Raw genomic sequence first — 72,089 nt, forward strand, 5'->3', positions numbered from 1 at the left:
CCTAAACCCGGTGGGAATTTTTAGACAAAATGTATTTTTCATTAGAAAATACTGATTTGTTGAAAACTGTTCACAGGCAGGAGTTGGTTTGGACCGATTTCAAAAATTTTTTGAAACCAGGTTAAAAAATTGTCGAAATATCCCACTTTGAAATGAAAAAGTTCTGTTTTGGTCAAAATGACTTTTCGTTTCAACATTTATAGTTTTAAAATGTAGGGTTTTTTTAAACGATTGAAATCAAAATGAAGTGTTTCAGGTGACATGATGCAATTCCCCCCCCCCCCTCCAGATTTTCAGTTAACAAAATTTTTTGAAATTTTAACTTTTCATCCTGATTCAGGATAGGAATTTTTAATACAACAAACAAAACAAACAACCCTGAGAATTCTTGCAGGACAGGAACACCATTTCCCATCCAGCTCTATGCCAGCCTTGCACAGGCTGGAGCAGGAGGTCACAGTGTGGGTAGGCCAGGGAACTGACCAGTGGGAAGCATTGTGGATCAGTGTTTACATAGATCCAGTGGCCCTAGTACTTGGTGCAACCAAAACACTGGACTGTGAATGGTATTCAAGCTATAAACTGGAAGATTAGCCATGGAGGAGGTGTTGCCAGCATTGGGCTGTATGGCAGTCCTACACATTGGCCCTAGGTTGGGTATGATGGTGGATTTCACCTTACCCACTGACCTACGATCCACCCAAAAGAAGCCCAAGTATTTAGGCTCTACATACTCAAGTAGATCAATGGCTGGGTCAAGTGACACTGGCAGTTTTTGCTTCATAAATAATACTCTTAAACTGTTCTGTGACCTGGCTTACCAAGTTTATTGTCTGCAAATGTTTTAAAAAGCCATCATCTCCATTTTTCTACTTCATTTGCTGTTTGCACACGGATATTCAATGAATCTTAAATGATACACCTTGAGCAATGTTTTGTCTGCCTGAATTCCAATAAGCACAGGACAGGCTGACTAATACAAGCATGTAACACCTAGAGAATGTGAGTGATTCATTGTTAGTTACTGATAAGACATATGGTCATTGCACCTGCCCTATTTAAAAAATGGCTTTGTCTTGTCAGTGTTCTGGAATACATATGGGTGTAGATATTAAAGTTTCTCTGGTATAAAAGTGACTAATTTGACATTATGACTTTAGGGATGCAGAAGCAAAAAAAAAAAGGCAGACGATGCCACTTAGACAAAATACATGCCTCATTGAAGAGATGTCTGTTAGCAAAAGGTAGACAATTTTCCAAGTACAGTATATCCATCTACACATCAGGCCTGCTACTATCTTCAGCTTGCCAAGTATTTCTGTGAGATTTAGTTCAAACTCTTTAGATAGCAGGACCTAAATTGTTCTCTATGTAAGAAATATCCCATGCAGGAAACTGGAAATTGAAAATAGAACTGAAATGGTGTGAAGACCTCGTGCTAACACTCTGCACAGTGGATAGAAAGCTGGCTAGATCGTCGGGCTCAACGGGTAATGATCAATGGCTCCATGTCTAGTTGGCAGACGGTTTCAAGCGGAGTGCCCCAAGGGTCGGTCCTGGGGCCTGTTTTGTTTAATATCTTTATTAATGATCTGGAGGATGGTGTGGACTGCACTCTCAGCAAGTTTGCAGATGACACTAAACTAGGAGGCGTGGTAGATACACTAGAGGGTAGGGATCGGATACAGAGGGACCTAGACAAATTAGAGGATTGGGCTGAAAAAAAACGTGATGAGGTTCAACAAGGACAAGTGCAGAGTCCTGCACTTAGGACGGAAGAATCCCATGCACTGCTACAGACTAGGGACCGAATGGCTAGGTAGCAGTTCTGCAGAAAAGGACCTAGGGGTCACAGTGGACGAGAAGCTGGATATGAGTCAACAGTGTGCTCTTGTTACCAAGAAGGCTAACGGCATTTTGGGCTGTATAAGTAGGGGCATTGCCAGCAGATCGAGGAACATGATCGTTCCCCTTTATTCGACATTGGTGAGGCCTCATCTGGAATACTGTGTCCAGTTTTGGGCCCCACACTACAAGAAGGATGTGGAAAAATTGGAAAGAGTCCAGCGGAGGGCAACAAAAATGATTAGGGGTCTGGAGCACATGACTTATAAGGAGAGGCTGAGGGAACTGGGATTGTTTAGTCTCCAGAAGAGAAGAATGAGGGGGGATTTGATAGCAGCCTTCAACTACCTGAAGGGGGGTTCCAAAGAAGATGGAGCTCGGCTGTTCTCAGTGGTGGCAGATGACAGAACAAGGAGCAATGGTCTCAAGTTGCAGTGGGGGAGGTCCAGGTTGGATATCAGGAAAAACTATTTCACTAGGAGGGTGGTGAAACACTGGAATGCGTTACCTAGGGAGGTGGTGGAGTCTCCTTCCTTGGAGGTTTTTAAGGCCCGGCTTGACAAAGCCCTGGCTGGGATGATTTAGCTGGGAATTGGTCCTGCTTTGAGCAGGGGGTTGGACTAGATGACCTCTTGAGGTCCCTTCCAACTCTGATATTCTATGATTCTATGATGAATTTCAACCAATACGTGGCTTACACCCTGGCAGCCCTAGCTTATCTGAGTTCAGAGAGCCCATAGAGCAGACTGCCTCTGCATGCATTTGTGTGCAGGTCAAAATAGTCAAACAACTTCCTCCACAATGCTGCTACTGGGAGCCATGTGTCTTTTGAGTGCCAATGGGTAGCACCTGCCAGAATTTGAGCTATAATGTGAAGCATAGTGTGTATATATAATAAATGTTTATTTTGCCTTAACTACAGTAGGGAGGAGATATCTCCATTGCTTTTGGGTTGCACATTAAAGCATGGGATAAAAGCAGACGGTCACTCAATTGTCACATTTTCTTACTTGTAATAGAACAAGAAATTGGATGTGATACCATGTTCACTTTTTTCCCTTGAGTCCCCACCCGTCACCCCCATTATCCTGTAACTTGGTACATAAAACATATTGTCTCTATGTAGTGGGGAATGTAAGAGGTATGAAGAAGGATTTGTTTTAGAATGCATATGATGAGAATAGACAGAAAAGTTAAAAGTTGCTAAAAAAAAAAAATCAACCAAACCTTTACCATTATTAGGCTAATCCACTAAAAGGTAGCAGAATGTCAGTAGTTAAAGGATGTAGGTAAGGCAGAGCTTCTGAAGTGGCATCCAGTGACAAAAACTCTCACTTGTAGCTTTCAGAACAAGAAGCAAGCGTGGTATCAGGGGCTTTTTGATTTTGTATTTTACAATGCCTTCCTAAATGTATCTGGGGCAAAAGCAGCCATCCTGTCAAAATACCAACTGCAATTACTGTAACCTAAAAAAAGGTGAAAATCCAAATATGGAAAAAGTGTATAGATTAAACCATGAACAGTATTTACTGGTGAAGGAATCATTCAGCTGTGCACATCCATAGAAACCTAATTAACTTTGGTGATGAAATCACATTAGTTATAAAAGTCTGGGACAACAGCATGGTAAGTCTGTACAGAGGAAAGGTAAACTTATAACAGCAAGGTAAGCTTATAAAAGAAATGAGCATTATGTGAAATGCAAACAATAAAAGATATAAAACCTTTCAGTTGCTGAAACTTCAAAAGACACAATCTCTTGGAAAACAAGAGATCCAAAAACGAGTGAATGTTCTCTTCAGTTTCTGGACAAATGTGGCCTTAAAAATATTAACATATGCTTTTTATTTTATGCCTCCAACAGCACCAAATGAAGTAAGTGTACTTTGGGCAATCTCTTAAGCAACCGTGAGGCTGAGTAGTATAATGACTAAGCTTTTACTTTAATATGAAGAGTAAAGACTTAGCTTTTCAAATTGTATGAAACATAATAAAATTCATGTGTTATGCATCTCCATCGGTCCAACTGCAAAAGTTATGCAAGTCATGCTCAGATCATTTTCACCAATTCAAAAGTCACATGAGCATAAATATCTTTGAGTTTTTATAAGTATAAATGACTGAGTTGTAAGGTTTATTTAATGATCATCAATTTTATCCAACACAAGCAGAATATATGGTGTTGATTCTTTTGTTCAAACTTGCCTAAAGAACTTTGGCATAGTATTTGCCTTTGCAGTAAGTGTTAATGCCAATCTGCATGTATTAAACGCAATGACACACATGAAGAAATTACTGTACTTTATGACTCACTGAGATGTCTTTCCAGACGTTACCTTGATCAAATGTTGTTCTCCAAATAATTTAAAGTCTCTTCTTCAGAAGGAATGGAATGCACATTAGCTTGAAAGGTAGACTCTGGGAGGGTCACTTGTCTTACTTCTACTCCAACTATACACAACCAATCATTTGCTGGATATCAATTGAGTAAACATTGCGGCCTGAATTCATCTCTGCTGTAACTTTATTTAGATCATGGAGTTGATGAATTTGGCCCTTTGTTTTGTTTAAATTATAATAGAATTTAGTTTGGATGCTGATGTTTTCAAACTGAGAAAAATAGGCAATTTAGCTTTTGGAGATGTTATTTCCCCCAAACTCTTATGCTATGACCTTATATGGGGTGTCCTCTGTAGTTTTACTGGAAGTTATCTTGAAGGTCCACACACATATGGACTTTTTAATCCAAGATGATTCATTTTACAACAGTACTTAATACAAATGATGCATTGAGCAAGACTGTTGCAGGTACTGCATGGGTATGCAAAAGGGAGACAGCACAGGTCTACCATCGATATTGTATCCCTGAGCAAGGACTGCTGTCATCTGCAGCCTTGAGCGCAAGGACTATTCCAAGACCGTGCAGCCAGCACTGTTAGGCTCTTCAGTGGGAGGAGAGGGTGTGGTGAGAGTGAGGCCATGCCTGTCCTCAGGCTCCCCTTCCCTCCCCCATGCACCCCACTGGGGAAGGTGAGCCCACACTGCATCCTTTAAAAGTATAGCAGGCTTCCACCCCAACATGTTCTCCAGAGTCCCAGGCAGAATTTTGGGGCATTCAGCTGTAATTCATCTGGGTGCCCATTGTAATGAAGCCCCTCCTCATACCTTCCCTCTCACACACCCCGTGTTGTTTAAACCATAAATTTTTTAGGTCCTATTTTTCTCTGTCTTGACATCAGTGGGAGTTTTGTGCACAGAACAGGAGTCAAACATGCACTTCAAGACCAGAGAAATCAGAAGGAAATTTAATATGCCCTTCTCCTTTTGAGACCTGCGGTTAGATGTAAAGTAGCCGGAGCCAAATTGGTAAGATCAGCCCAAAATATGCCCCCAGATAAGTATCCACCCCTTTCAGTGATATCAATGGGAGACACATAACCAAGAGAAAAATTTGACCCACTAAATGTCCCATATTTAAATACTTTGACATTTCAGCAAGTTCTTTCACTTGGAATCACAAAGTCAGAGGGACATTCTTTAGAGAGTTTAGAAGACATTATACCATGGAAAGGCAGGGAGCAAGCCAGAACCATCCCCAAAATCTGAGGACTCACTTCCATCCTCACTAGAAAGACACCATATAATGAAAGTGTACTGAGAAAAGTATTCTGTGGAAGAATTACTGGAGACCCATGCAACAAGAGCTCCTAGAAATTCTGACCCTAACTCTTCTCTTCCCTTTTACTGTCTGGCTGTCACACCTTCCTAGTCACTTGGCAACACTGTGAGAACTCAGCTGCAAAGAAGGAGCCAGTCTCCCACAGTGATTTCACAATGAAGATTCTCAATGGAGATTTCACAATGGTACTGACGTTATGATTATTCATTGACTTATGCTGCACCATTCACATGTGTCACCATGTTTTATAGTAAGTTAAAACAAATAAAATGCAGTACAGGTAGAACCACGAGTTAGTTGGGGGGAGGAGAGCGAAATAGGCAGAACCTAAGACAAGACATAGAGATGCATTAATACCAAGTGTTTCTAATCAATACAAAACAAGTTCTGATGTAAATTTGATTGTTTCAGTTTAAGATGGCATAACTATCTATTTTGCAGCTAAAATACTGATGTATGAATTGGTTTTAATAGAGTTATTTAAAAGATTTTAGTTTTGCATAGGATCCCAGCACAGAAATGATCAACAAAATATAAGTAACTTCCAATCTGTGATCTTATCCTTTCTGAGAGTTGCTTCCCCTCTATTAATGGTGGCATATTTGTTCTTGCCAGTCTTATAATTAAAATCGCTATCCAGCTGACATACAGTTTATAATTGTTTCCCTTGTGAGTTTAGCAGATGCCACCTTATTAGATCAGGACTTTCTTGTATTAAGAAATGTCATCATCATAATCAAGCCTTTTTTGTGTCTCTCTCAAAAGTGTGCTGTCATAATTTTCCTGATTTGTGCACGTTTGACAGAAGGAAACAGGTATCAAGCCACTATCTAGAGACTGGAGAAAAAGCTACATGGAAAAGGAAAGTATTAAATTAAAGAATCTAATTTTGAGGAAACTGGTCTACAAACCATAGAGTACAGACCTCCAGAACCACAAATTGCAGGGGAGCCATTATTTAAGGGCAGCAAATGGGGGAATTATAAAGTTGCACCACCATCCCTAAAAGAAACTACAATTGTTAATGCCAAAAATCCTGATTCTGAGATGTGAAATCAATGTTCAAATGGTAGTTTGAATTCCAGTACAGAAATCTGAACATAAAAGTAACAGCTACCAAGTTATGCTATGAATGAAAACAAGAATGTGAGTTACATTCATACCCTTCTGAAGCAGGGCTATAGTACTTTTCATCTGCAGATATCAAAGTGCTTTATAAGGGGTTACAAAGAATCATAATTATGTACAAATTACAAATCAGGAGACTCAGAGAGGTTAAGTAGCTTGCCCAAAGACACACAATGGTAGAGCAATCAGTGGCATACGGCCTATGTTTCTTAACTTCCAGTCCAGTGCCTTATCCGATGGACCACTCTACCTCCTCTTGGGGAGGTCAACTTTCACAAAGAGCAAGAAACAAATGTTTTTAATGAAAAAATGTGCAAAAAATTGACACTTTAAGGCCCTTGCTTTCTCTGGGGGAAGTATCTCACTTTCCAGGGGCAAGCAGATTTTTCAAGGCCTGAAGAATACTCACGTGTCATGACTCTGGTATCTGCTTCTGATTCAAATTCACAAAGCTGAACAGGTACCAGTTTTAAGTATACACCCGAAAATTATTTTAAACTTGCTTTTAAATGTTGTGATCTGAAACTATTGCAGAAGATACTAAGTACAGAACTGTTGTTAAAATGAATAGAACAAGTGACATGGTTGACTTATAAGAACAAATTCTGTAAGAAAAAAATACAGTTACTTCATACATTATTTTTTTTTAAGGCTTCACTCTCAGAAGTCTTTGGTGGTGTAAGGGTGTTAATTAAAACCAATGGGAAAATATTGAAAAGTGAATTCTCTTCACCATGGTCTCAGAGTCTCTCTGTCTCTTTGATTTGACTAAGGCAGTCTTGAGTTTTTTTCTGCTTTTCCCAAAAAATTATTATGTCTGAAACCACCAAAGCATACATTCCCAAAAGTAAGTCTCTGCTCAAATCATGGTTAACTGATAAGGTGTTTGAGCTGGCAGGAAAATGACAGAGTGAAAGAGACTGGCTTGGAGACAGAAGAACGCAGGACAGACTATGAGAAACTGAGCAGACAGATTCACAGGCTACGTGAAAAATTTTTAATGGTGTATGGATGACTAGAAATTGGACAGAAGATTGGACAAAGGGAATTTTTCTGCCCATACCAAGGGAAAGGAAGGGAAGGGAAACATAACAGAGTGCAGTAACTATCATATCATTTTCCTGATATCTCACATTATATCTGCTCTATGTAATCCAGGATCACATGAAACAAAGGATAGAAGCAGAACTAATACCACAACAACCTAGTTTCAAGGATCATGGCCAAGGCACATGATCAAATCATGACTGTCTGTCACATCACTGAAAATGAAGAGAGTATGTTCGCCCATTGATCACATGCTTCGTACACTGCTCAAAAGCATTCAATATCACCCATAATGACCAACTGTGGAGGATACTTGCAGATATGGGGATTTCAAAGCAACTCATTGAACTCATTGCAAGTCTCTACCACCACCACCAGACCACAGTGCAAATAGCAGTAAGTGACAGGAAGTGGTTTTCCACTGTGCGGGTGTGTGAGACAAGGATGTATTTTGTTCCCAAGCCTCTTTAACTTATGCAGAGAATTTATTATGAGATAAGCTTTGGAACGTTTAACAAAGTGGAAGGAGCTGAGATCTCCATTGGCGGACACCTCTTAACCAACAACAGATATGCAGATGACACACTTTTTGCTACAACCACGGATGCAATGCAACAAAAACTGGAGTCTATAAAAACAGTTATTGAGGAATATTCCTGAATGTGATGAAAACAAAATACATGTGTGTGACTTGACTAACAAAAACAGGATGCAAGTGGAAGTCACAATTAACAGACAAACTGTAGAGGCAGTAGATGAATTTAATTATCTGGGATCATATATATTCAACCAGGAAGGTTCTTCTGATTTTTTTAGAACTGCCTAAGATTGGAATGGCCTCTTAAGAAAGTGTAGAAAAACCACAGCACCTTGAAATGCACAAAGAGGTGACTGATGAGAAATTTAATTTTTTTCATAGCAATTTATGAATGTGAATTGTGGGAAGTTAATGCTTCTGACAAGAAGGAAACTGAAGCTTTTGAAAGGCGGCACTGGCAAAGACTCTTGCTTATCTCTTGGACAGAAAAAAGGACGAATGCCTCTGTTAGAAATATTATTGGAGAGAAGAAGACTCTGATGTTGGAAAACAACAGACATGAGCCTATGCACTTTGGTCACAGGTGTAGAGATAGAAATAAACTTGAGAAAGTTACCGTGGAAGGAATGGTGGGTCATCACAATAGGGGACGACAAGCAAGTAGATGGATGGTATGTGGCATGTCAGTGGAAGACCAGCTGCTGAGTACTTAAAGTTAGTGATGGATCATGAAGGCTTTAGAAAATTCTGCTATGTCACTGATATTCAGACATGAATAAATGGATTTACTTACTTGTGCAGACACCTAGGCCTGTCTCCCTTAACCAGTAGGACAGTTCTGCACCAGTATTAGTAAATAGGATTCTGCATAAACTACTGCTCCCTTTGAGAGAGAGGGCAGGCAGCAAGACAAGGCAGTTGAGATTTTGTATTGACAGGGAATGCCTAGGGCACTTTCTTTTGTTAATCAGGAGACCCTATTAAGATTTAGCTCTGTTTACATAAAATCTTTAGTTTACTCTGCATCCTTTGAAACAGTTAATCAGAAATAGATTATATTGAAGTTCAGCTCAGAAAAGATCATAGACATTGGCTTTAAAATATCTGCTTGGCTCCCCTGAAAGCTTGAAAAAGCCAGCTTGTGCTGTCCCCTAACACAACAAAAAGTCACATGTGACCAATGAAAATTTCATCCGTTTTATCAAAATATTTTTACAGGATACAAAAAGAACAGTCAGTGTCTCAGACAAATCAACATAATCAAATACATAATGCTGGTCTCTTGCAAACTATCGTAAACCTAAAAGGTCCATGAATTTTATCACTGTGACCCTAGAAATAAATGAAGGGGGAGAAAGATCAAGACTCAGAATAAATACACTGCAGTCCTGCAGGTAAAGAGAGGTCCAGGTTTTCTTAACAACAAAAAACACACTGTACAGTCAGCTCTAAGGTTTTGTTGCCTGAGGCAACCCAGAAGATTGAACTCTCACTTGTATTCCCCCAGTTCCCTGTTGCTTACATTAAAAAGAACAGCCAATAAATATTTAGCTGTCCCAAGATATTGTCTGTCCTTTCTATGTGGTAGAGCTGGATTTCACACCTATACCAGAATCCTGGTTACATATCTGAAAGATTTTGTAGCCTCCCAACTAAATGAGTAAGATGAAATGTCTTGGTTTTGTATCTAAAACTCTTTAAATGGTTTGGGAGCTGGCTACTTGGAAATCATCTCTCTGTGTGATTCTACAGCAGCTAAAAAAGTGAGTACTTGTGGCACCTTAGAGACTAACAAATTTATTTGGGCATAAGCTTTCTCTGTGTATATATATCTTCCTACTGTATTTTCCACTGCATGCATCCGATGAAGTGGGTTTTAGCCCATGAAAGCTTATGCCTAAATAAAGTTGTTAGTCTCTAAGATGCCACAAGTACTCCTCGTTCTTTTTGCTGATACAGACGAACACGGCTACCACTCTGAAACCTTTCTACAGCAGCTGTGATCTGCTATCAAGCTGATAGCAAGAAGTGTTTCAGTGAAAGGTACTCAGTTCTGGAAGATTCATACATTTTAAGGGCAGAAGGGGCCATTATGACCATGATCTTTTGCCATAAAATTTCATCCAGAAATTCCTGCATCAATCCCATAATTTAACATTTGGCATGGCCACTTCCCCATCAAAAATAACAAACAGGCATGGAGCGCTTGGAATGAATGACAACATTTGTGCTTTTGCATCCTTAGAAGTATCTACAGTGATAAATGGAAAATACCCAACAAAGCCATTTACATAGGTTACAGTGGCCCTGGGGAAACCCAGTATCAATTTAACGTGATACATCCTCTACCATGGCACTCAATACTGTCCAGGCTGGAAGGCAGACTTGAAGAACTATTTTCATGTTGCTCTGTGCCCAAGAGCCTGACACACCTCATCTTACAACAGTGTGGACACATCATTTGGTTCAATTAAAAACTAAATATTTTATATGCTTGTGATGTTCTTAGCTTCACAGATTCCAAGGCCAGGCTTGACCAGGATGATCACCCAGCCCAGGGGTTTTCAACGCCTGGAGGCCCGCAGACTATGTGTAAGGGGTCCGCAAAAGGCTGTCGTTGCCATAGAACAGCTGTTACATTCCTCAGGGGTCCGTGGGCCATGTCTAATATTTTCAAAAGGGTCCACACCTCCATTCACAATTTTTAGGGATACACAAATGAAAAAAAGGTTGAAAACAACACTTAATTTGTGTCAGGGTTGAGTCCTGGCACCTTTAGGCTTGGAAATTCATAGCCTGCCACCTTTGGGCTTGCTGCATCAGTTATGATGATAAAAAAAAATTGTTTGAGCCCCAGCACCTAAGTGCGTAAGCCTGGGCACCTCTTTCATTACAAATTAAGCACTGGTTGAAAATCACTGACCTAGTCTGACCTCCTGTATAACAGGGGCCACAGAACGCCCCCCGAATAATGCCTGGAGCAGAGCTTTTAGAAGAACATCCACTCTGGGTTAAAAAAAAAATCATCCGTGATGAAGAATTTCCGAGGACTCTTGGAGAGAATCACACCCATCTCTCTCAGAGGATACAGGTATTTCTTCCCCCTCTCTCTTCTTTTGTGATGTAAACTCCTCAAAGGCAGGCCGGCCCCCTCCCTTCAGGGAAGAAAACAACAAACAGACGGAGGAGAGAGGCGGGGGCCCGTGAACGCCCCAGCCCAGGCTCCCTTCACACCCCGGCGGGGGAGGGGGTGGCGGCTGTTTGCTTGGCAGCCCAGACAGACTCGAAAGGACAACAACCGCGATAAGAAAAGGAAGCGGCTCTTCCGCCTCCTCATGTAAGCCGGGGAGGCTGGGCCCGCAGGGAGGCGAGCTCCGCCCTCTTCTCCTGCCCGCTGAAGAGCCAGCGAAAGGCTCGGAGGAGGGCACAGAGCGGAGCGCGGCGCACTCGGAGACACCGGCACTGGCAGCGCCCACGCACCGCACCGCACCACGCCTGCGACCGCGCGCCTCCTGCTCGGCCGAGCCCTCTGCTCAGTGCGGGGGCGGCTGGCTTGACCACGCAAAGGCGATTTCGGCTCCAGGCGAGGCAGCGGCGTTTGGAGGAGGGAGCAGCAGGAGCGAGCGCTGGGTTTGGAGACATTCCCTGCGGGACCTCGGCTCTGGGCGGCCCAGGTAAGGCGCAGGGTTCAGCCGGGCGGCCCTGGGGACGGGGGTGCGATGGATTTGAAGGGGGAGGGGACTGGTGGCGTGGAAGGGGGCGCTTGGCAGCCGTGTGGCTCCGCTGTGCCTCTTGTCTCAAGCTGCCCGCTCTTGCGCTGCGTCTGCCAGCGATGGGGTGTGGAGCCGCTGGGAGCGAGAGCCGAACAGCCCCAGCTTCGGCCGCCGCCCCTGGAGTTACCGCCGGACCGCAGCGGGCTCGGGATCTGCCCCGGGGCAGCTGCGCCCAAACTTTGCGGGAGGGAGGAAGGTGCCTCGAACTCCGGCGCGGGCAGTGCCCTGTGCGCGGAACGACCCTTCCTCGCCCCCCGGCTCCCTTAGCCAGCCCCGCTGCTGCCCCCTCCCTAGGTTTGGAGCGAGAAACAAGCCCCAAAGGGAATCGCTATATTTTAGATTGGCGAGTCAGGTGACACCGGTTAAGTAGGGGGGAGAGCCGATTTGGAGGCAAGCGGAGAGGGCAAATCGATTTTTTTTTTTGAAGGTTTTCCCCCTTACAGGGAGGTTCTTCCCAGCCTTGCCGGTGTCAGAGATATTTAGCAGTTCTTTTAGCCAGGCTGGTCTTGCACTGAATTGTGAGTTCTTGGAATCTATAGCTGGGTTATGATGATCTCCTTTATTCTACTAGTGTGGTAGGAAGAAGGTGGCACATACTTCAAAGTTGTTTTATAAATTGTTTCTGATGCTCTGGACGTTTGAGCAGTAGGTTAAACATTGGAACTCACCGAAGTCCTTTGGATGTGACTGAGTGTTGAGGGCAAAGAGTTGGTAGGCAGATACCTCAGAAGTTTTGGTTTAATTATTATTATTTTAGTTTTAAAGGTTGTGTTGGTGTTTGTTTGTTTGTTTTTTAAGGTCTAGTTGCATGATTTCTACACCTTACTTTTTTATGGGCAAGTGTGCCAACTGCGTGACAAGTCATCTATCATGTATTTAAGGCAGTATCACTACTAACTGGAATCTAATAGTTAAACTTAGAAATTAAGAGCTTTCTTGGGTGTGTGGTTTTAGGGTTTTTTGTTGTTGTTGTTGTTGTTTGTTGTTTTTAAGCCCATTATAAAAACACTTTGAAGTCAGATGGAGTCTTGCTTGGGAAGAACTGATGGATCTAGCCTATGAAGACTAGCTGCTTAATTAGTTAGGTCTCAAATATTAACACTGATTTAGTTTTTCTTTTGGTATAGGTACAGGCTTACCTCTAGGTAAAGGAAGTACCTGATTATTGCTGAAAGAAGTTGATCAGCATTCAGAAGTATTAGTTAATTGCTTGATCCTGTTGAGTCTGTTTAGGTTCACCCACTCTCAGCCATGCACAGGTGTTGACAAAGGTGTTCTGATAGTTAGGCTCGTAGCCAAGGAATTAGTTGTCAGTGTTTAGTGAAGGAGTGGGTAGTGAGGCCCAATCACATTGTGCCTTTTTAAGAACTTAAAACAACAACATTCGCTATCCCAATGAAATACTCCAACTTTAAGTCTCTCTATTGCAAAGATCTGTATTACACACTCAGTCCAGTTTATTTTCCAGTATGCTAGTGAGTTCCCTATAACAGAGCTGGAAACCATTGCCTCATTGGTAGATCACCCAAACTGGTAACACTATGAATAATCCTTTCATTTGTCATATAAATTGTACTTGAAGAATTTGATCAAAGGAAAATAAATATTGAGGATTTTGGCACATAATTGTGTGCTACAGTATCTATTTCCAGTTGCCTTCAAAACATACAATACTGACAAAAAGCAAAAGTGATTGTGCTTGAAATAGCAAGTGAGTAGACTGGCATAGAGAAATAATGACTAGTTTAATATACTAGAAGAAATGCCTGTGATACTAGTATTTTAATAAAATACTACTAGTATTGTGAACACTTACTGAGACAAATAAAAAAAAATGACAGGTAAAATCCTGGTCCTCCTGAAGTCATTGGCAAGATTACAATTGACTGCAATGGGGCCAGGATTTCACCTGAAATCTTCAGACTAATCACAATAAACAATGGGCCAAAAATTAAGGTTATTGAAAACCTATACAGAAGCATTTCTGCATCATAAATTGCAGCTATTCTCTAGAAGTTGAGGCTCATAGCTAGAGACCATTAAAATATAAAGAGTAGTAACGTAGAGACTTAAAAAAAGCTTTCGAAATTCATTATACTGTGAAAAGGAGCAACAACAGGATTAGCAGGATAAGCTGTTAATTTAAAACTGTAATATCTTCAGGGAAGGGATGGAGGACACTTGATGAGTGAATTTATGACCTGAACGGTATAGAGATGGCTATTCATTACCAACACATTCATAATAGAGATGGGATATTTTGTGTTCTCATTTCCACAAAATCACACCAATTAGCATTTGCCATATTTAGGTGGAGTCTACCTGACTGTATTGTGCCTCAAATGCAGTTTTCTATTTTCAGTCGAGTTTTGTATGTGGAAGAACAGTTGACACAAACCAAAATGAGCCTTTAAGTTTAAATATTTAGGATTTTAAGTGATCAGAGAAAGGAGAAGAGAAAAAGAGGCTGATTTTATTGGTTTATTTATATAGATACTTTGGATGTGTATCATTTCAGCAAACTGTATTTGTTTTGCTTAGTTTCTTTTGAGTTCTTGATTTTTTTTTATTATTATTATTATTATTATTATTATTATTATTATTATACACATGTATGTAGAAGTAACTAAGAGGGGCAGAAAGAATTTAGTTTTCTAATAACTACAGCTTTGATGTGGGAATGGTGGGGCTGACCTTTTCCTGATATGGCATTTACGGACTAATACTGATTTCTATACACTTTCTGGGAGGGTGGAGAAGCCAGCATTGTGCTAAGACAAAGTGAAAGGAAAAGTTTTAAATGAACAGTGTCTCAGTGGATTCTGATAAAGTATTTATTTATGTTCAATGTGGTTTGTCCTTATGATAAGCCAGAGCAAGGCCCATAAGCCTCCGTTCCTGCCTTCTGTTTGAGCCTCCCTTGCTGAGTGAGCTATTATGAATATTTCACTATTTTGTCAAACATAGACTTAGAACTAGTCATAAAATCACACACGATTCTGTTCATTGTATTATAGGCCACAGGATAGTATTTTTATGCTACTGCAGGCAAGTCTGTTATCAGTCCCATTATATTACAAACCCTCTTAAGATGTTAAGTTTATAACTGTAGTAAGATATTTTAGGCAGAAACTTGGCAGACAGTTGATCTCCAAACAAATATTTTTACCAAACTTGGTTACATTTTAAGTTGTGAGTGTGCAAAACGGTAGTGTAACACTTTGGGGATTATTTCTTTAATAAATACTCGGATCAGTCTTTGGAATAGACTGTTGCGATTTCCATAAAAGGGGAGAGAATGTAAAATGGGGTAATAGAGTTAGAACATCTACCATCCAGACACAGTCAGCTTTTTCAGAGATTCGTCTCACTGCATGTTCTTTCTGATGTGTCCAAAGTACCTAACCCTGTTGTGTTGTGAAATTACATCTGCTCATAATGGGTTGTTGCTTATTTTGCTTAGTCTCCAAATACTGTTTATTTAACTGATTGTCAAAGAGTAAATAACTGAAACTTGTATCCATCTATCAGAAGCTACATTTTCTCAGGCTAATAATTCACATTATAAACAACCTGTATTCAGTACTTGATTGTGTGTACTCTGGATTGTCCCAAAATACATATGACCAAGATTTAGTTCCAAAATATTTTGAGTGAAAACAAAGAGGAATCACTAAATCTTACACGCAGCCCCACACCCCTAGTTGGAAAGACAGTCTTAAGTCATTTATGGGTGGGTGGTTAGTAAAAATCCAGTAAACAAAGTCAAAAGTCAAAGCATGAACACTTAAAGCAGTGGGACCAAAACTTGAAGATACCTATGGATAAGCAATAAATACTTGGCAAGCAAAGAATTTCTAAAGGCTTGTAAACTTAAATTCAACAAACTTAGGCACTAGGAAGTCTTCAAACTTGTATACTAAGAGCTTGATCCTTCTCACATATACATGTCTCATACCATTTTAATGTTAATGATTTTGATGGAGTTCATCCCAATTCAAAACATGTAAATCACGCCCAGTGTTGAGGACATAGTACTCAAGATGAAAGCTTTCTTATTATTGCCTTGTCAGAGGATTCTCTGAATGAAGCATTTTGTTGTATTACAAGTTTATGTTCTACAATAGAGTAGATAAGGTGCTTCTTTTAATGGACTCTTACCTTCTGCAAGAACAAGTTTTTCATACATTCTGTTTTCATTTCAGATGAGTGACTTTGGAATCAAGAACATGGATCAGGTAGCTCCTGTATCTAACATCTACAGAGGAATGCTCAAGGTGAGTTTTCCTAGGAGAGATGCTAAAAACAAGTGGCCTAATCTCCCACTCCATGCACACATTTCTCATGTTAGTGAGAGACATGCATATGCATGCTGAGGAGAGACTAAGCTAATTACATTTGGATTCCTTCTTGTTGACACTTACTTCTATAAGATAAGGAGCAAGCACTTTATACCTAGCCATTTAAAGCACCCTGTTTAAAGAGGAAAATATACATTTGACAAACCCATCCTAAAGATTGGAAAGCAAGATGAAAAGTCAGATTCTGATTTCCAATCAATCAGAATTGTGTAAGTAAGGGCAGCAGAATTGGGTCCTAGATATGGTCTTTCTAGATTTAACTTCATGCAAGGCTGTCAGTGTATATAAAAGCATTAGTCTAGTATGAGGAAAATTAAGTTCTCTGTGGTTATGTGAAAATTTACCAAATGAAAATCTAGAGTAAAATGCATGAAAACTATTCAGTTTCATTTGTAAGAAACAGTTGTTCAAATGTCTTGACTTGCTTTGAAAGATACTTACAGATCAAGGACAGGTTAGAAAAAACAGAATTTAAAATATTTCATTTTTGTAACTGTCTGCAAGGGCATCCATGTAGCTAATTATTTTTTGTAATTATTCATGAAAGGTCTGTAACCAGCATTGGTCACTTGTATTGTGGTGATCAAGACAAATTGAATAAAGACCTGTCAAACTTTTTGGCCTAGAAAGCTATGAGAAATGCAAGTGTTTCAGAGATGATATATCAGTCTCATTTAAAGTCAGTTGCAAATGTGTTTTTTGTTTTTTTTTCCCCCTTAACTTGCTTATATAATTTGTTTTGCTAACCAACCAAATATTCATTTCATAGAGCATAATAGGAAGCTTTATGTGAAATTTTTGAATTGAGTACTCTCCCATGCAGGAGTTATACCAGGCACAAAGGAAATTGGAGATAGATTAAAATTTGTCGCAATCTTATGTCAGCCCTTAAAACTCTATTCCACCACTGCATAGTTGTTTCCAATTTTTTTGGATTTGCTTCAAGTTTTGCACTGTATTACTAAATTTATACATAACTGCCATGAAACCACATAGTGCTTGCTTGCCTTTGTTTAAAACACTGAGTAAGGTGAGCAGGAGTTATCCCATATGGGGTTTTATTACCTATTCAGAGCAATGTTCAAACATTAACTAATACATTTCTCATTTCTGAAACTTGAGACTAGGGTACAGTATGCTTTCTACTCATTCATATACTACTGCTTTTTTTCCAGTGAGTCACTGTAAGGGTCACTTAGTTACACAAAATACAGGAGTTTCCAGATTATGTTGAAAGAACTTGGCCTTTTCTCTAGATACAAATGGTGAATCAGAACTATTATCTATTAACATTTAAAGCATTTTTAGTAACAGACCAGCTGGTTTTATTAACTATTTCACAGATAACAAATCTTTCAAGTATCTTTACTCTGACTTTTCTTATTGCTATCATATGTACATGAACAGTCTTAATTAGTATGAACAATATTACTTTAAGTCTGCTGGTCAGCTTAGTGTATTTTTGGACTACATTAGCCATTAGAAGGAAGACTTTTAGATTTTTCTTCATGCCAGCCTCTTCCTTCTGTGGATCATAGGCTGCCATGAATTACATACTGAAATGCATAGCAACTTGATATAAAAACCAGCCTCAATACTACAGACAAGCCGAAGACTCTGTCTTGAATTTCTGCCCTGCCAGTTTACAAAACAAAAATAGCACCATACACCAAAATAGAGAAGCTGTAAACTCCAGAAAGGAACCATGGTGAATTCAGGGAAAGACCAGATACTTTATATGCTATTCTGCAAAAACAATTTAAGTTAGTACAGTCAATTGAGAGCAAATCTGTGTTATGCTGAGGAGCATTAGCTTATTCTCAACAGAAATTTGTACCTTGACATTAACATTTAAGTGGATGCCTAAGCAAATAGGAACCATCAACAGATATTGTATGTGTTTCCTTAGTCTCTGGCTCCCCTTTACTGCAGATGCTCTCACATGGGTATCACTGCTGTGTTCTGTAGCTTTCCAAATATTGTATCCACAGGTTTGGCGTGTGGCATTTTTTGTTTTTAAATCTCATCAATGGGAATTTCTAGTGATAGCCTCTGCTTGTTGCTACAAGTCTTTTTCATGACTAGTTGGCATGTTAAGTATAAACGTATTCAGCTCACTTTTGTAGAAAAAGCTTGTAACTTTTAGACATATTTACTAAGAAGGGGTGCATGTGGCCTGGGAGATTCAGTAATAACGTTGCATGTACACAGCACCTCCCAACTAGAGCACTTCAGAATTTGAATGATAGACAAGATTTTCTACAAATATTTGCAATCTTTAATAAAAGTGACTATTAGCTCATCAGAAATCACTCTCCTTTTTCCCCTCAAACATTCTATTCTAGCCAGTCCTGCTTATTCTTGTTCGTTTGTTTAAACTAGCAAAGGCTCATTAGAGACTGCTGAGGATTAACAAGCTGCTTTTTGTGAAATGCAGTAGTTGGTACAATCAGGTAACCTAAACCACAAAATAAAATAAACCCAAGAAAAGACTCTACTTCATCAATCATGTAAAACAGTCTTGCAGTAATGTGGTTCAGATTAAATATTTCCAAAAATGTAAGTAAACCTACTTGCATCTTCACATTGGCAATTATTTTGTTATAATTCACTAGTCCTTCTAGTATAATAATTAGCACTTAAGGAAGTCATTATCATTAGCAGTCTATTACAAGACTAAAAATGATACTAATCTCTCTTTACAATTTAGCAATCAGTTAAAATTTAGATACAAACCTGTTTAGAATAAAACTTCAGTTATAGAAAAGGTTAAAATAGCTGCTAGTTGTGCCTACTATAACTAAAGTTTGTAGTTTTTCGTTGTATCTCCTCAAGTTTAAAATAGTCTAGTATCTTTGAATTACAGATGCAGCTGTCACACTGTAAACACACACTGTAAAGCAGCCTGCTTTTCGAACACAGTCTTGCAGAACGCTGCCTCCAGTCAATAACCATCTGGGAACTTGATCCTCTCACCTCTATGGAGGTAGAACCATAAAAGCCTAATTGGGGTGATTTAACTTCTAACAATTTAATACAGGCAGCATTGTCTTTGAAAAGGTTAAACACAGCTCTTTGGCATTTTAGTGTATCAGAGTTGCTCAGTCAAAAATCAGAAGGCCAGATCCTCAGATTATGTAAACCAGGTTAGCTCCAATGAAGTCAGTGATCTATTCTGATTTACACCATCTGTGGGTCTGGCCCAGAAGGACAGGAAACATAAACATTAGTTCATCTGCAGTATATAAATATAGCATTAGCTTATTTTGTATATAAATGTGTAGCTTAGTATTCCACTGTTCATGTTGTTTAAAAAAAAAAAAAAGTTTACCATAGGACATACAGAATGTGCCACACAAGAAAGTTACAACTGGTGTTGGAACCTTAATTTTATTTTAACCATACAACCCTTAACATTGCATTAATAATTATTAGACTGTATGTACATAATCTCCAGATACTAACTTAACCCGTCCTCTTTGCAGTTGCTGTTAGCAGTGCTCTAGCAGAATACTTACACTGAATATTCTTTTTCTTAAACTGTTTTGCAGCATCAACCAGCATTTGACGTCTTTGATGTCACAAACTCTTTGTTTGCAGGATATTTTCCCTCATTAAATGAAGATCAAACCGTTCAAGAAGTACCAACAGGGTTTGATTCAATTTCTTATGGTAAATATTGTTTGTTTTTGTATTTGTTTGATCAGCCACATCAGTCAAAATAGGAAGTGCTGGGTTCTCTAACTAGGTTTCTGTCACTGTTACCTACTATGCGCAACAATAAGTCTTTAATAATAGAGAAGACTTTTTTAAATATTAGGTTAAGGCTTCAGTCCTGGAGACATTTACATACATTCTTAAGTTGATTCACATGAGTAGTTCTATTGCTAGCTTACAGCTTCCCTTACTGAAAACCTTCACTGAAGTAGGGTGTGTGAATATAAGAGGATCTGTTGTCTGTAGAAGGCCAGTTAGGCATACTGGAGCAGAATTAAAGAGGTCTTTGGATATGTGTATCTGTTAAGACTAACATTACTAATAATCTTTACCTACCTTTATTTGTTCATTTCTATAACTCAAGTTGGTGTATTTTTAAAATGGGTCAAGACAGAATATTAGAGCTCTATTTAGTCCTGCTGAACTTGTATAAATGTAGAACTCTGCAAGGTCCTTGGTCCCCTTTTCCCTCAGGTTTATTTTGCAGCTTTAGAAACTTTGCTTAAGTAACACATTGAAATCCTTGTAGCAGGACTGTAATCACTAAAAGATCTCCATTTATCTTCACCTCAGATCTCTCTGACTGGCTTATTCCCAAGCTACTCGGATACAGTGGTGATGGGTGTTGCACCCAAGTTTTTATTCAACCTTGCAGTGAGCTCCACGTGTGTGCAGAGGGACCTGCTTGCTCATGTGGAGCTCACTGCAGGCCATAGATAGCTAGATTAGCTTTGCAGATTCATGCACAGTCCTAAAGCCTGACAGTTTATCACACGTGTATGCACACTCTCCCTGTGACACTAACGTTATTAGATGTAGCGATTTATTAACATGAGTGCAACTTAACTTTGTCAACCACAATCTGTGCACTCGTTTTCAAAGAGATCTGTGGAAAGTTAAAAGTTTGAAGAGGTAGTGACAACCTGGTTCCAAGCTAGAGGGAACCCGAGGAAATGTTAGACACCAGTCAGAATATCAAATCCAGTTAACTTTTTTTTTAATGACATGTAATGCAAAAACAAATTGACTAATTTTCTTCAAACTTTTCTTGAAAATGCTCTTTACCTCCAGAAGAAGTCTGGACATTTTCATGCCAAATCTTTCTAATAAAGAAGATAGGATGGGGGCTAAATTATTCCTTTGAATGGAAGTTGGTTGCAGCATTAACTAAGGAGTTGATTATCTAGATTATGAATTTATAGCAATTTATGGCTGCATAAAATTCAGTACCATGATCATCAGCCAGTTACATAAATTTGGCATTGGGAACTAACTTGTGACCAAACATATTTTACAGTCTAATCATTGAATAAGGCATGACAACACCACAAATTCAATTGACTGATCTGTGCATGAGTGGGTCTGACATTCAATCTAGTGCAGTGGTAAATGTACCCACAAGCCTACTCCTCACTGCTACCCTGCCCGTTACTTAGTTCTCAAGCTCAGTGCAGGGTATCTGGAGTTGACAAGCGGTCACTTGGTTCTCAAATTATAGAGGAGGAAAAGAAGAAGCAGCAGTCTTCTTATTTTCTAATAAAGATAATTGACTCTACATAACAAAGGCATATTTCATACTACCAAAGTCAATCTGAGTCTGCATCGTTAGCTACAACAAAATCTTAAACGCTGGCATAGAACTAACCTACTACATACAAATAAGGCTTGCCATATTTGGTCCCGTTTTATAGTTGGAAGCTTCTTTTGCTTGCTCTTTAAGGCCTTGGCTACACTCGCGGATTCACAGCGCTGCCGCGGCTGCGCTGTGAAGCGCAAGTGTAGTCGTGCCACCAGCGCTACAAGAGCTCTCTCGCAGCGCTGTATGTACTCCACCTCTCCGAGGGGAATAGCTTGCAGTGCTGCGAGCGAGCGTGCAGCGCTGCAGGTGCTGATTACACTGGCGCTTTACAGCGCTGCACTCACTGCGCTCAGGGGGTGTGTTTTTCACACCCATGAGCGCAGCAAGTGCAGCACTGTGAATTGCCAGTGTAGCCAAGCCCTAAGTAACATAGTGGATTCTCCGTTGTCTGTCTGGTTCATTAGCCTAAATGCTAATATTTCTCTCTTTTCCCCTCCCCCCCTTCATTCTTTTAGAGTCAAACAGCTGTGAATTGCCTCTCTTAACCCCATGCAGTAAGGCTGTGATGAGTCAGGCCTTAAAAGCTACTTTCAGTGGCTTCGCAAAGGAACAGTGTCGTCTGGGTATCCCAAACAGTAAGTGCTTTCTTTTTATAACCTTTTTAGTGCAAAAATTTTGCTGATTGGTTAGATGACAACATAAGAGAGGAGCAAGTAAACTGAGCTCATCCACTGATTAAAAGAATATAGAAGGAAAAATTTAGAGCACTGACTTAAAATTAAGAATAAATCATTGATATTTGAGCTTCAGAACTAGATCTCCTAGATAACTTTTTAAACATGAGCCCTCACTCAATATCTTTTTAACTAAACTTATTTTAGGTTCTTATGACTGTAACTATCAAGCAGGGCCGGCTTTAGGCCGATTCCCCCGATGCCCCGGAATCGGGCCCCGTGGCCACACCTAAGAGGGCCCCGCGTCTTAGGCTCACCCGGTGGCGGTCCGCTCTAGCGGCATTTCGGCGGCGGGCGGGAGGGGAGGCCGCTCTGGGGTCTTCGGTGGCATTTCGGTGGCGGGGGGGTCCTTCAGTGCTGCGGAAGACGCGGAGCGGACCCCCCCGCCGCCGAAGACCCGGACCGCCACCGGGTATTCGAATCAGGCCCCAAAGGTCCTAAAGCCGGCCCTGCTATCAAGAGTTGCCTCTAAATGTTATGCTCTTTTTCTTCTCTTCCCCCACTCCCCATTTGCAGATCCTTGGCTGTGGACTGAACAGCAGGTTTGCCAGTGGCTTTTCTGGGCTACCAGGGAGTTTAGTTTGGCAAATGTGAACTTTCATCAGTTTGTCATGAACGGCCAAGACTTGTGCAGCCTGGGCAAGGAACGTTTCTTGGAGCTAGCTCCTGATTATGTAGGCGACATTCTGTGGGAACACCTGGAACAGATGATAAAAGGTAACTAGATAGGATCACAGAGCAGGAGTCCTTTTTGGCTAACAAAGCAACCCTGTCAAACACAACTGTGATGTATTTCACCAAGTTGTAGTTTTGTAATTGCCTAAAAAACTGAGAATTTAAAATCTTTAAACATTATCAAAGGTATCTTTAAAAAAAATCATTTTCTGGAGAGCATAAAAGGCAATCATCATCAGTTGTCACTAGCTTGTCAATTACTGCCAGACTGTGCAGTTGTCTCAGCAGCAGTTTTATATGGAATGGTCATTCATATAAATGAGATTATGGTAGATCTGATGCAATATATAATTCAAATCTGAAAAAAATATGTAACCAAAAGTCAAATTAGGTCAATTCATGTTACTAGTGACTTTTACCAGTATTTTGGAATAAGTCAGTGAATGAACGTAGGAGTGACAGAGAGACATGAGGGTGCTTTCATTGAGACAAAAGAGGGATGAGCACAAATTTCGTCGAGAGGCTTCACATGGATGCAAGGATCTGCCCACTCATATATCCGATAAAATGAGAGCCAAAATAATTATTGAAAAAGGGGAAACTTTTTTTTTTCTTTTCCCATTGTTATCATAAGCTGTCTTTCATTTAAGCATTTGTCAAACAAACAGCTTTGAAAGTTGAGTGTTCTTTTGTCTAGCTGGATTTTGGTGGTTTTGCTTTTGGTCTCTTCACTGTTCTAGTCCTGTGTGTAAAACACTTACCTAATGCCCAGATCCTACAAACTTTTAAGTGCACATTGAGGTCAAGGGAATTGTGAGACTGCGCATGTGCATGAAGTTAAGCAATTGCTGAAGTGTTTGCAGGATCAGGCCTTGTTGCAGATTTTTAGACAGATTAAATATTAGAATTCCATGGGCATGACATTTTCCCTACTAGCAGTTATTTCTTTGAAAGTTTGATGTCAGGTGACTAACTTCATGTAACCATCAGAAATACCTCCAGTCACTTTGAAGTTCCCCATAATGTCCTGGTCAGATGTGTAAAAAGAATATTTGTTCTGTTTTCAGACAGTCAAGAGAAGAGACAGGACCAATATGTTGAAAACTCTCATCGTACCTCAGTCCCACACTGGGTCAATAACAACTCATTAAGTAGGTATCCTGATTTGCTTGACATTTAAAATCACTTTCTTGGCTTTATGCTGCATGTGATATCACACACTGTAATTCTGCAAGTTGGTTTGAACACTGAAAATAATGAGACTAGGTATTTTCTTAAGACAAATCCTTGGAGTCAGTAAAACCAGGAGGAAAGAAGACTATGTGAAAGCTGTGGTTAATCAAAAGTCTTGATTTGTGGAGAAAATTTATGAAATCCCAGATTTTGTTTTTGGTCCATGAATTGCCAAAAATCAAGTGTTTAGTACAAACTGGCCATTACCACAGTTACCAGGCTGAATCTAAAAGCAGCACTGATGGGATCCAGCAGGAGTCATATTTTGGTCCTTTTTGGTAGAAGGAAGGTGGATGCAATATGGAGCCTCCGAGGGCAGATGGAGTAAATAGGGAGGGAGATCACGGACCAGTGGCCCTCTCCTGACATCTTTCTCCCCCCGCACTCCCAAATACTGTTTATATGTATGAGGTTGTATTTTCAGCACATTTCTCTTAATCTGCTGATCAGTTAACAAGAGAGGAATCCTGCTATGGACCACCTAGCCCCCTCCCCAGCACTGTGTTCTGTCATTCTGGGAAACCACAGAGAGCTCTGTGCACAACTGGCAGTCTGTGAATCATACAGCAGATACAGGTTGTGTGATACAGAACCTGGTTCAAACCATAGTGCAGTAAGTTGGAGTCCTTCAACTCACTTCAGTAGACTTTGGATTAGACACATAGCCTATCATTCATACCCAGTCAGGTTTTCAGCTAAACAATATTCTTTGGTGGCATAACTGTATGTCTGTGTTGCAGTGGAAGGGTTGACTTGGTTTTGTTCTGCTTACATGAAGGTATTACATTTATGAGAAGGACTGTAGTGAATAACTAATCCATTCCTTTTTTTTTTTCTCCCTCTCCTTCCCACTTTAGGTTTTAATACAGAACAGGCCCCTTATGGTATGCAAATGCATAGCTACCCCAAAGCCAGCCTCCTGAGTGACTTATGTCAGACTTTTGCAGGACCAAATCTCCTCAGCCCAGATCAAGAATTTTCCATGTTCCCCAAAGCTCAGTTAGAGACAGTCAATGTGAACTACTGCTCCATGACCCATGACTTCACAAACAATCTGAACTTGCTGATAGATAACTCTGGTAAGATTTACCTTATCCATTTGCTAATTATTAGTTTAAGGCTCTATGCTCTGTGTACTCTATTTTTGTATGTATAAACCACGTTAAGAAAAAAGTGAATAACAACCATTATTTAATTTTTTTAAGGTAAGCCCAGAGAGCATGAATCCAGTGACAGCAGCACAGAAAGTTATGAAAGCACAGATTCTCAACTTCAGTCCTGGAACAGCCAATCATCTTTAGTGGATGTACAACGTGTTCCCTCTTATGAAAGTTTTGAAGATGATTGTAGCCAGTCTCTATGTCTGAACAAACCTACAATGTCTTTCAAAGATTACATTCAAGAAAGAAGTGATCCTGTAGAGCAAGGGAAACCAGTTATACCAGCAGCAATTCTAGCAGGCTTTACAGGCAAGTGATGTCACACAATATCTCTTGTTCTCACATTTCTGATCCCTTGTGTGGGTGTATGTCCATTTTTGATAAAGGGAGGTTGAGAGGTACACGCTTCCTTACTCATCGTTTGTTCATGAATGACTTATTCACTAATAATGCAATGTTCTAGTAAAAAAACAGACTGTATTAAAACCTGGAATGCATTCTATTTTTGGTAGCGCTCCTCTGTCTAAAAAGGAGGGAAACTCAGACAAAACCTTCATTCAGTTCAAGGAGTTCACCAGCACTGACTCACCCACTAAGCACTCATTCCTAGAGTGCTTCCTCAGGCAAAATGCTCATCACTGAAAGCTTCATCAGAGCAAGGACTTTAGTTTAGGACCCTAAGGTTTTAAATATAGCTGCCAGCAGAAAGGAATGAAGGATGGGGGTGGGGGGGAGAGGGAAACAAAGCTTGGTTCGAATAACTACTTTGAATTAAAATAGTGGACAAAGTTCATTATAATGTATCCTTCAGCAGATTCCTGTTACAGAAACAGTCATCGTTCTTTGCCTCAGCCAAACATCTTAAAATTATATCAGATAAATCTTAGGATTATGGTATGTGTCTTACTGTATCCCTTAGTTATGGTTAATAATTTTACTCTTCTTGGTTTTTACAGGCAGTGGACCTATACAACTGTGGCAATTCCTTCTGGAGTTACTAACAGACAAATCCTGTCAGTCATTTATTAGCTGGACTGGAGATGGATGGGAGTTTAAACTTGCTGACCCAGATGAGGTATGTGACTAATTGTGATTTTAATAAAAATCTAGGGCCTGATCCTACATCAGTGAAAGGCACCCCTCAAGGCAAAGTGTTTACAAGATCAGGCATCTCTGCCTCTGTAAATGCTTTACTGTGCAGTCTGGGTGACTTCAAGAGCATCAGTCAAGTACCTAGGTGTACGTAAAAGTTTAGTGTATTATAACCTTACTGTGCATGCTGCCTTTACGTTTAACTTACAGCATCGCTTAACTGTTTAAATAAAGTAATTTAACTGATTAAAAACCTCTGGGAATTGAGAGAAACATGGCTGATGCACAGAATACTGAGGCCTGCAAAGGTCTGTTTTTAGACATGCATCAAATGACTGCTGTGATAACTTGGAAATTAATGACTAGTTTTAACAGAATAAACTCCAACCCTCTAATGGATGATGGAATCACTTTCTGCTGCAGTTAAAGGGCCTGATCCAAGGCCTACAGAAGTCAATGAAAAGACTCCCATTGCCTTCAGTGAGCTTTGGATATGGTCTTAACTGACTACACATAATTCAACTTTCACTTTACACTACTCTCTCACAGGTGAGGTGGTTCTTCTTTGAGAGAGAAGAATTCACCTTAACCTCTCCTCTTGCACTAACAGCTTTTTTTTTTTTTTTTAAACCCCTTTTGTGGCAAGGTGCCTCATGCACCCATCCACTGTCTATTGGTGTCATGTTCATAGACCCTAGGTCTTATTCCTTTTAATCAAAGTCTGGCCAACAACTCAATCAGAGATTGTTTCTTTATTAAGGCTTCAGCTCTTACTCACCCAAGTATCCTCATTGATTTGATGGCATTTGAACCATCAAAATGACTTGGTTAGATGATGATAAATGGAAAAATTAAACTTATTTAGCAACCAAGATAGTATGCTTTAATTAGTTTGTTTTTGCCTTTTTTTCCTTCCCTTTTGGGGCTGAAGGTGGCACGACGGTGGGGAAGGAGGAAAAACAAGCCAAAAATGAACTATGAGAAACTAAGCCGGGGCCTGCGCTATTATTATGACAAGAACATCATCCACAAGACATCAGGGAAACGCTACGTGTACCGGTTTGTATGTGACCTACAGAACCTGCTGGGGTACACGGCAGAGGAACTTCATGCCATGCTGGGAGTGCAGCTAGACACAGAAGATTGAGCACTGCAATATCGTGCAAAACTGGCAAAGATTGCAAGATTTTCAACTGTGACTAGGACCCATCTGCAGTCAGTCTTTTGACTGTTCAGATTGGTGCAACTGTTAAGAAATAAGGACCTTGAACTGGTTTTGTAATCGGGGAAAGCTGAAGGAAGAAGTGGCCTTATTTCATCAGACGCAATGGCTTCAAGTATTGCTGCACCAAGTTCTTTGGAGCAGTGTGGCGGATGGCACAGTGCCTAGCTCTAACCTGAAGACATGAAAATGCTCTAGGGTTAAATGTTTTGGCTTTTTACACTGCCATATAATTATGGGTTGTTTTTAATACCAAAGGTTGGAGAGTGACCAGTAATACATCAGAATTCTAGCTCAAAACTTAACAACCACGTTGCTTACATCATGATATGCATTTTTAAAAATAACCTATGTAACCTTTATTTTAAAGCGCAGAGAGAAATTTGTCTCGTACGTTTTATTACACAAACATGTTAGGTACAGAAACATTTTTGTTTTACGTTTCAAAACTAGGTGTAGCAATTATTTTTTCCTTTCAAGGGAGAGTGGAAAAAATCACACCATTTCAAGTCAGTTTGTATATATTTATATGCTGTTTCTTGAAGTTCTTTAATGTTCCTATTTAACAGATATTGTATAATGTAATTTAAACTAATTGTATGTGCGTTTTGAAATAGGAAGAATGTAAACATTTGTTTCATGTTTGAATAGGCCATAGAACATTTTGCAGTTTGAGGAAGTCTGTAAAATGCCTAGTACATGATTATACTGTATGGTATTGGTTGAATATTTTGCCATAACTGTAGCTGGCAAACTTTGTTCATTTTGACAAGAAATTAATGTAGTCTGGGGCATAAAGGGCCTGTTTCTCCTAACTGAAAATGAAAACATGGATGAATGGTGCATGTTTTTTCACTTCTATGCATGTCCTTTTAAAAACAATTTATATACAAGCCTTTTTTTTCCCCCTGGTTTATCCCATCTGATTAAAATATGAATTCTATTTTTGGAAATGTGGCTCCTTTTTCAGAGATCAGGAGGGATTTATGTAGCAGCTATTTTTTACTGCCAAAAAAAGATTCACTGGAAAAATGTAATTTGTAAGAAAGCTTTATTTTTTATCTGAGCTTGATGTACATTGAAATGTGTTGTACAGTGAGAGGGAGGAAAAAAATCTTTATTAAAACATCTTAAACAGAAAAAAAAATGGTGTGCATAATTTAATTTCTATTAATTCCTAAATATCTTGATTAGCTCTCTTATAGTCCTTTGTAACTTCAGAAGGTATTTCCACAGACCTGATTCTCTTCTCAGACCAGTGTAAATTGGAAGTAAGTCCATTGAAAAGAGTTGAGGTACCTCAGTGTACAGCTCTTGTAGGAGGAGAATCAGGCAATAACTTTGTGGTGATGTTTAGCTCTGTACAGAACATGTTGCATAAGGCTCTATGCCCTTCCTCAAATAGTCTGGTGCTGACACTCTTCCCCCTTTACTGCTAGAGAGTACAGTACATACGTCTGATTCAAGTTACAAGAATTTATGTAACTTCTCCAGATGAAGGATGAACACAATATTTTCAAGAGTCTTTAACTCAAGCTGGCATTTGATAATTTGGATGAAGATAAAGTGTGAATTTTGAAGTGCAATTATGGACACACTTATTCCAGAATAACTCCATGCTCTGTAGAAAAGCCACTACAACCTATCCCCAAACTGGTACATGTGTGCAGGGTACATAATTCCCACTCATGTTGAAAAACATTCCCAACATCACCTGGATAAGAGCCACTTTGCAAATACCATGAGTCATTTGTTTTCTTCTCTTCTCCCCTCCCCCCCCCCCAATAAGATAATAGGCCATAACATGCCAGTCATGCTTAAGATTGCCTTTCTCTAAAGGAGAAAAAATGGAGGAAACAATATGATCAAGTGCTTTTGAAAGAGACATTTCCCTTGTTTTAGTAGTTACAAAAATATGAGCCAAATTCTGCTCTCATTGCACTGGATTCAACTTGCTGTAAAAGCAGAATAGGTAGTTTTATAAAGTGCTCTTTAAAACAAAACACAGTGGAAAAGCTCTCAAACTTGTTCTTCCAAATGTCTTGGACTAGTTGGTCAGAACCTCATCTGTCAATGGCCCTATGATGCACCATGAACTTTGAGGGCTAAATCATGCACAAGGACTGCCTGTACTCACCACCACTATTGCAGGCCTACATATGGGGTCTGCTGAATTCAGGCTGCAGTTTGTAACTGTCTTATCAGCTAACCAAGGAATGGATAGCTTGATCAGAAATACAGTTTCTAGGGGCTAAGCCAAAGCCCAATAAAGTCAATGGAAAGGCACCCAAAATTTTCAGTGGGATTTGAGTCAGGCCCCTAGAGAATATAATGTACTACATTGTAGATATAGAAATGACTTGCTTCTGGCCTAGGTTTCTAGGATGAGGGTGGGTGGGGGGCAGGAGCTATCAATGTATTATTTCCTTTACAGCCATGTCATTATCTACCATCATATTTTCCTCTCTGTGCCACTCTTATGCTTTTGATTGTAGGGTGTTTCAGCCCTAATCTCACTTTCAGTTCATAAAGGTTCATTTTCAATATGCATTTCCTAAACACAGCACTATCATTTAGAGCTGAAGCCTAACAGGTTATTCATGTAAGTTTTGTGTTTAAATGCCCCACTTCCTTTTTCTATTTTCCAAATTCAACCAAAAAAAAATCTTACATCAGTAGGAACACAGAGTACACAAGATCTAAACTGCCCACGTTAACATGCCTCTTCTATGACTTTAACCCTGAGTGCTGTTCCCATGGGATAGACTCCACCTGAGTAGGGAGGGAAATAGACTTCTGGGATGGAGGTTAGCACAACTGATTAAGAGAGCTTTAAACTAGGCTCTCTAGCAGGATGCTCATGTGATCTGTACACCTGATTTTAACATTGAGAGGGAGGAAAATCAAGTAAGAAAGGAACAGTAGGGGGTAGGAGAATGGATATTAAGGGGAAGGAATAGTGCCAATACTAGTCAGATTGGCAATAGAATGACTGTGTTCCCAGTCAGGCAAAGAATGTGGCTGCTTGGCTTCGCCCACAATTAAGATGATTGTACACCAATGCAAGGAGCCCGACTAACAAAATGGAGGAACTAGAACTACTGGTGCAGGAAGTGAAACCAGATATTAGGGTAAACAGAAACATGGTGGAATTGTAATCCTGACTAGAGTACAGGTATTGACGGGTATGTGCTATTCAGGAAAGACAGAAATAAAAGAAAAGGTGGTGGAGTAGCATTGTATATTGATGAGTTGGACTGTAAAGAAATTAGAAGTGATGGACTGGATAAGACAGTCTGTTTGGGCCAAAATCACTTTGGGGAAGAAAGCTACTAGAGGTCTCCCTGCTACAGTACTTGGGGTGTGTTACAGATCACCAGGATCCAATTTGGAGATGGATAGAGACATCTTTAATATTTTTGATTAAATAAATACTACTGGTAATTGTGTGATTATGGGAAACTAACTTCCCAGATATAGATCAGAGGACAAAGTGCTATTACTAACAGTAGGGCCTACATTTTCCTGGATGTGATAGCTGGCAGATTTCTTCATCAAATAGTTGCTGAACCAACAAGAGATGATACCATTTTAGATTTGGTATTAGTGAGTAGTGAAGACCGCATAGAAGAACTGTTTGTAGAGGACAACCTTGGTTCAAGTAATCAGGAACTCATTCAATTTAAACTAAATGGAAGGATAAACAAAAATCAATCTGCAACTAGGGTCCTTGATTTCAAAAGAGCTAGCTTTAATAAATTAAGGAAATTAGTGAGGGGAGTGGACTGGATCAAAGAACTCAAGGATCTGAATGTGGAGGAGGCTTGGAATTATTTTACATCAAAGTTGCAGAAACTATCTGAAGCCTGCATCCCAAGCAAGGAGAAAAAATTCATAGGGAAGAGCCGCAGACCAAGCTGGATGAGCAAACATCTCAAACAGGTGATTAAGAGAAAGCAGCAAGCCTACAAGGAATGGAAGATGGGAGGGATCAGCAAGAAAAGCAACCTCTTGCCAGAAAGTGCTGGGATAAAGTGGAAACTGCCAAAAGCCAAGCAGAGTGGGACCTTGCAAAGGGAATTAAAACCAATAGTAAAACGTTCTAAGTCATACAAATAAGAAGAAAACTAGGAAAGAAGAAGTGGGACCGCTAAGCACTGAGGATGGGGTGGAGATTAAAAGATTAACTAGGCATGCCCCAACACCTCAACAAATGCTTTGCCTCAGTTTTTAATGAGGCTAATGAAGAGCTTAGGGGCAATGGCAGGGTGGCTAATGGGAATGAGAATATGGAGGTAGAAATTACCACATCAGAGGTGGATGTCAAACTCAAACAGTTTAGCCGCACTAAATCAGGGGCCCCAGGTAATCTCTATCCAAGAATATTAAAGGAACTAGCACATGAAAGTGCAAGCCCAATAGCAAGGATTTTTAAATGCAAACTCAGGGGTCATACACTATGAATGGAGAATTGCTAATATAGTTCCTATTTTTAAAAAAGTGATCCAGGAAACTACAGGCCTGTTTGACCTCAATTGTGTGCAAGTTCTTGGAACAAATTTTGAAAGAGAAACTAGTTAAGGACATAAAGATGAATGGTGATTGGGATAAAATACAACATGGTTTATAAAAGGTAGATCATTCCAGACCAACCTGATCTCCTTCTTTGAGAAGATAACTGATTTTTTTAGACAAAGGAATGCAGTAGATCTAATCTTCCTGGATTTCAGGAAGACATTTGATACAGTTCCACTTGGAAAATTATTAATTAAATTAGAGAAGATAGGGATTAATATGAGAACTTAAAGGTGGACAAGAAACTGGTTAAAGGGGCAACTTCAAGGGTCACACTGAAAAGTGAACTGTCAGGCTAGCGGGAGGTTACTAGTGGAGTTCCTCGGAGATCAGGCTTAGGACCATTCTTATTGAACATTTTTATCACTGATCCTGGCACAAAAAGTGGGAGTGCGCTAATAAAATTAGCAGATGACACAAAGTTGGGAGGTACTTTCAATATGGAGGAGGACTGGAATATCTTACAAGAAGATCAGGATGACCTTGTAAACTGCAGGAAAAGAAATGGGATTAAAATTTAATAGTGCAAAGTGCAAGGTCATGCATTTAGGAACTAACAACTAGATTTTCTGCAATAAACTGGGGATTTATCAGTTGGAAGCGACAGGAGTAGAAAGACCTGGATGATTGGTTGATCACAGGATGACTATGAGCTGCCAATGTGATGCGGCTGTGAAAAAGGCTAATGCAGTCCTGGGGTGCATCAGGCGAGGTATTTCCAGTAGAGATAGGGAAATGTTAGTACCATTAACAAGGGACTGGTGAGACCTCATCTGGAATACTGGGTGCAATTCTGGTCTCCCATGTTTTAGAAAGATGAAGTCAAACTGGAACAGATGCAGAGAAGGGCTACTAGGCTGATCCGAGGAATGGAAAACCTACCTTATGAGAGGAGACTCAAATAATTTGGTTTGTTTAGCTAACCAAAAGAAGGCTGAGGGGAGATATGTCTGCTCTCTATAAATACATCAGAGGGAGGGAGAAAAATTATTCAAGTTAAGCACCAATGTGGACACAAGAACCAATAGCTATAAACTGGCCATCAACAAGTTCAGGCTTGAAATTAGGCAAAGTTTCTAACCATCAGAGGGGTGATATTCTGGAACAGCTTTTCAAGGGGAGCACTGGGGGCAAAAACTTAACTGGCTTCAAGACTGAGCTTGTTAAGTTTATGGAGGGGATGGTATGGTGGGATTGACTATAATGACATGTAGCTGACCTGCAGTTGCTAACAGCAAATAGCTCCAACATCTGGTAATGGGACACTAGATGGGGAGGGCTCTGAGTTACTATAGAGAATTCCTTCCCAGGTGTCTCGCTGGTGGGTCTTGCCCACATGCTCAGAGTCTAACTGATCACCATATCTGGGGTTGGGAAGGAATCTTCCCCCCCAGGTCTGATTGGCAGAGACCCTGGGGAGGGGGGGGGTTTGCCTTCCTCTGAAGCATGGGGCCTGGGTCACTTGCAGGTTTAAACTAGTGTAAATGGTGGATTCTCTGTAAGCTGACATCTTTATATCATGATGTGAGGACTTCAGTAACTCAGCCAGACGTTAGGGGTCTATTACAGGAGTGGGTGGGTGAGGTTCTGTGGCCTGCAGATTAGATGATCATTCTGACCTTGAAGTCTATGAGAACCCAACCATCTGCATTGTCGTATTAGTGGATGTGACATAGATCGCAGGCCATAACCCTATATAATATATGCAAAGACCATTTAAAAAGGGTCTTCTATGTGACTGGAGAACAAACCATGTAGAAAACTTCTACTCTTTTCCCACAGCCAAAGGAGTGACTGCTAAGTTCCAATAAATTCTCTCCATTCCTAAAGGTCTGACCCAACTGTCCTTCCAGATGTGAAGACCTGAATGCAGATCCTTCCAAAGCCTGTCATCTCTGCTCCAGAGACAGGCAGGCTGTCATAAAGTGGTACAGCGAGCTCCTTCCTCAAGCTGAATATGCCATCTCCATCTGTGAAGTGCCACTTTATTAATGAGTGAGGTGTTGCAGGGCCCTATCCATCTTCCTTACTCAGGCAAAACTCCCATTGACTTCACTGAGTAAGAAGCCAAAGCGGCTATTATTATTATTCTATTTCTATCTCTGTCACAGTCTTCCTGTGACCTTGGGTAAGGCACTTCAGCTATGTGCCTCAGCTCCCCATCTGTAAAATGGGGATAATAAAGCTTCCTTTGTCCATCTTGAATGTAAGCTCTCTGGGGTTATTGCTTAGTGTCTGTACAATGCCTTCCACAATAGGGCCCTGAACTCAGGTAGGGCTTCCAGCTATTAACCTCATACAAATAATAATAGTTCAGCACCTTTCAAAAGTATTTAGCGTATATGAGACTAGTAATAGCAAAGTCTCACTCCATCTAACATTAAGGCCCACTTAATTTTTAAAAAGACATTTTGCACTAATATTCCAAAGACATACGACTAAATTCTACAGTGACTGAGATCAATGGGGTTGCACAGTGTCTAAGTGCAGAATTCGGCCCTTAATATTTAATAACTTGTAAGGTGCTCTGATACCATGATCCAATATAAATGTCTGCCAGTAGAAAGACTTTGTGATATTAATTTTGCTAAGGAAGCACATTGGAATTATAAAAGAAAAAGAAGAAAAGAACCTGCAATTGTACTATACTTAGGGTTTAAACTGTCACGACATTTCACATGCAGTTTTAATAGAGGAAGGGGAAAGATTGATTTTTGCTATAACAGAACTGGCTGCATTCTCACAGCTACAATTTACACAGCTCTTTGTTCATTATGAAACCAGCAGCTACTTTTTGCTGCCCTCACAAAGTAGTATGCAAATGTCAACAGAGTTACAGAATTGCCACATCTGACACATTCCAGCTTAACTTGCTTTTATAACTTCTCTCTCTTTCTCAGCATGGAGCTTTGCATCAGTTCAGGCATATGTATTCACGGCATTGTGACTGTTCTCTTGATTCATATGTTAGACATGTGACTGATGTTAATGCTAAAGGGAAAATGTGTGTGTATGTGTGTGTGTGTGGGGGGGAATATGCCCTTAAAAGTGAGAGGAATTCACATTACACACCAATGTGTGTGTTCCTTTATGAAGGAGTCCTGTATTTCATGTCTAATGTGTGTCATGTGATACACCGTCAGTAACCATATAACATATGCATTTATTAAAAGTAAGCAAACTATATAAACCCTCTGTGTCAGTATAATTTGCCCCATGCAAATTGAGATTTTCTAATGGTAGGTCTCATATAGAATAGAAATGTTTTGAACATTTTCTGTGTTTGGGGATGAAGGAACAAAGCTATGCCATTTTCTGTCCTCCTGCCTTTCTCCTTCTTGGCATTTATTCTCTGACATAAATAACAAGGTTAGCTCCCTGTGTATTATGAAATCACACACAAAAAGTTTTCATTCTCTGGAAGAAAAAAGTCTGTTTCATACGTTTCATGGGTAGACAGCAAAAAAGCCCAATCCTGGTGGTAAATGGTTTATAAATTGTGACATAAAAATCAGAGGCCAGATGCATCCTAATGTAACTCCCTGGGAGTCAGCATTTTAAAACCTAATTTTTCTTTCCAAGCTTTCATTATGCTGTGGATCACAAAGAGAACAGATTTGTCCACTCCAGTAAGGACCAGGTACCTTGGCAGTCAATAGAACAGTGCCCATTTATGTCAGCTGAGGATCTGGCCCCTTCTGTGTTACTAATTAATGTGAATTTTAGCTAACAAAGGGTAACACCCATGAACTTACAGTGATCAATGCAAATGTACAAATCAATAGCAAACAGAATCACTGTTGCATGATAGATGATCCCAGGATGATGCCCTGCTAAAGATAAAGCCATCTATACTGAACAATTAGGGAACAAATCCCCATCTTTAAAACAGATTTCATGTTGAAGATGGTTCTAATGCAGTGATACTCACACCTCAGTGGTTCAGGAGCCAAATTGTGAACAACATTGCCCAAAAGAGTGTGAATTTATTGTTTCATTTACTATTTTTATATATATTATTCTCACGAGTATTCTACAACTGGTTAATAACAAAGTAAAAGCATCCTAATTGGTTAATAACTTAGATTGGTTAATAATTAAAATCATACAGTGTGTTAATATCATGTTCTGCAAAGAGCTGCAGGAGACACATTAAAGAGCCACTTGCGGATCCCAAGCCTCAGTCTGAGTGTCACTGATTTAATGTAAGGTCACAGATGAATCAGGCAAAATGTGATTCTCTCATTTAACTTAAGGGTTTCACCATGGAACAGGATAGCGTTGGCAAAGTGAAAGGGAATGATGCACTTGTAGGGTAGAGGAGGAAGAGGTATTAATCCAACAGAGAAACCACTTCTGCGTTAAAAACACGTCCCCTATTCGCCCATGTCATTTGCTGAGAGGTGCTGAGAACCCACATCTCTTGCTGAAATAAGGATCAGCCCCCAAATCTCCAGGTTTATGTTACTGCCACTTAGTAGGCTGCCTAGACTCTGGCAGTCTAACAGGGACAATCTTTACATAAGGATTAACTGTTTTTGAACAATTCCCAATTCCCCCAGTGTCCTAGACACAACACTCCTTGTCTTCTGTATCAGGAAGGTAGGTATGGTGGGTTCCTTAAACAAACACATCAATTGTTGACAGTGCAGGCAAAATTCTACTTTCTCTTAAAGGGACTTTGTCAGGATTGGAAGGTTCAAAATACTTTTCCATATACCTGATATCAACTCGGAAAGTTCATAGGTTTTCCTCTGCCCTCATTTTATTAAACAAGTAATCAATTAAAATATATATAAACATCTAACCAGACAAAACTTACTAAACATTGAGGGAGCTACTCAGCTATGAGTAAGTCCATATACAGGTCTTCATACATTTATAATCATAGACTTACAGCTGGGAAAGACTCTGAATCCATACCATCACCAATACCAATGCTACTAATGCAGGATTGTTCCCTAAACTGCATGGTACTCTCCAATTCATTGCCCAGGCCAGTTTTAAGTGAGTCAAGTAATGGACCTTCCCTCATTTCTTTTGAAAGATTATCTCACAGTTAAATAGACCTCACTGATCAGAAACTTGTCCTCATTTTCAACCTAATTTTATTTAAATTCCATACTACTACTCCTAAACTATAATCCTTGGACTATGCTGAACAACACACTATGGCTATTTCATTCTACTGGTGTTTGCTGTCTTTACCCTAGTTTCAATAACACTGTTCTATGAAAGTAGTTCAAGAAGACACTTTTGAACAGTAACCACTGGTGCACTGAATTCTGACCCATCATATAATCCTGAACCAAGTCAGTTGCATGTATTAGGTCATCCATGAAAGCCACCACATGGCACAGAGGTCTATATACAGTACATTTTCCTTCCTTAAACTTGTGAGTCTTTCCATCATAAAAGCAGCTCAGATGTTTAGCAGAAACTGGAGTGCTGGTGTGGCTTTCCCCCCACACACCCCTGTTTTTTTTAAAGCAATCAAAGTGCAGCCATTAACAAATAACTCAGTAGAGCCATCATCACTAGCAGTTCTTGCCACCTTAGCAAAGTCAGGCCAAAGAGTTATATTATTATTACATTAATTTTTCTCCAGAAAATATTAAAATGGTCTCACATATTTTAAAAAACCCACCAGCTGCCCATCAGCCTCTGAGCAACCCTTCAAATAAAACAGTAAGCACATGAAGTTAAGAAGGCAAAATAATTTTATAGAAATCGCTGTCAGAGGAAGGGGCAATTACTGAAAAAAACAAGCATGAAAAAATCAAACGAATCCAAGAATTATTAATATCTTAATATTGTGTCTCCACAGTATCTTCACTTACTTGTACAGGGCAGGAACTTGTCCTAAGCCCACTTTTGTCTGCTTTTATCTAGGTTTGTGAATGATTTACACAGAACCCACTTGAAATCAGTTTTGATTGAGATTCTAATTCTTTCGCAAACTTCAGCTCAGGTGCCAAAACAGTTTGTCAAATACGGGCTCTTCCAACATTCCCTAACCGCACCCTTCAGTTAGTCAAGTTTAACTGGGACTCGGATGACAAACCAGTAACTAGTAATATTAACTGCCTGCACACTGTTTAGCTACTGACACCAGTTCAGTTATATGGACACAGAAAATGATTTTCCCCTAAGATCCAAAATGTCCTTTGACCTGTATCCCAAGAGGATGAAATGACACCAAACCAGAAGATGATAATGATAGCAGGTTTTCTGGTTTCGTGTTCATCAGACTGTGTAAAGACACTATGCGCTGCTAAGCAAGTTACCTCACGAAGCTTGTGCCTTGGCACCGTCTCAGCAAGCTAGTGATCAAGCTAGCAAGCTAGCAAGCAGAGGTCTCCCGGAGGCCCAAACCTTGACATGAGCTTTGCAAACTAATGGTACTGCATATGTAACCTCAGAGAGTCTCTGCCAAGATATAGCCCCAGTCCGCTAAAGGAGCTGACCTAGTGAACTCAAAAGTCTGGCCCTACACATAAAAGCAGTAAGCTAGAGATGCTGCACCAGTAACCTCGCAAAGGCATGGGCCCAAAAAGCAGATGTGCAGAGCCAGTGAGCTCAGAGACCCCTCATAAAGACCTGTGCGCTTGCCTTGGCTTTAATTCAGCAAGCTAAAGCTGCTGAGGTAGGGACCTAAGAGAGGCCTGGGCCTTGCCATCAGCCCAGCAAGTAGAAATGATGAGAAGGGGTTAAAATAAGGGGTGGCATGTGTGAGTGGAACTTCCCCTCAGCCGCTAAAGACAGAGGGACAGTTTCTCCGCCACTCCCTGCCCTGGCTTGGGGAAGCACATCTTTGCAGTACTCCATCCCTGAGCAACTGCTGTCATTACACTTTCCTTTTCTTCCCTCCTTTAATAGCTTCTCCCTCAGCCCTCATGCTTCCTGCCCCCTTTCTCCTTCCTGCAGTAGGAAGGAAGTGGATTACCTTTAAAATAAGTATTTTTCCATCTCATGTTTCTATACTGTCCACTCACCCTGTATCCGCAAATCCCTGGGATATTTCCGCTCACAGCGAACTAGTTAACAACACTGAAATTCAAACATTCTTCATTTAGGCTTCAGAACAAACACCCCGTGGGGATGCAGAGGAGCTGTTTACACTTCTTTTAGAGCGAAGTTTTCAAGCTCTGTCCACAGATTCCATAAGAAAGCATTTCACTGGGCCACATTTGTATTGGCATAGCCACAGACCCACCAGACCTGCTCCTGTCCCACTCACACTGGAATACAGTGATCTCCCCTCCCCGGTGGGGGCTTGAGGACATGAAGAGGGTACAGTCTCCCTGTGCAATGTCTACCAAAGCTGCCTCCTTTCCAACAAAGCAGAACAGCACTGGTTTGTCTATGAACAATTATCCTTGGCTGTAGAGGAGGAGTCAGAATTTGCCCCATGAGAAAACAGAAGATTATGGTAAAAGAGAATGAGAAGCACAGAGGTAGCATGAAGCTACCTTTGCTTCGCCCTGCTCTGTCTCTGTCCCAGGCAAAGAGCTGAAGGAATCAACACCTAGCTCTAGGTGGAGATGTCCTCTGTGGCTGTAGAAGTGAGGACTTTGTTTGCTATCAGAGCAGCTACAGAACTAAGCATCAGGCTGCTTTCAACTGCAGAGAAAAGGGAAACTTTCCACTTGACAAAGCTAGCTAAAAATAAAAGTAGGAACTGGAAACTGAAGCCCCTGATTAAGTCACTGAACATAGAGTTCTCCACTGGTAAAGTTATGAAATATTTATTGAAGTGTAAGGCTAGTGTGCTAAGGTTGCAGTAAAAACTCTCTATTCTAAACATTACAGCTTTACTATTAAAAACAGGCAAAGGTTGCAACACAACACTTACAATAAGGGAGTTGAAGGTTACATCATATCGTTGTAAAAGTCCCTACTATTTGATCTCTTAAAGGGTTGCTTGCCAGGAGTCAGTGCTGAGCTGTTGAGCAATCTAGCATTTCAGCATCCAAAAAACATAAAATAATAATAATCTTGCTGTTGGTTTATCAGGATGACAAAAAGCATAAAAGTTAATGACAGTAGTTTAAGCTTCTGAATAAATCAACCTGGGAACCTCCAGAGCCCTCTAGCTGTGAGATGTCATGGTGGATAATCAGCTGAACTGTGGCTAAAAGAGTTAATGCAATTCTTGGATGTATAAACAAGGGAATCTCAAATCAGAGTAGCGAGATTATTTTACCTCAGTATTTGGTTCTGGTGCAACTGCTACTGGAATACAGTGTCCAGGTCTGGTGTCCACAATTCAAGAGGAATGTTGAAAACCTGGAGAAAGTTCAAAGAAAAGCCATAAGAATTATTTAAAGAATTGGGAAAACAGGCCTTATAGCGATTGACCTCCTGGAGGTCGCTCTATGTTTTGTATCGAAGAGAAGGTTAAGGAGTGATTGATCACACAGTCTATACGTACTTACATGGGGAACCAGAATTTGATGATAGAGGATTCTTCAGTGTAGCAGACAAAGGTATAACAAGATCCAATGGTTGGAAGTTGGAGCTGGACAGTGGGGTTACACTAGAAATGAGGAGCAAAATTTTGATAGGGTAATTAACCACTGGAACAATATACCAAGGGCTGTGGTGGATTCTCCATCACTGGCAATTTTTAAATCAAGATGGATGTTTCCTTACAAGATGTGCTCTAGTCCAAGCAGGAACTAATTCAAAGAAGTTCTAAGGCCTAAGTTATGCAGGAGGTCCAACTAGATGATCACAGTGGTCCCTACTGGCCTTATAATCCAGGGATCAGCAACCTTTGGCACGCGGCCCACCAGGGTGGGCCAGGAAGGTTTGTTTATCTGCCGTGTCCACAGGTTTGGCCGATCACGGCTCTCACTGGCCGCGGTTCGCCGCTCCAGACCAATGGAAGCGGCAGCCAGCACATCCCTCGGTATTAGAGTTAATTAGGTACTGACAAAAACAAATACAAATAAAGAGTTTTAGGTCTTGTCTACACTAGAGGTGAGCAGTTGTTTGCATTGTGTGCAGCTGCAGCAGTGCAAAATTCTAATGTAAACATACTACCCTAGTGTAAATAGTTAAGGCTTATCTACATTGACTGGAAGTTATTGCAGAATAAAGTATTCCTCAATAGCTATTATGGAATAGCTCCAAATGTGGATACACTTATTCCATTCAGAATCCACTTTGGAAGTGGACAGTTTTAGTCCAGACATTTTGATAGAGGATTAAGCTAAACTGGAAAAAGTTACTCTTATTCCAGAAGAAGAGTGACTCCATAAGAAATTATTCAAGAACAGTTATAGCACTTTAAATCCATATGCTACCTTATTCAGGAATATCTTCCCTGTATAAACCAGCCCTCACTTGCACTGTTGTGGCTTATCCTCATTTCAAATGCAAGTTACTTTTCAGACCAGTGCAAAAAAAGAAAACACACACACACACACACACACAAACTCAGTGTGGACAAATACAGACACCCTGACTGAAAATATCTTCTCCCATCAACTGTTCAGCTTTTAGTTTCTTGCCTCTTGTGATGCAATTTAAGTCATCATAGAGTCTTTTAAGGCAAGACATGAATTTCTAAGGTAAAAGACATGCAGAAAACAATCTTGATTTGGGGATTTCTGTTTGTTTTTATGAGGAAAGTTAGCAGCCATAGAACAATTCATGAGAAATCAACTTTCAATATTTTTTTTTCAAAATTAACTTCTCTATGCAAACTTTGGAAAAGTTCAGATCTGAATCTGTACCCAAAATTTGAGAGTCAGGCTCGTTGCAAATTTTTTTAAAATTGATTTGAAATTTCAGGTCAAGTCATATGTATATTTTCCCAGGAGTAATCAGATTATTATTCAGAGCTTTATTCAAAATATGCAAGGCCTTACTAGTATTAAAAACAACTGGATTCTTCTACAAAGACCTAGGAGATTTGTTGTAATAGTTGCAGAAACATTAAATGGTAGTGCCCTCTGGTTTTCTATAACTCATATGATAGGAGAGTTGCAAGACTTTCCTTTACTAAACTACTATGTACTTTGGCAGAAATATCTGTGAAATTAACTGCACCATGTATTTTTTAGAAGATAACATTTTTCAGTGCTTATGTGATGGCCACCATCTTGATCAATAGACTGGGGATCAACCTGGGAACCTCCAAAGCCCTCTATCTGTGAGATGTCATGGTGGATAATCAGCTGAACTGTGGCTAAAAGAGTTAATGCAATTCTTGGATGTATAAACAAGGGAATCTCAAGTCAGAGTAGCGAGATTATTTTATCTCAGTATTTGGTTCTGGTGCAACTGCTACTGGAATACAGGGTCCAGTTCTGGTGTCCACAATTCAAGAGGAATGTTGAAAACCTGGAGAAAGTTCAAAGAAAAGCCATAAGAATTATTTAAAGAATTGGAAAATAGGCCTTATAGCGATTGACCTCCTGGAGGTCACTCTATGTTTTGTATCAAAGAGAAGGTTAAGGGATGATTGATCACACAATCTATAAGTACTTACAGGGGGAACCAGAATTTGATGATAGAGGACTCTTCAGTCTAGCAGACAAAGGTATAACAAGATCTAGTGGTTGGAAGTTGGAGCTGGACAATTTACCAAGGGCTGTGGTGGATTCTCCATCACTGGCAATTTTTAAATCAAGATGGATGTTTCCTTACAAGATGTGCCCTAGTCCAAGCAGGAACTAATGCAAAGAAGTTCGATGGCCTATGTTATGCAGGAGGTCCAACTAGATAATCACAGTGGTCCCTACTGGCCTTATAATCCAGGGATCAGCAACCTTTGGCTGATTTCTTTACCTGCCGCGTCCACAGGTTCGGCTGACTATGGCTCCCACTGGCCGCGGTTCACCGCTCCAGGCCAATGGGGGCTGCGGGAAGCGGCGCAGGCTGAGAGATGTGCTGGCCGGGGCTTCCCACCGCCCCCATTGGCCTGGAGCGGTGAACCCTGGCCAGTGGGATCCACAATTGGCCGAACCTGAGGATGCGGCAGGTAAACAAACCAGCCCGGCCCGCTAGGGAGTTTCCCCTGGCAGGCTGTGTGCCAAAGGCTGCCGATCCTTGTTATAATTGATTAATTTATTACAGCAGCTGGAACCTCCTCCAGCCTTGTGGCAGGCATTGTGACTGTCTCTTAATGTTAGCATTTGCCTGAAGTGCTGAGGTGCTGCCAGCTATGGTATCACAGTACAGTCTTACAACTAGAATTTGTATTTGGGGAGAAGTGCTAGGAATGGATATTGGGTGAAGTAAAAGTTCTCCAGGGATCACTACTTCCTCAGGCTTCCTGAATTCTCCTACTTGTTTCGCACACTGGATTTCTTTCTTTGAATACATAGTCATAAAAATATATGTATAAAGAAATAAAGCGTTTGAACTATTTTACTGCTCTTGAACATAGATTAAATACAAACTCCAAATACAGAGCCTCTGCAATGGCTTGTTTCTAGATGGAATTTTTCCTCTCAACTTCAAATTGTCTCACTGGTTACTATAGTACAAGAGTAACTTTCTATGGTGGTTTCTGTCTGATACTTAAATAAACAAACCAACCTCTCTGTTAAATGCCCAGACATACTCTCTATAAAATGGTTTGAAGCAGACATTCAAAGTACGGCCCTAACCTGCAAGCAGAAGTTCAGTATTGCTGAAGATCATTTGCCACGTGATTAAATAGACATCAGCATCAACTCCGGCAGGCCTAATTTTTTCCATAGTTTTAAAGTCATGCAATTTCAGGGCGAGATGCCAGTTTCATTTGTTTGGGTGATTCTGCTGTTTCTCTCTTTTAGAAGTTTGATTTTAAATTGGGCCTCAAGCCAGCCTCACTCCTAGCAGGTGCAGGTGTGACCCCATAAATAATCATGCCTGCAGTTTGGTGTTTTGTGTTTACATCTTTGCACTTTTAAATCAGATCATTAGATGTGGTCTAAAAGTTGCACACAGTACCTTAATGCAGGCCCAATTATTTGTGAGAAATGTGCCCATAATAATACAGGCCATCAGCAAAAATCAGACCCTAAGTCAGTGGGGAGACAAAATTCAGAACTTTGTACTGATACGATCACAATAAATACATAGCTTCTATGAACATAGTAAGGCCTCAGTCCTGCAAACACACACATTATTCACGTACATATATGTTTACAGGATCAGGGTCTAAGTTAATATAAGGCACAAGTGGATGTGACAAACAAGGTAGTGGAGGAGGAAGAAAGAAGGTAGCACTGAAAGTAATACATGGCTGCATAGACTAGCAAAGTGCCCAATTTACAGGATTGAGTGTGGTTTTTTAAGATATGAATAAGAGATACGTAATTAAGTGTCTAACTGAATGCAACTGAAGGGGCAAGTAATGTACCCTCCATTTTGAGCCTGTATTTAATTATGGGTGAAAAAATGCACTTACAATATCAAGAGGCCAGCTGAGGTCATCAGCCATGTCATACATGTAAGTGCTTTTTTGTTTCATCTGATACTAGTTTTCTAAACTTTGGAAACCAAAGCCCACGGCTGAATTTATGGCACTGTTTGGATCAGAACAGTTTGGATCATGAAGGTTGGATTACTTATATCAAAGGTACTGAAATAGCAGCAGGGTACAGGATTCTATTCTCCACACAAAGCTAACTTTCTTAGGCTCTGCATGTGTGTGAATTTCACCTTCTTTGCACTTGGCATGGATAGTCATTACAGTTCATCATCTGCAGCATGCTGCCAAATAGTGATTCCACATCCAGAAAAATCCTTATTGATAAGGGGAATAAAGACTAATTGTTGACTGTCATTATGCAAATTAGGAATTTCAGGGCAGTATCACAAGCTGTGATGGTAGCAAAGTCACATTCCCTCAACATAAAATTAAGAGGACAAAAAAGTAATAGTTGTGGATTTTCATGTCAGTACAATATCATAAATCAAACTGATTACTAAGCCACATACCCTTACCACAAAGTAAAGAAAATACAATGTTTGTGTGCAGAGTTGCTGTGTCAGAGCTTAGTCATCTAAAGTAAGTACCAACATGTGATGGGTAGGGCTGTGCTTTCCATTTGGTCCAAATATGAACATATCAGAATTGAATGTTTTGCATAAGTACTGCTGAAAACAAATACTGGGGTCAACTGCAGCCTTATGAGTCAAAAAATATGAGGCCAAAAAATTTCACCCTGAAAATGACACAAAGCTTAAGCATTTAAGGGTAGGACTGAAAATGGAATGGTGAAAAAAAAAAAAAAGTTACCTTCTAAGGAGGCTTAAGCCAACTTGAAAACTAAGTATGCCAGGAACAGGAAGCAAACAGCATTTCAACATCACTCCAGTCTAAATGATCTTCAGATAATATAATTCTCCTCCACCATTCACTGGAGACACAAGGCACAAGACCAAAGTCATCCACAGTCTAGTATTTGGGTTTTTTTCATGCTCATCTAGATGGTGCCTGTCAGGCCATGTTGCACCATCTACCACACAAATGCCATTCCAGAGAAGAAGGGTGGATCCCTGAAAATACTAGTATTGAAACTGAAATGAAACACCGGTGGGAAAATGGCCTTGTGAGCAAAGATCATGCATGGCCAAGGGGCTGAGAAAGTATTGAATTAAGGAGGAGTTGGGGGAAAGTTAAAGCCTGGTGTCTCTAGCTCTAGGGACTTCCTCTTATTTCACAAGGAAGGGAAAACCTTTTTACCTCTCTTCCATCCCCTACTCCATGTGATGAAAAGACAGAGAAAATCCTGCAAGAGGACCCATACATTTCCTGTGGCCAGAAACCAAGTAAGGATGATAGGGCCTAGATGCAGCAGTTTAAGGAACACAAAGGAGACCTGTAGGAAGGTCTGTTTTTAGGTCTTTAGAGGAGTAAATGAACCTTATTATTTCTCTGAATTGTTTAGGAGAGGGCTGAATATTAAAGAGTACATAGTTTTGGAAAAATTCAGAGCTGAGAGCATGTTGGGGTCACCCTGCAAGTAGTAACCAAGGCTAATAGAGACCAGGGACTGTGACTGGTGTATTACTAGTAGGCTACTGGGGTCAGAGTTGCTGGACCAGGTTTGCAGTTATACACAGACACACAGGGTATGACCTGCATGCTTGTTGCTGACTGTGAGTGTCCCAGGAGTTAGAGTAGCAAAGCATTGTGAGGCACCCAGGGCAACAGGGTAAGCGGTGACACAACCCCTCACTGGTCTGGATTGCCCCCCAAATCCGTTCACAGTGTGTAGCAACTAAGACTATGCCAATGATACTGCCTTGCTTGGGGAGAAGTCACAGAATTTCAGCTGTGTCCCACCATGTCTCCAAGGTGCTGCCTGCACTAGGCGGTTGAATATCTCATAGTAGAAGAGCGAGGTTCAGAACCTCAGAGTTGGGCCACCAGAACCCCTGATGCAGGTGGGGTCAAGTACCATGGAGAGCGTTGACGCATTCACCTACCTAAGGTGTAAGCAGAACTCAAATGGTCACAGCAACCCAGACATTCTCCCATTAGCAGGTCTTGCTGTCTCCTGCATGACATTGCAGGAGACATTGCATCCATGTCTCACTTACGGATGCAGAAACATCTTTGCACTGAGGCAAAGTTCAGGATCTATCAAACTTGTGTACTACCTGTATTGCTATATGGGTCAGAAACCTGGGCCCTCTTACAGGCTTATTTGGGGCAGCTAGAGGCATTCCATATGCACTGTCAGTGCCAAACCTTGAGCATAAAGTGCTTTGACTTTATGCAAATTGTCACAATCTCACAAAGATCTGGTCTTCCCTTAGTCACTCCTTATACTCAAAAACAGCACTGCATGCTCTCCAGTCCTGTCCCTGGGATGGACAAAAACACCCCAGCAAACTATGCTATCAAACTCTCCATTGACTCACAAAGGAGAGCACAACCCGATCCTATTTGGGGCCACCTGCAGAGCCACTCCAGAGATCTGCGGATTCGCAGGATTGAACCAGATCTGGGAACTTCGTTACATGATGCTTGATGCAACTCCATCAACTGTGGTCATTCTGGCTGGCACCATGGTCCTTAGTACACTGTGCATGTTTAATGATGTGGGCTAATGGGAAAAGGAGAATCAAGCACTGGTGTTAATGTTTCTGAGTTATGAAGGATCTCTTTTCTCAATAGTCATCCACCTCTTTTCTCATACTGACTCCTGAGAGTTAACAAGTGTAAGGCATTCTTCTGTTAGACTGCCTTTAGGGGAAGCTAGATCATGATTCACCACATAGGTAGCCAGCTCACATATAAGGCAAGATGACCAACACAAATTCAATAAGGTAGCAGGCCCAGGTCATATAAATGCCATGGATACTTTGTCATTAAAACAGAGGATTACAGACATTCAAAACTACCTGAAATGCTGTTTCCTGAGAGTCCCTACCATCAGCACCCTGCTTTGTGTCACATCAGGTTGAGAGAGTTCACTCCAACCGAACCAGCTATTGTCTCCTGAAAGTCCCCTGCCTCTGGTCTCAGGGCTCTGCTTGGGCACAGTGAAGAACCAAGCCCAAACTGGTTAAGATAGTCCAAAAGAAAACTCTTGAATAACTCAGTAAAGCAAAACCATTGGCAAATGTCAAATTGCAGGCCAAAATAATTAAACAATCAAAGCCAATGCTTTTCCTTTCTTCTGTGTGCAAAGCTACATGAATAGACATTATTAAAAGTCATCTTCATAGGGCACAAAATGGTTATACAGTGACACACCAACTTATCTAGAGTCCTGTGGCACCTTTGAGACTAACAGAAGTATTGGGAGCATAAGCTTTCGTGGGTAAGAACCTCACTTCTTCAGATGCAAGTAATGGAAATCTCCAGAGGCAGGTATAAATCAGTATGGAGATAACGAGGTTAGTTCAATCAGGGAGGGTGAGGTGCTGTGCTAGCAGTTGAGGTGTGAACACCAAGGGAGGAGAAACTGCTTCTGTAGTTTGATAGCCATTCACAGTCTTTGTTTAATCCTGATCTGATGGTGTCAAATTTGCAAATGAACTGGAGCTCAGCAGTTTCTCTTTGGAGTCTGGTCCTGAAGTTTTTTTGCTGTAAGATGGCTACCTTTACATCATGCGGGTGCCCATAGCGGTGCCACTGGTCTGGAGGTATATATTGTCACCGAATTTGAAATAATTGTGCGTGAGGATAAAGTCACAGAGCTCAGCAATAAGTTGTGCTGTGTCATCATCAGGGATACTGTTCCTGACAGCTTGTATTCCATCTGTATGTGGGATGTTAGTGTAGAGAGCCTCTACATCCATGGTGGCTAGGATGGTGTTTTCTGGGAGGTCACCAATGCATTGTAGTTTTCTCAGGAAATCTGTGGTGTCACAGAGATAGCTGGGAATGCTGGTGGCGTAGGGTCTGAGTAGGGAGTCCACATATCCAGACAGTCCTTCAGTGAGAGTGCCAATGCCTGAGATGATGGGGCGTCCAGGATTTCCAGGTTTGAGGATCCTAGGTAGTAGATAGAATAACCCTGGTCGGGGCTCTAAGGGTATGTTGATTTGTTCCTGTGTTAGTGCCTTTTGCCCCAGCACCCCCACGAACATGATACAGTTCTGCGGTGATCTGGAAGCGTACTTTCGCCGCCTCCGACTCAAAGAATACTTTCAAGATAACACTGAACAGCGCACTGATACACAGATACCCTCCCACCAACAACACAGGAAGAAGAACTCCACATGGACTCCTCCTGAGGGTCAAAATGACAGTCTGGACCTATACATAGAATGCTTCCGCCGACGTGCACAGGCAGAAATTGTGGAAAAACAACATTGCTTGCCTCATAACCTAAGTCGTGCAGAACGCAATGCCATCCACAGCCTCAGAAACCACCCTGACATTATCATCAAAGAGGCTGATAAAGGAGGTGCTGTTGTCATCATGAACAGGTCTGACTACCAGAAGGAGGCTGCCAGACAACTCTTCAATACCAAATTCTACAGGCCACTTTCCTCAGATCCCACTGAGGAATACACTAAGAAACTGCACCATCTACTCAGGACACTCCCTACACTAACACAGGAACAAATCAACATATTTCAAATTTGGTGACAATATATACCTCCAGACCAGTGGCACCACTATGGGCACCCACATGGCCCCACAATATGCCAACATTTTTATGGCTGACCTGGAACAACGCTTCCTCAGCTCTCGTCCACTCATGCCCCTTCTCTACCTACTCTATATTGAGGACATCTTCATCATCTGGACCCATGGGAAGGAGACCCTGGAAGAATTCCACCATGATTTCAACAGCTTCCACCCCACCATCAACCTCAGCCTGGACCAATCTACACGGGAGGTCCACTTCCTAGACACCACCGTACAAATAAGCGATGGCCACATTAATACCACCCTATAACAAAAACCCACCGACCGTTACGCCTTCATGCCTCCAGCTTCCACCCCGGTCACACCACACGATCCATCGTGTACAGCCAAGCACTGAGGTACAATCGCATCTGCTCCAACCCCTCAGACAGAGACCAACACCTACAGGATCTTCACCAAGCATTCTCAAAACTACGATACCCACACAAGGAAATAAAGAAAAAAATCAACAGAGCCAGACGTGTACCCAGAAGCCTCCTGCTACAAGACAGGCCCAAAAGAGAAACCAACAGAACTCCGCTGGCCATCACCTACAGTCCCCAGCTTAAACCTCTCCAATGCATCATCAGTGATCTACAACCCATCCTGGACAATGATCCCTCACTTTCACAGACCTTGGGAGGCAGGCCAGTCCTCGCCCACAGACAACCTGCCAACCTTAAACATATTCTCACCAGCAACCACGCACCGCACCATAACAACTCTAACTCAGGAACCAACCCATGCAACAAACCTCGATACCAACTCTGCCCACATATCTACACCAGCAACACTATCACAGGACCTAACCAGATCAGCTACAACATCACCGGCTCATTCACCTGCACTTCCACCAATGTTATATATGCCATCATATGCCAGCAATGCCCCTCTGCTATGTACATTGGCCAAACTGGACAGTCACTACGCAAGAGGATAAATGGACACAAGTCAGATATCAGGAATGGCAATATACAAAAACCTGTAGGAGAACACTTCAACCTCCCTGGCCACACAATAGCAGATGTAAAGGTAGCCATCTTACAGCAAAAAAACTTCAGGACCAGACTCCAAAGAGAAACTGCTGAGCTCCAGTTCATTTGCAAATTTGACACCATCAGATCAGGATTAAACAAAGACTGTGAATGGCTATCCAACTATAGAAGCAGTTTCTCCTCCCTTGGTGTTCACACCTCAACTCCTAGCACAGCACCTCACCCTCTCTGATTGAACTAACCTCGTTATCTCCATACTGATTTATACCTGCCTCTGGAGATTTCCATTACTTGCATCTGAAGAAGTGAGGTTCTTACCCACGAAAGCTTATGCTCCCAATACTTCTGTTAGTCTCAAAGGTGCCACAGGACCCTCTGTTGCTTTTTACAGATTCAGACTAACACGGCTACCCCTCTGATACCCAACTTATCTAGTTATCTCAAACACTTCTTCCTCCTGCATGGTTTTATAGAGCCATGAATCAAAGGCTTTTTGTCGGTTGGTCGGTTTATAAATCCAAGCTGTTTACAATAAAAAAGGCCTTTAAATTGGTGAAATAAAAATCTTACCTAAAGTGCAGTATATGCAATATAATTTCCATTGTGATGTTGGGCTAAACTGTATTTCACACACCCAAGCAAAACCAAGAGCTACAAAAGTGGCTGTTTGGAAGCCAGGATGTAGGGTGCCTTCAGAAAGACTGGGTGCTACACTCAGGGGCTATAGGACTGGGTTGAACTTCAAGCCAGAGAGTTCTGTTGTACTTTCTGTTAACTTGTATGGCTTGTTTCACTTTCTTGTGACCATTATTAAACCTTATGGAAAATACTATGTTTTCTCCCGCTGAAACATTCCACTAACTTGTCATGAACCGATTCAGTAAAACCATTAAACTCCAATAGCATCGCTCCGCCATAGAATTCTTTTGGCTCCAGACAATGCAGTGAGCAATTTTAAAGTGAGAGTTCACAGCCTTTATTCTATGGATCATTGCATTCACTTGCTCCTAGAAAGTGTGTGTGTAATCCACACCAAACACCTCAGCACTAGAAACATCTAGAACCTGTCTCACCATTTGGTAATATGAGTTTTATGTGGTGGTGGAACACTGTTGTGATGGAGGGGGTGAGTGAAGCCCCCAGTTCCTTTTCATTTAGAATCCTTTTGCCCTAATTCACCATATATGTTAGGAATATGAGCTATTGGGGGAAATAATTGCTGTGGGGAAGTATGTTGGCAAGGAAGAGAGTGAGCCAACTATACACCGTGCAGAGTTCCTCTTTATGGAGCTAGGGGAAGATTGCACTATGACTCTCCTTACAAAACATAAAAGAAAGAAGTCATTCTTCTGCAACATGAGTGGTTGATCCAAGGCAAGTGATACCAAATGAAATGGCGACCATGAAGTGATAATTCATAACAAATAACCAACCTATACCTTTCATATGTAGTTTCTGTACTCTGAGTGTGGTATGAAATTTCCAGATGGATATTCAAAGAATGCCGTCAAACTGTGATTTGATTTTGTGCTTTGATGATATTTTCAAGGTTGTCCCTCTGAAAAAATCCATACAACACCAATCTGCAGACAATTATGCAATGCACTGTAAGAATGCTGACTGCAACAAAAGATGATTTGGGGAAATTAGCTTAGATTCTCCAGGTGTGACACATCAGCTGAAGACGTATCTAGCTGGCCTGGTGGTCTCAAGGTTCTGCACTATGTTACTATTTTAGATAACTACATTTCAGATAAGCTTGAGTCTTTCACTCCATTTGATGGTAATCTCAAACAAGTGAAGCAACTTCTTTTAATACACAATGGGTGAGATGACTGTTTATGGTAACCAGGGTTGTGTTCCTCACTCCTCATGCATTGGTATGAAAGGCACAGCCTACCATGCACACTGCCAAAACTAAACTGTTTTAATCAGTAACTACATTTAGCCATGACACTTCATTTGGGGCTGACATTTGGTATCTTGAGACATACAAGGTCTCAAGATAACTTGAGGGGGAATTTGTTTTTACTTTCTTTTATATGTTAGAGAACTTTTGTTCAGCTATTTAGGAGTTAAAAGTGTAGAAAAACAGTTCATGCCTAGCATTCTTACGAGAAGAAGAACTGGCAATCACAGGAGGGATCAATCCTTCAAGCTCAACAGCTTCAATGCCAAAGAAGGCAAGATACAAAGCTCCAGATATTCTAAATCTTACTGTGCTGTCAAAGCTGACTCATATACCGTGCTTCTCATTGATGAACTGATCGACCAAACAGGAAAAGCTAAGTATAACTCAACCCTGAATCTAAGCTAGGGTTACTGGCATGCTATCTTTGCCTTTTACAGGACATGAGTCCTATGCAGCAGTCTATTTGGATGACATTGTCTTTCACAGTAGTACCTCAAGCATCTTGAACAACTGGAGAAGGTACCTTAAGATCTACAGATAGCTGGGTTAAGAGTACACCCAGCAACATGTGTATAGGACCGGAAGAGGTTAAATACCTGGAATATTTGCTAGGAAGAGGCCTCGTGAAACTTTAGTGGAAAAAGTACAAAATAGCCTAGAAAGTCTGCCACCATGAACCAAGAAATGCATAAGATATTTTGTTGTGTAAATTGACCAATATAGGTTAGTTCTACAGTTTTGATCAGCAGCATTCTTGGCTGAATTAATAGAACAGATCAAACTAAAGAAAGAGGGCTGAATGAAGGAGTATGACTGGCTCTCCCTGCCACTAAAAAGGCAAATATGTGAACCCCCAGTACGTCAACGACTAGTAGCTGGACAGAGAAAGGAACTTCCATTTGTGAAGAAATTTGCTATTTTGAAATGTGGTTTCATTCTGGTGAGGAACAAAAAATAAATCGTTCAAAAAGTTCTTCACAAAAGTGAATGGATCCCAGTGCTTCTCCAGAACCACAGACCTCGGAAAGCTTGGGGTCCCCAGCAGCCTGGCAGGCAGGCTACCAAGGAGCCAAGCTTGGAGCTGGCAGAAAACCAGAGAGGATTCTATCAGAAACCTGCTTGGGTTCCATCCAAACTTAAAATGGAACCATCTTCACTAAACATTTTGCTTTGGCCAGATTGACAACTCCTATGAAACAAGGTTTCACCAGAATGTTTCCCACCAACTCTAGCACAGATGCTGCAGCCAGATTTGTGGTTCAATTGGATGCCTCTTTGGCCTGAGAGCAACATTACCACAGGAAAAAGAAGAAATAAAATACTAGGTGGCCTATGGGAGCATAAAGCTTTTTCCAAGAGAAACCAGATACGTTACTCTTTCAAAATGGTAGTAGGGCAAGCTACCATTGGAGAAGAAATAACAAGTGTTTAATAACAAGCTAAACTTGTTTCCTCACACTTCTGGTGTATTAGGCTTCCAAATTGGAGCTCTGTGAGAAGGATAGTCTAGTGCGTCCCCTTACCCCAATGCTAGAAGACTAGGGTTACGTGGTTTCAGTGGGGAGCAGGGGCTGGGAAGACAGAAGCAGGTCCTGAAAAGGTGAAGGGTGAGCTCATGGCATGGTGCAGAGCAGGCTAGCTGTGTAACAGAGGTGTAGGGGCAATCCACCTGAAGCTAACGTAGCCATGTTATCATCATGGTTCTAGACCATACAGCCCAGTAGATAAATAGTTTTAACAGCCACCAATAACCTTTTATTGTTTGCAGAGCTTTTCAACCAACAGCTGTTTTTGAGCTAGTGGGATCACTGTGGCAAAAGCAAGCCCAATCCAGTATGAGCATTCAATTGCCTTTGATAGTTTGCCCTGTCCTTAACTTGCTTAAAACTGCAAAGAACACAGGGGTGCCAGAACAAGCCTTTGCAAGCTGAACCTGTTTTGGAGTATATACGGCATGTTTCTTCCCCTCCAAGAATGAAAATAGCAACAATCCTAGTCAAAGTTCCCTGGAGATTAAAAACAACTGCACAAGAGCTGCAATAAACAGTGTGTGAATAAGGAGAAGCACTTCATCATTGCCAGAACAGTGGTTCAGCTAAGCGCCACTAAATTGTTAAAACCTGACCAAACTTGTTCCAAGCTGTTTATACCATCCAAAAGTTCTTTTAAGTCTGCAAGAGGGGGGTGGAAAAGCCCTGCAGTGAAGCTACACATAACCCCAACCTTCTCCAGTACAGCTTGACTAGCACTCACAGGGCTGACTTCCCAGGTGCACTGGAGAAGACTTTCCACCCACCTCCCTGTACTTCAATCCTGAGGATAGCTTATTTAGTCTCTAGCTGTAAATTGTGCTGGATTGCAATGGTTCCTTAAGGGTGGTTATGGTGGCTGTGATTGCTGGATTGCTGTTATGCCTCCCTCCCGTCCCTGGAATGCCCCCTGCATCAGGGGCAAGGCCCAGAAGGGGATGGCACAGAATTGGCTACATCAACTTCACACCACCCAGGGATTCCCCCATCCTGGGGGAAATCCTCAGCTGCCAAGATAGGACAGTTTTAAGTCCCTTTTGTGCTATCAAAGGGAACTGAGCAGGGCCAGACCCTTGGCCCAGAATTTCCATAGTATGATCGTCTCAGTCATTAATGCTCCCAATATCATGACCACTAGGTGAAGATGCTAATTTGGAAAATACATACCTCGCAATTAATAGTCTTTAACAATAAGCACAACTGACACGAGCTTTGGCCTTTGCTTCATCTCTGTATTACAGCTGACAGACTTTGTGAGAGAATTTGAATGCTACTGAAATCAAAACGCTCACTGGGCTATCGTGCTTTCTGGCTCGCCAAGAGGCTTCGGGCAGCATGGTCTTTTACTATGATCGAACTGCTTTTTCACAACACCGCTTTTAGTTTCAAACTAAGCTAAATGAATTGGCTAATTCTGTTTTTATTTTAAAAGCACATTACTGTACAATCCCTCCATCAGAGGATCTGCTGCCTTTTGTTGACTTTGTTGGAGGACTCTCGTAACCCTCTTCTTTAGTACAGCCTCATGCTACAGCCTCGCTAAGTCTATTCAGACAGTTAATCTCACCCTGTCTGGACTCCTCCTTCGTTGCCCTACACAGAGTGTGAGTGATATATTAACATGGATCTCTATTATATATATATATATATATATTAATGATGGAGTCTTCCATATGCAGCTATTGCTGGAAACGCCCCTATTAGAAAATAATGTAGCAAGCAATAAGGGGAGTACACGTTAGCAGCGCTGCTCAAAGGTGCAATGATGTAAGCAAAGAACATACAAGATAGCATCAGGAGCCAAAACATTTGATAAGGTAGCAACAATTATAGCAGCGGCTGCTAGCAGATGCATATAGCACGGTTAAGGTGTGTCAGCTTTTACAATACAAACTCACTATTTGCTTAAAAATCATCCCCAGGCTGAAATTTAGAAGATAAGGTCTTGAACCAAGACTAAATTCAGGAGAAAGGACAGCTTTGTGCTTAAAGCCCCAGACCAAGTTAGGAAACCCAAGATCTATTCCTGGCCCGATCACACATTTCGTGATTTAAAGGAGGGGAGGTTTTTGTGGCCTGGTGTGCTGTGACCTTTGCTTATTACACTAATAATGGTCTTAGACAGTGAGCTCTTTGGGACATGAAGTTGTCTTTTCTCTCTCTCTCTCTCTGTGTGTGTGTGTGTGTGTGTACGTACACATGTACAGTGCCCAGCACAATGGGATCTCTGATTGAGGCCACAATTAGCACTACCATAATACAAATAATGAATAGCAACAGCAGCAATAGTTCAGGAAGGTGTAGAGAGCAGCAAGGGAAGTGGTACAAACTCTGCTGGAGGGGAAAGGGATGCTGATGAGATTGGAGTATTATTGCTGTCGTAGGGTATGGACATTTGCTGCTTAATACTCATTTTATACCCAAACATTAGCAGTAACCATAACAGCGCTGGCCTTCTCACATGTTTATTTAGGGGCTGTAGAATGTTTTCAGAATCCTTAGGAAGAACTCAGAAAAGTTTCAGGAAAAGATCAAAAAGATACAGATAGGGGTTGGCGCCAAAATTAAACTGCTTTCTTAAAAAGAGAGAGGGAGAGAAAGAAGAGTCATGCTGGTTTAGTGCTAATTTCTTTCATCTTGGCTGGGCTGACTCCCATGTGGGTGCAGCTCTTGGCAGGTCGCCCAGCCGCGTAGGTGTTATTCTCAGAACTAAAGTTCAGGGCTGCCAGATGAGCCATATCACCTACATAGGGAACTTTGTCCTTTAAGCCTACAAATGATTTGCTTCACTGGGACAAACATAAATGTTCTCTGTGAGCCCTTATAAAACAAAACAGAAAGGCTTTGTCTTGATAGCAGGTGAAGTTTATTTTATTCAGACCTGTTCACTGCCAGAGATGCAAATGTTGAGAACATGAATGTACCCCTGTACAAGATAGAGTTATGTGACACTTACAGACAGGTTAAAGTAGGCCAAAGGGAAAAGGGTGAGCTCACTGCAGACTGTCATTTGGAACAGCTTAGAGGGGTTTTCATCATTAGCATTCTGGCAGACAATCACGCTGTAAAAGTAGTGGGACCCGGCCATGCCCCTCCCTGTGTTTGTTCTGCTCTATGCCGTTCACTGTTGTAGCAGCTGTAGATTACAAGTTCTTTGGAACCAGGACTTGGATGTTTGTTCATCACATTTTACACCACTTTGTACATCTATGGGACTGTATAACTAGGCAATAAAAATAATAATGTGACATTCCACCATCACATTGCATCATGCTACGGCGTCACCATTCAAGGCATATCTAAGGAACATATGCACTACCACAGCTGTCGGGAAGAAAATTGAGCCACACTCCTTCAGATCAAGCAGAGGTAAGTAGGAAGTATGCAACGTGCACCATTTATGGAGAAGAAGAAGGTGGAGCTCTGCCCACTGTAACTTCTGTTTACCTGTCTGGATTTTACAAGCTCATAGGGACTGAGTCATTTCATTCAGTTATCCACCATGATTCATTACTAGAAAGGCCTAGGCAGGATCTCGCTTCTCTTTACATGTTTGCAATGGAAAGTGCTTTCCACAGTGCAGTATATTTTCAGCTGAACTGAGACCTGGCCTCCCTGTGTTTTGAGGGTGCAAGTGGCACAGGCAAAATTTGAGCCCAGATATTTGCAGCCACAAAATTAAGTTAACTTTTACAATAGTCCTCACAATTTGGAAGGCACTGGAAAATGGTGGAGCTCAGATCTAATAGAAGTTGATTTAGGCTTCACCTTTACAGTAAGGTTTTACCATTCCCCTCACCACTTTACAGGCTCTGTTGGCTAAAAATATGGTTTGTAGCCACACAGAACACTGTTAATAATTGGTTAACTGGTGAATCTTACTTCTCCTTGTCCTGTCCCTGCTGTGTTATTTAGTAGTCACTCTAGGCCCAAGATACTTGAAAAAGATCTTTATTCACTGAGTGACCCAGTTCCAAATGGTCTCTGAATGACAGATCACGGGCTTCTGCAGCACCCCTCCCACAGCCTTCCTGTCTGGGAAGCTATAGCCCTTAAAGGTATAGTTCTCAATACCATAGCTGCTAGCTGCTAGCTGCATCCATGCATGGTCAGGCACAGAAATATTTTGCTACGTCACTGGGCACCCCAACCTTCCCACTTTATCTGGAAAAGCCAGTCATCCTTCTTCCCATAGCTCTGAGAGTTTAGACATGCCACAATGCACTTTCCCACAAGATAAGGGTCCCAACATTATGTGCCTGGCTCTGGGGACATCTCTGCCCTGTATGTAAACAATCCCACAGGGCCTTTCTAGATACATCATCCAGAAGATAGATGAAGGGTGGTTTAAAACTCCCAGCACTTTCTTTTGCTGGATATGCATTTGTGATGCCCAGCCTCCTACCTGAGAGAGAAGCCATAGTGATAAAGCTCCAACTGGTTCAAAGCACAGCAGCCCATCTACTCATCAATGAACATGGCCCCACTGTGCTCCGCTCGCTGTCCTGGCTCCCCATTTCACGCAGAGTACAATTTAAGATTACTATCCTGATATCCGACGCCTTCCATGGCTCTCTGATATAACTCCTCTCCCTCCACAGCATCACTTTCTATGACAGCTACACTTCATTGGAGCAAAAACTGATGACTGACATGGAGAGGTTTATGAATGTGGCAGGAGGCAGAACTTTCCAGAGAGCTGGACATAGTCTATGGAACTTGCCGCCATACGTGATCAAAAGTGCCATGGACCTCACCACTTTCAGAACTAAAGGCAAAATTCATTGTTTCACTTAATTTTCCTTGAATTTCTTCACATATCCCCTCACACAAACATATCCAGGCACATAACAAACTTTAAAAAAACCCTATAAACTAATCAAGCTATTTCTTCTAAAGGCTGGAAGGGCAAAAGAGAGAAGCTATTGTTACTTCTGCTTTTAAATACTTGGGAGGTGTATCTCCTACCCATAATCCCACATGGTGTGTGTGTGTGTGGAGGGGGTGGGGGGCGGAGTGTGTGTGTGAATACCCATAGTCTTTAGCCCAAGCCACTGCTGGTAGGTACTATATAACATAGCTGCTCAGAATGCACTCATGAAAACATAGTAAGAGTGCTAGGTGCAAAACCATGGTTGTGACAATAGAGAAGTTGTGTGACCACAAACAAAGTTGTGTAACTTGTTATGCTGACTGTGTCTCTACAAAACAACAGTAGTGTGGTTGTAACTGCAGCATCTGTGGGTCTATAAACTCCAGCATAGAGTGAATCCCTAGGCTGGCAGGAAGCCTGGTATTTTTGAGGGATGCTTTGAAGTAGCCTAGGGCTTGGGAACTTTTGGACTTGTGGCTAACGAGGCATGCTTGTTATTTCACTCCTTTAATTTATTTGGAAACTTTTTCTAATAAAACCTTAAAGGAAAAATAGTTTCTGTTTGGGGCTAATTGTATTTGGAATCTGAGGAGCAGCTCACAAGAGTTATTCCAAAGTTTAAATATTGTAGCATTACAGTATATTGTGCAATAGAAGCTGTTAATAATAAGGAGGTTGGTTCTCTATGAATGCAGCAGTTGTGTATTCATTCATGGTCTATTGCTATTTCTTTTGGCTAGTTCTTCCCTCCTCTTTCTTCTCTCATGTCAGTGAGGAGAGTCCATGGCCAAGATTTTAAAACATGGGTGCCTAAAGTTAGGCACCACTTTTCAGCATTTGATTTTCAGGAGCGTTGAGAACCCAGCAGCTGCCACTGAAGCCAATGGAAGCTGCTGGGTGTTGGACATTTTGGCAAAATCAAGCCACTTCTTTAAGCCCCTAAAATAAGGATTTAGGAGCCTGACTTTAGGTTCCCAATGATTAATTTTGGCCCTGATTTAAGAAGTGCTCAGAAGCACCCATAAGAGTTAATGAAAATAAGGCCATTTTTTAGGTGTCTAAATGTGGTCCTGGGAGCCTAATTTTAGGCACCCATTTTTGAAAATTTTGGGCCACTGTATGAAGGAGCTTACCCATGTCCTTTGTTTATCACACGAGCAACAACATTTAACAGTATGGTTTTGCTTTGCTGTATGTGCATCGGTGTAGCAGAGTGGTTACCCCGCTCTTGCCCTGAAGGGCTTAAAACAGCCCTGGAAGACGGCTGTGGCAGGGGAAAGCTGGGCTGATTGGAAAGCAGCCACAGCTGTGACTGGCTTAATGAGGGCCCAGCTGGCCCTTATAAGAGAGCTGGGGCCAGAAGCTAAGACATACTCTCCCTAGCTACATGGAGAGAGAAGGACCTGGCTGCCTGGGAAGTTGACCAGGGTACCTAGACTGGAGCAGGACTGGGGGAAGGCCAGAGGAGCTGGGGAGCTCTGGCCTGGAAACCCCCCAGGCTGCAGGCCTAGGGTAAGGCCAATTAGGTATTGCGGTGGCAGGGGGCAGCCCACAGATAGGCAGAGGCAGCAGGTCCAAAACCCTCTTGCCTATGCTGAATGGCTTTTACACTGCAGCCTGCCCCAGTGAGTGGGGGCTAGATGGTGACTGGCAGTAGGCCATGACTGAGGCAAGGTGGGGATAGAGGGTTGGGGGTTCCCCTGAGAGGGGAGACCCATAGACTGGTGGGGATACTGCCAGAGGGCAGCCCCAGGGTAAAGGGTCCAGAAGGGACATGGGGGCCAGCGGCAGCAGGACACTGGTCAACAGAGGGTGGTCCAGAGGCTGGAAATGCTAATTCCCTGAGATGACCAGCAGGAGGTGCAGCAGCAGTGAGTCGCGCACTGTCACAGTAGGTAATATAAAATCCTTGTCCCGCCATTCATTTTGAGCACTCTTCATGGCTGGAGGCATTTTTCCCCTCCTTGTTTTTGATCTCCCCGAGACTGTTATTTCTGCAGTAGCAAAGTTATTTGTCCTTTAAGGCTAGTACGTGGTAATCCACAATATCCATGATTCATAATGAAATTGGCTTCAGTCCTAAGGAGTTTAATGGTTGTTTCAAGCCAGCACAACTAGCAGCTTTGGCACTGAGGAGTTACAACTCCTCCTTGACGTGATCATGTCTGAAGTACTGGATGAACTGGGGAGAACCAGTTTAAAAAAAGAATCCTAGTACAGTGCTGTATAAATTAGCATGTGCTTTCATCTGAACCTACACATTAAAATGAGCAGTTGGTAGTTCAGCAATTGCACGGGCTGTAATATTAATCCTACAGTTAGTCTTGAGTCTAAGTTCAGCGCTGTATCAGTTCTTCCCCAAAGTTTGGAGGGTGAAGACAGTTGTTGTTGTTTCACCCAATTTAGCAATCGTTCTGTGTTGTGAAGTTCAAAGCCAAGTCTGGATCTGAACTTCCCCAAATTTCAGGGGAAAAGGGGTCAAATCAGTGTGTCACTTTGGGCTCTTCTCCAATTACCATTATAGAAAAGCCATTCATTCCATTTTCTTTCTCATTAAACATAGACTGTAGTATTTTTAGTTTTTTTTCTTAATTATTGAGGAAAAACTTATTGTAAATACCATCATGCTCTTTGTCAGTGGGAACTGAATATAGACGCATGAGGTTCTACATCATGAGCTAAAGGCCATCACTGCAAAGGAACATTGAAGTCCGTTATGTCCCACATAGGTGCAAGGATTGATCTCTGCAAAACTCCTTGCAGAACTGGGGACTAAGTCCCTTAAATCCAGTGGTGGATTATGCCCTCTGCAGCTCCAGTGCAGATAACGCATTACAGGAGAACACCTTCATTATAACAGAAGATAAAAATGCTAGCCTAGATTCTTAAGTGTCTGTAGGAACAAGAACTTGGTTACTAGTCTTTTTTTTAATTAAAGTTAAACACAATTGTTGACCATACAAAAAATATATATAATTACATCAACTAAATGTATAGTAAAAGAATGTTAAGTAGACCTGATCAGAAAAACTTAGATGGAACCTCTTTCCATTGGACAATGCTCATCCATCAAAATACTTCCTTGAAATCCTATTGATTTTTGTCAAATTCTTTTTGGAGGAAAAACCGGGGGGAAAATAGTTCCAATAATATCTAAATATCCTGTTTCAACACTTTCAGAACAAAATAAAAAAAATCAAAATGTTTTGAAAAGACTTGTCATTTTAAAATTGTTTATAATAATACAATATAAAAGGTAAAAAACATGTTTATCAATTAAAAATGAAAATTTCAGAGTTTTCCTTCAGATTTTTGAAATCTGAGTTTTTGGTTTGATTCAGAACAAAGCCAAATTTCAAAATCTCAAACCTTTGCAAAATATAATTTCTGTCCTGTGAACAGCTCTAAGGTTATGGTTGCAAAGTCAAGGACTCCAAAGTTAGAAAATGTCAGGATAAATGTTGCCCATGCAAACTTAATTCAGCTCCTTATGCATATGCATTATGATAGTCTTTAACTACATGACCAGATATCCTTTTTCCCCACAGGACCCCTGCCTGCCTTGTTCAGGGTACAGGATGGACCATGCTCAGTGAATGAGCAGCTAGCCAGTATTTTTATTCTCTCCCTTCAGTGTGCGTTCCCAAGCCTTATTTCCTGCTCACCATCCAAAGCTTGCACTGATTACACAATTACTGATTTCCTGAGATGCTCTCATTGCAGTATTTTAGACGGAGAACCTCAAAGGTATTTAAGCTCCCAACTTCAAGTGAAATAGATAGAAGTTAGGAGGCTAAATACTTCTGAGGATTTGGACTTTAATTAATGTTCATAAAGAACTAATCTTCAAAATGCCCCTGGGAGGTGAGGTTGTATTATTATCCTAATGTTCCACATAAGGAACTCAGGGAGAAAGAAAAAGGCAAAATTGGCAAAATGTTAGCTAGTTTTGGATGCCCTATGTTAGAAACCATGGACTGATTTTTTTTTTTTTTTTTTTTTTTTTCCTGAATACCCACCATTTTGCAGCACTTTATATTCAGAGCAGAGCTCCTGCTGATCTCAGCTGGAGCTATGAGTTCTCAGCACTTCTGCAAATCAGACCTCCGGTATCTCAAGCTGGGTAGTCAGAAAATAAGGAACACACAAATCGTGACCACCTGTGAAAAGTATGCTGTAATTGACTGTTTCCATATCACATGCCCTTTGTGGCAGGGATAGAATCCAGTTCGCCAGGTCAGCATTCCAACATTCTTAACCACAATACTGTTACCCCTTTTTAGCCTGAGTGATTATTTTCCATTATGAAGAGAAATCTATGATGAGCAGGTATTTCTTTGATGCAATCCTGTTTATTTACAGAGGTCTCAAGTAAGAGGGGTAGCTGTGTTAGTCTGGATCTGTAAAAAGCAACAGAGTCCTGTGGCACCTTTAAGACTAACAGATGTATTGGAGCATAAGCTTTCGTGGGTGAATGCATCCGACGAAGTGGGCATTCACCCACGAAAGCTTATACTCCAATACATCTGTTAGTCTTAAAGGTGCCACAGGACTCTCTGTTAAGTCCTGTTTCTGTGAACACAGCAGAAATCAAACAAGAGGAAACAGTTTCTTTGCTCACAGGGTCAAACCTCTTTCCAGTCAGCACCTTTCCACCATATAATACCCAGCAACTGTATTTGCATCCAGACCCCCTGCAAAACCACTACTCCCACATAGCTCAGCTTCTGATCAGCCTTGCATGTGGACTGTGTTTTGGATGGTGGTTTCTATTGTTTCAGCATCTTACTCTAAAAAGGAGCTTAGTTGCTTCTTACACTTATTCTGAATGAAGGGCAGCTGTCATGCCCAGTAGCTTCAGTTAGATTTAACCCAATCTCTATCACAGCAATGCTATCTTCTCTCTTTCTGCCATTCCCTGCCTCTTTCACCACACACCTCCCAACTCCTTGAAACAGAGCTCCTAAAGAAAATGCCCTCTATTACATACCCATGACTCATTCCTAGAGTACCATCCATCCTCTGCACTGAATGGGACAGTCCTGGGGGAAAAACTAGTATTTGATCATGTAATTAAACACTGTATCATAAAGCATATGCACAAGGAGGCTGAAATGAGATTGTACAGCAACCTTGACCCTGATATTTCCCAACAGCTGGGTGCTTGACTTTACAACTAACTTTGTTTTAAATGTAGCTTGGGATGTAATGTATCTGTATTACTTAAGCAAAAATTTCAGAAGTGTGTTTACTTCTGCATGCGAAGCTCAGACTAGTGCTTCCTAAATCAAACACGATCCCTTCATAAATCAAGCAACCTTCCTCTCCTTTGCGCCCGCCTCTGGGCCACATGTCTATTTAAAATCTGTTGCCCAACAAACACCCTGTTAAACTGTATACTTACAGTGGTATTAGCCTCAGACCACTGCCCTGTAGCATTTTACTACATCACCAACATAACAGCAGCTAAAATCAGAACCTGTCCCTAATGCAGAACAATGAATCTATAACCTGTTAGGATTCCTTACTGCCGTTTAAAAGTGACTTTCAAAGGGCTTGTTGGAAAACAGTTTTTCTTTGTAAGATGCCAATAGCATGAAAACATCTTTAGCTGATATTAAATATGTAGTTTTGTGTGTTTTGAAAGAATCAAACATTCACTTTCTCTGATGCGGCAGAATCTGAGCCAGTTTCTTCTGCGAGTAACATCACAAGCAACAAACACTGTTCAAAGAGCCATTCTTTCCTAAACCCCTACTGACATTCCCAATTTTCTCAAAAGTGTTCTTTGGTTGAAATTTCCTAGGATTAATCTCAGCCCCCAAGCGAAAATTTCTTTGAAAGTTTTGACCAAAATCAATCAAACCATTATTAGTTATCTGAAGGTGGGAGGAGGAAGTGTCCCTTAGATGGGGGTGTGGGAAGGGGAGAGCAAAATGGATTTATGAACTTAGCTAACTCAATCATGATATCACATTATGTAGAAATGGAAAAGACCCGTCAGAAGGCCTAAAGAGAGGGAGAAGGATGAGCAGAAAAATGCTTCAAAATACCGGTGTACCATAGTCTAACATTTTTCACTTTTGTTTACATTTTTCACAGACTTTTCTTAGAGCAATGTATAGGTCCAAAATAATGAGATACCAGGTCTTATAGTATTTCTTCTCCTGAATGGTGCAAGTCCACATCTGAAGTTAAAATGATTCCTAAATATGACATTAAAAATACCCATGAAAATTGTAAGCAAATCCTACAGAAATTTACTCAAATACTGCTATTTTTGGAATTATTCAACTTCCTGTAAAGCAGCCCTAGCTTGATCTGCACCAGCAGCATGTACTTTTTTTTTGCGCAAGATCATGTGTAAACAGCAGTAAATACTAAGGCCAGTTTCAAATTTGCACCATGAAACCACAGAAAAAGGAGGGGGTCCGATTATACTGAATCACAGAGAAATGCTAACCACCTCAACAGCCACCTACGGTTCCCTCTTCTTTTGTGAGCTGCACTGGATAACTCTAGTCACAAATAAGAATTCCCCAGAGCACTGGGTATTCTGAATGCAGAAGGGGTGATAAGGAGATCACACAGTTATAATCTTTGATAAAATATGGGCGTTCTGTTCAACTCACTGTTCCAGGGTATTTGTTCTGCCATTTACTCATCCAAAAAGGGATTTTTTTTTCCCCTGCTCACTTGTATTCAACTGGAAGCTTTAGCTTCCAAACAGACCACTGAATCTATTGTGCCAGCAGCAGTTGTGCTTTACAAGGAGAACTATAGCAGTCAGTTCAAAGGATTCTGGGGCTCCAGTGAGATCCAAAGGTATGACTGAGCAGAAATAGGGACTCATTTTTGGAAGGAAGGGGAAATGGTGGATTGAACTGTAGTGCTGGGGAACAGCTGTTCAAGAATGACCTCTTGATGAATAACCATGCCAGTGTAAATGTTTTTATGGCCCAGGCCCTTGAGTTGTAGTACCTGCTCAGCCTATACATAAGTCTTCATACCTAATAGTAATGCTGTCGTTAAGGCCATGTCAGCGTTAGTCAGGACTCGCTGTATTTTTATTTTTTTTATTTTATTTTCATTCTCAGTTTGTGAGGGGCTCACTAGCCCTCCTGCCAAAGTTTTGTTTTGAATCTCAAGATTTAATCAAGGCAAAACTCAAAGTGAAACTTGTCACTTCTTAGACAAGCTTTGCATTGATTCCACCCAAAAGCAGAGTTCAGCCCATATTTACTGAAAGGCTGGCAAACATGGATTGAGTTTTGGGTGACATTAAACAGAACCAGATATTTTTTCCATTTAAAAAAAAACCAACAACTTTCCCTGAGATTTCCCTTCCCAGGGATGTACCCCTGAAGGGAGTCAGTCTGAGAGGAGAGAGTACATACCTAGCTCTTATATAGCAATTTTCATCAGTAGATCTCAAAGCATTTCACAATCTTGACTGTATTTATCCACAACACCCCTGTGAGGTATTAGAAACACAGAGTGGCCAATTGATTATGTTCCCCATTTGTAAATTTGACTTGCCACAGGAAATTTGAGGCAGAGCAGGGAATTAAACCTAGGTCATAAAAGTCCTAGGTTACTACCCTAACCACTGAACTATCCTTCCTCTCCTGATGAGGTACTCATTGTGAAGTGTGTGTGTGACATTACTAGTGTTAGCAGGAAACTGTATAAAGAGGACAGATACTTTAGTGGAGATGCAGGGGACCTCTGTTCTCAGACTCTCTTGTAGCAGAGACTGGTATTGTTGATAAACTGAGTGATGTATTTTGCTCTTTGCTCATCTTTGTTTTGGTCCTTTCCCCTCAGATTTTGGGGTGAGGAGGGAGTAGGCAGAAATAAGTTAACCTTATTCTTTCCGGGTCTGTCTGGAGCACCTGTGTTGTTATTTGCATGACAACTCAGCCACTCAGGCCCTTTGACAAGGGGACACCATGGAAAAGGTCATACAAAAGGAGACTTACTTTTTTGCAGGTGGTCTCCATTGTTCTCCCACCAGCCCCATAGACCTCCCACCATCCCCTGCTTTCTCCTAACCTTGGCTGGCCTTCTGCCCATCCCTGGCCTGCCCACTCCCATACTTGTAGATCTCTACCCTGTAGAGAGCCTACCAGGAGATCCCGGGAATGAGAGAGGGCTGGGGAGGAGCTGCCTCTTCCCTAGATCTTGCTCCCCTCCTCTACTTACACAAGGCAGGGGAGAGCCACTGGCAGAGAGCTCCCTCTGTGTGTAGATCTCCCTGAGGTAATCAGGGCCTTTATCTTTAGAAGATTCCATATTTCAATTATAATGGTTTTCTGTGGTTAGAAATTTAGCCAACTGCATAAACTCTCAGCTCAGAAGATTTTAAATGCCTCTTTAGCTATTTATAAGATAGGCAAATCTGAGAAACTGACTTAGGACCAACAAGGCCAAGTCAATAGCCTTGGCACTGATAGGCCAGCCGGGAATGGAGTCTGCTACAACACTGAGCTCCACATTCACTACTGCATCTTTTGGAAACCTTACAGGCCTTGTTCACATTATTTCTAAGGCTGGGCAAGGCAGATGATGCTGGTGCACCAAAACATGTGGTGAGGTAACATTTTTATTTATGAGCACACACTATTAATTTTGACTCCATTCAAAACACTGGGGGATAGTAAACAGTGTTTGAAAAATGTTTTCAAATTTCTAAGGAGAACAATGGAGACTATATTTAAAAAGAAAACATTTTAAAAGGACCCTTCAGGGTCCAGAGTGTGGGACTGTCTCATGCTGCCTTTACTGCACTTTTTTTTCTTCCAATCAATGTTGCCAGCTCTCATGATTTTAGTGTGGTATTTAGCATTTTTCTTAAGGCTCCAGGTTGAGGAATTGATTACTGGAGAATCCCAGCTTTCATTTTTAAAAGGTAAGTTTCTAGCCCTCATGGTTGCAGAGAAAAGCTTGATAATGTGACCTGAATGCATCCAAAAGGCTCTGAAATTGAAAAATAAAGAAAACTTGGCATTTATTCTTTGGCTTAAAAATGATTTATTTTTAAAAAATCTCATGATTTTTCTGGGGTCCAACTCATGATTTTGGATGTCTAGGGCTGCCAGTAACACTTCCACCAAAATCAGACCATCATGAATATAAATCTGTTGTTGTTATCAAGCTTTGCTAAAGCAGTAACTTTTGAGGACCCTAAACAGAGATCAGAGCCACATTGTACTAGGTACTCTACCAACAAGTAACACACAGGAAATCCCACCTGCACTGAGTTAACAATCTAGGATTTAGACAATATGCAACAGGGCCCACTGAAGTCTATGGGAGCTGAACAGACAAATGGAGTGGGAGGAAGATGGTGGGATGACAAGGTAACAGGGAGCGATGTGATTGCACTAATGAATAGTCACATGTGGTCCCAGCCTAACCAATGAGGTTTGATACCATTTTAGAAATGGTATGGGGTGGTGACCAGAGTTGCTACTTTTGTTTGGGGGATGGAGGAATTTTTTTTAGTATAAAAATGTGATTGGATGGGCTCATGTCACAGATTACAAACACCCTAAGGTATAGGGTTGTTTCTGATTGGGGATGGGAGTTATTTGGCCCTTTTATAGAATCATCCTACAGCCCATTCCTAGTTTTGATGTTAACAATGCCCCATAGATCATTGTCCAATGCAATTACCTACCATAGAATATTCTCTCTCCCCATTCCTGGAACACAGTATACTAATCTACATCCTTAAAGGAATAAGGAACGTAAATCTATGTCGTCAGCATATTACACTTTCCTTTCATGCCAAAGCCGACAACTCCTTCCTGGTTTGTATATCTCTAAGCGTTACTAAAATGGAAACTACTTTTCCAGTTACACTCCTCCCCTGTGTAATAAAAAGAAACACATGCCTTTTTAAAAGGTTGGGTGCATGTTTGCTTTTCACTCATAATGAGTGCTTTACTCATTCATGTCTGATGCTCATGAGTAAACTTTTCACTGTAATATATGGAAATAAAGTGTGCAACACCCCTCAAAGATATGCATCCTTCTTCTCTAACCACATGGTTTCATGTGTGCCTGAGCACAGAGATCTCATTAGTCACCATCGAACTTAGTGGTCATCTATCATGCTTATTCTGAATTGTTTGCACCTTGCTCTATCACCGCCCCCACAGTCTGACACCTCCTTCTTTCTCACCTGCCTTCACTGAAACCATCATTTCCCTCATGTAGTCCATGAAGTGAAGCACCTTGTCACTGGATCCGTTACCAGCCTCTTCATTGGATGATGGTAATTAACCACTGGAACAATTTGCCAAAGGATGTGGTAGATTCTCTATTACTTGCATTTTTAAATCAAGGATGGATGCTCTACAAATTATTTGAAGGCAGTTCTATGGCCTGTGTTACACAGGAGGTCAGACAAGATGATCACAATGGTCCCTTCTGGCCTTGGAATCTATGACTTTCCACTACAGCTGATCAGGAAATTATTTTTCTTCAGATTTTTTCCCCCAGGTTTTAATAAAACCAAACAACTAAAGCTATCTCCATTTTCAGCCATTGAAAACTGAGGGGTTCTGGTTTTTGGCAAACTCTGTTTTCAGGGGTTTTTTATTTTTATTTATTTAAAAAAAAAAAAACACACAATGGATTTTTCCATTTGATTAAAAAGCCATCTTAGGTCAATAAAATGCTTCAATAGAGATTGTTCAACTGGCTGTAGTTTCTACTATATTTTCACCAGTCTGGAGAGTTTGCGTCACTCCCTAATCACCGTCCCAGGTCTACCCTTTCTCTAGACTCACATTCTGGAGAAAGAAATTTCCACCAGCTTCAGTGCTACCTCACTGACCAATTTCAGTCTGGTTTCCTGCTCTCACTCCTTTTCTTAATAAACTAAAGCATTATTAATTTTATCCAAATACCATAAAGGATTACAAGAAACAAAAGACAAGCTTACATCACTCACTCAAGCAGGTTCTGATAACCAAGTATATGTTTATATGTGAGACCCAGTTTGGTTACTTACAGAGTATTTGCATTGTCTCTGTTCAGTGTCATAATAGCTACAAGCACTTAAACAGTGTTTAAGGTCTTGAACAACTTCCATAGGTGCTGATCAAACAATGTGTCTTACGTGCAGGTTCATGAACTTTATGTAAACAAACAGCAGAGTTCAGCACCAATACAGTCAAAGGGATGTGAATGTTTAATCGCTACTGTTCCAATTGCTCCTTTTAATCAGTCCTGATAAAGGATTTAGCATTGTCCACTCATTCCCTCCTCTATTATAGAATATACTGTCCTTACCCATAGGAAAGAGCGGAGGGATCTTTTCATTCAGGGATGTCTCACTGCTAACTTTAAATTTGATGTCAGTTCTATCTCACTTGATTTGCTCTCTGAACCTACTAGAGTCCCCTGACTACACAATCGTTTCCTGCTGCTGAAATAGAACAAAGACTGATGTCCTGTTTCTGAGTGAAAAAATCCTTTTTGTGCCATATCTCTGACTTCCCTAATACTATCCTCAAAAATGATCTGCAAATAACAAATTGGAAATTCAATTTTTTTTCAGAAGTAGGTGCTGAATCCCCATGATAACCAATCTAAAGCAGTGGTCATCATTAAAAATAAGTATTTATCTACAGTCACCACATCATGGTATTGGAGTTACTGCAGCACAGCACTACTTTTTAGAACAGGAAATAATTGTCTCTCGGATACCGTAGGGGTGGTAATAGCTGGTAAAATGTTGGCTTTCATTGTGACCACTGTTTTCCAAGTTTATTTTTGTAGCTTAGGGATATGATCCAAAGCTTACTGAAGTCAATGGGAGTCTAGCCATTGACTGGATCAGGCCTTTTCATTCTGAAGGTCCCTCTTGATCAGGCTTGTGGGGGAAATTCAACTGTTGTTTCTTCAGAAAACTGAATTTCCATTTTCTTCTTTGCAGATCAGCTTTTACTCAGTCCCTAACTCTCTTTCCAAGGACAGAAATCTTAGCATCATCCCTAAATCCTGTACTCCCCTCTCCCCCCCCCCATAATTCTGCAATCTGCCTATCACTAGTACAATGTCGGTACCCTTATTCAGCCTCATTTTTATGTTCTCACTTCTGGAAATCCTTACTCCTCTCTTAATCACTTCACACCTGGACTATTGCGTTTCCCTTCTTTTACTATCTCCCTAAGCCCCTATTTGCCACAGTGCAGGGGACCTAAAGTGCTACAACCAGACTGCTCTCTGAGCCAGAAAGTTGCAATGTATCTGCCATCCCTCTCCACCTTCATGCCCTTGTCAAGTCCAGCTGCAATCGTACTGATAAAAAGCATCATGCCAGGAAGAACACCTGCCAGTTAAACACATCTCTACCGTGCAGTGCCATTAGTATCGATGCCAGTCACTCTAGCTCTCTGATGACCAGCCTGGGTGGATAATAATTGACACAAAAATGACTTAATGGATTGAGTAGAGGTACTAAGTTGTCATTAGAAATTAATCAATGCACCCTGGCAGACAGCTGGGGTGAAGCCACTGAGTATCAGAAGACAGTAAAACTCTGACTCAAACCAGTCATTATCTTAGAAAAGTCTTATTAAGGTGCCATAATAAGTACCCTCTCAATGCCATGTGCCGTGCATGTCTCATTACTGCTCATATGAGTAGCATGACTAATCTACCAGGTGCCCAGCCTGTAACACTGATCCCTATACCTAACTGTGCATTGGCATGGACAACACAGCAGCACATGGACATTTCACACAGACTGAAAAAACCCACAGCAATAGTTGCACAGATGCAGGTACAGTGAGCATAATGTTATGACAGCTGCTCCAATGCGATCGGATATGTCCAGGGCCAGATTACACTGGGCACGTGAGTGGATATTAAAGGAGAAGGAAAGAACAAGGAACCTTTGCCCACCTCCACACTCAGTAACTCCCTGCGCTCTCCAGAGCACAGGAGCAGTCCCCACGATAAGGCATGGGGGGAGCTCTAAGAGGGGAACAAGCGTTGCACTCCCTGAGACGTCGTAGCTCTGTGAGACACAATTCCTTCGAGAAAAGAACAGGAGTACTTGTGGCACCTTAGAGACTAACAAAGCCCACGAAAGCTTATGCTCTAATAAATTTGTTAGTCTCTAAGGTGCCACAAGTACTCCTGTTCTTTTTGCAGATACAGACTAACACGGCTGCTACTCTGAAACCTGTCAAAATTCCTTCGAGAGCTCCCTGCTCCTCCCCTCCCAGAGCCCAGCATCTCTCTGCACCTCCCCCCTGCAGGCAAGGGCCTAATAGGCACAATCCAGGCCACCATATTTTGCAAT

General features: G+C 41.1%; 1 protein-coding gene across 1 annotated transcript; it reads left to right on the forward strand.

Annotated features, from left to right (window-relative positions):
* Positions 1–11,663: 11,663 nt before the first annotated feature.
* ETS2 (ETS proto-oncogene 2, transcription factor) lies at positions 11,664–27,961 on the forward strand. Its single transcript, XM_034752893.1, has 10 exons — positions 11,664–11,911; positions 16,216–16,287; positions 19,923–20,043; positions 22,183–22,302; positions 22,918–23,118; positions 24,144–24,227; positions 25,167–25,388; positions 25,515–25,778; positions 26,426–26,544; positions 27,493–27,961. Exons 2-10 carry the CDS (start codon positions 16,216–16,218, stop codon positions 27,706–27,708), a joined length of 1,419 nt encoding a protein of 472 aa, XP_034608784.1. The 5' UTR covers positions 11,664–11,911; the 3' UTR covers positions 27,709–27,961.
* The last annotated feature ends 44,128 nt before the right edge of the window (positions 27,962–72,089 follow it).

Source organism: Trachemys scripta, chromosome 1 (assembly GCF_013100865.1).
Source record: "Trachemys scripta elegans isolate TJP31775 chromosome 1, CAS_Tse_1.0, whole genome shotgun sequence".
Taxonomy (NCBI): domain Eukaryota; kingdom Metazoa; phylum Chordata; order Testudines; family Emydidae; genus Trachemys; species Trachemys scripta.

Bases quoted from the DNA above. Each gene is read 5' to 3' on its own strand.
- ETS2 (XM_034752893.1), top strand. From the start codon at position 16,216: ATGAGTGACTTTGGAATCAAGAACATGGATCAGGTAGCTCCTGTATCT. The intron at 20,044-22,182 runs GTAAATATTGTT...TCATTCTTTTAG, and splicing joins GTTTGATTCAATTTCTTATG to AGTCAAACAGCTGTGAATTG. The intron at 25,779-26,425 runs GCAAGTGATGTC...TGGTTTTTACAG, and splicing joins AATTCTAGCAGGCTTTACAG to GCAGTGGACCTATACAACTG.